Source organism: Urocampus carinirostris, chromosome 1 (assembly GCF_059441175.1).
Source record: "Urocampus carinirostris isolate Australia breed hairy pipefish chromosome 1, RoL_Ucar_1.0, whole genome shotgun sequence".
NCBI lineage: Eukaryota > Metazoa > Chordata > Actinopteri > Syngnathiformes > Syngnathidae > Urocampus > Urocampus carinirostris.
Window position 1 is genome coordinate 23,717,623 of NC_142349.1, and position 72,089 is coordinate 23,789,711.

Below are 72,089 nucleotides of genomic sequence, written 5' to 3' on the forward strand. Positions count from 1 at the left end.
GAGGCCCCTTCTCAACGTTTTTTATTTTCCTCATGTGGAAGTTTGAGTTTTTCCTTGCCCGCATGTTGGTTTAAGATCAGGGGATGGTTTAATTATAACCTGTGCAGTCCTTTGAGACATTTTGTGAATAAGTCAAATAAATGTGACTTATGATAGCAATTGTTAGCCCAACATTTTTTGAAATTAGAAAAACAAATCTCTCCTTTACTTTGTTGACCCTACTTCTGACAGTATGAGTCACAATGGATAAAAATCCCAAACCAGAGCAGTTTTGGCTAGGTGATTTTTCTCCCCGGAAAATTTTGAGTTTGTGGTGATCCGAGTGGCGAGCTACCCCAAACCAAAAATCCAGTCAGGATCTCAATCATTTTAGAACTTTACATTAAGGTTGTGGTATGAATTGGATTTCTTTAGTATTGACTAGGGACTCAAGAATCCAACAACACCCATTTATTTGGCAACCCCTGTAAGAAAAACATCAGCATTGTGTTTTCTTCACTATTTTGATGAACATTCTTGTTATTCATATGAAATTTCAAGTGTATCATGTGTATGAATTAAAATCGTCACACGAAACAGATTAAGGTTGACTCAAAAGCCTTCAGTGTGCATAATTGTACATTTAGTGACTAATAATACGTTATCAATCGTATGATGGATTCATTCATCTGAAATAGAAATAAAACAGGATTAGTAAACCAAAATCAAATTTATGCTTTTTCTTATCTGACACCAAAGCCAAATAAGAGTGTTCTTTTGCTTTAATTTATGTTGAATGTTCTCTATTGTCTTATCCATCCATCCATTATCTGCACCGCTTATCCTCAGTAGGATCGCAGGGTTGCTGGAGCCCATCCCAGCTACCTTCGGGCAGTGGACAACCGGAACCCGTTGCCAACCCGTTGCAGGGCACACAAAGAGAGACAACTCACTTGTTCATTCATACCAAGGGACAATTTGGACCAGCCAATTAACCTAACATGCATGTTTTTAAAGTGTGGGAGGAAACTGGAGTGCCCGGAGTAAACCCACACAAGCACGGGGAGAACATGCAAACTCCACACAGGAAGGTTCGGTCTCATGGCCTCAGAACTGTGCCGCACACGCAGTAACCACAGCGCCGCACACGCAGTAACCACTGCGCCGCCGTGCTGCACTTGTCTTATCCATTGTTCCTGAAATTACCTAAGTTTTTATCCTGACTCTGGTGTGTCCTTTATTGAATTTACCAGTCATTAAACAATGCAAATTCCAGTAGCTTTTCTTTCCTTCCCTCTTCCTCAAAGCATAAGTACATTTGCCTTGGCAAAATAATAATAAAAATACAACAACTGAGGAACATTAAAACTCCTGTTTAACCCCACCTATAACTTCATGGGTTCTGGAGAAACATTGCTCTATTCTTATTTAGAAATATCAGTCTGTAAGGTAAGAATAGTGTTTATTAGCAAATCAAAATGAAGAACACAATGCACAATTCAAATCCCTGAAAACTGAGATTGACTGTACTATTATTGTAGTCGCACATTAATAATCTTCAATGCTGAGGTACGGCTCATCTCCGAATAGCTGGATGACGCCTTAGACCGAAAATCAAGTGACCAGATGATGAAAGTTCTGTATCTGATTGAGATCAGAAGGCTTCTCCTTCTACTGGAAACTATTGAAACCAGTACTGTTTCATGTGGGGGAGAAAACCCCTACGTAAAAAAACAGTCAGGAGAGGGGGGGCACTGCCATGCTCTACTTCTTGCCCAAGACACTCTACAGGACGTGGTGCCTCTACAACCCAGATGGTGATACTATTTGTGACCTATGATGTTGATATTAGTATTTGTGACACTCAAAATTCCAGAACAAGCGTTTTTCCTCAGTGTTTTAGGATCTAGTATCAGATTTGTCACACACCGCTGCTGGTCAATACTGAGGTCTGGCGCATCTCTATAGAGCGAGATGGTGCTTCACCCCAAAAAACAATGGCGACCAGATGGTGCAAGTGCTGTATCTGAGTCAGATCAGGATTGACCTACTACCGGTAACCATGGAAACCATTACTGTTTAATGTGGTGGGGAAAACCCTTACCTTTTAAATACACAAAATATTACTTTAGTTTTTGGAAGAAAGCATCAACTGGATTTGGCATTATGACAGGTAGAAGTTTTCGGTTGGTGAAAATTCAAACAAACGTTTTTTAAACTAGTATGTAGTGTTAAGTCCCTCATTTTCACATGCATAATGTCTTATAAGCTAAGTATAGCTTGCCTTTATAAGACAAATTAAAGTAAAATTTCCGAGTAAACACACAGACTTGAAACAATAGTTTTTAATGGTTTATGCAATGTCCTGCTAAGGCTCAAACTCTCTTCCCCGAAGAGCAAAGCAGGTCAATCTGCCCCTTGCATTTTAAAATGGCTGAAAGATGAATTTAAACATATCTAAATAAATATGTGTTTGGGGTTGAATTGAGGGGAAGAAGAAGAGGATGGGGAGGGTGGGTCAAAAAGAAAAAATATAAGTTCTCATTAAAGGCAACTTGAGAAAGAGCAGAGGTTTTCTCCAGAAAAAAATGGTTTTGCTCTTCCAGAAAATGTAAAAGATGAATTGGGCATGGAGGAGGTCTTAAGTCTTTTTTATGGATGGGGAGTTTGGGGGTTACTCCTGCATTCCTCTGTGCTCCCACTTTACTTCAAGCATTTCTATAGAGAACCGTGGAGGAACGGCGCCACCATCTGGTAGATAACTTTGGTCACAAGGCTGACTGGGAAATGTTGAGGGGGCGCGTCTATGGCCTCTTGTCCTCTTCTTATAGCACGCAAACACATATTGTGCAAAAAAAAAAAAAGTCCACCAGCAGGAGGGGGCTCAAGCATGGGGTTGCGAGCGAGGGAGTGGACCAACAACTCTAGTCCTTATGGCCAAGCTGAAGCCTTTATATACCTTTTTAAAAGCAGAACCCCCCCCAATACCAGGGCCCACCTTGCCCTCGGGCTATGGCATCAACCACCAGCAGTGGACCGATGAGAATAGGTCTTCTCAAAATGGAAGCTAAGAGTAAGTGGATGTTGGATTGTAGTCCTGTGTCTCAGTTGGAGGCGCTGCTGTTTGAGGAGCTGGACGTGGAGGCCACCGCCATGGCCGAGTTTCCCGAGGAGGCTACCGACTTGCGGATGTGCGGCATGAGGAAAGGGTCGTTGGACAGCTGCTGCACGTCGATGCGGTCCTCTTTCCGGTACACTAAACAACGTCGGATGAACGCCTGGGGTTGTGCGGACGGAAAATTCAGAAGCACAAACCTAAAGCATAAATCACAAGAGCAACTGCACCTCACTCACCTTGGCTTCTGGTGTGACAACTGGTTTGGGTGGGAATTGCACGTCAGTGGCCTTTAGGATTGTGTTTTCTTGTAGGATGTCCTGCTGAGATTGGTTATGCCCAAAAGGCTTTATGGAAAAGCAGAGGGAAAGTTGTTTGGAAAGATAAAATTGATGTTCTTTATTTTCTACAATATAAGGCGCACCAGACTATTAAGCGCTTGGGATTAGAATTACAGTAGAAAAAGTGCATTATTTACACATTGGTCAGTAGGAAGATCTCACAGATTTCAATTACAGTACATCGGATGCAACGTGAACCGAACTTAGATTGCGCCATGGAGTGCACCGGATCTTATCCACAAGACCACTACAGATAAACTCGGCACATGAAAAAACACTAGTTTGTATCCCATCATTGCACTATAAGACACGGTACCAAATTGTTGATGTTACTATTGGGCAGAGTCACGAGAAAATTTTCAGACATTAAACTGGTCCGCAGTACGGCAGACTTGCAAATCTTTTACAAAGCGCACACGATTTAAAACTGAATGACGATAAGGGCATTTTGGGAAGTAGTTAGGTCATTCTAAAATACATGAATAAACGCATGGTCGCACCTATTCAAAATGTTTGTCACTTACAATGCTTAAAAAAGTGAAAGAACATCGTCTCCTCCAACATATCCAATACCATGACTAAAACTAGTGTGATAATGAGATAAAACCTGATGCCATTTCATATTTTACCATATTGTGATGTATTTCTAGATACACAACTTTTAATGTGTAGGATTTATTTTCCAACAACAAAAACAAAATCACAAAATCAATACATGTTATAATTAGAAATGTTACATTTTTGTCTTATAAGGTAACAGGGTACCGAATACTCATAATCTTCCGTAGTTTACCACGCTAGTTATTAGCAAATTACTAAATATGAAATATTAATATAAAAAATAGGAATCTTCATTTTTGTAATGAGAACATTGATATTTACAGATACTGTACGCTGATTGTTACAAATATTAATTCATTTTCCAAACCCCTTTTTCTCACTAAGGTTTCCAAACATGAACATTTTCTATGCGTTTTGAAATATGATTATCAATATTTTGAAACTCTGGGGCAAGTTTATCGAGCAAGTGCACATTTATTTTTAAATAGTTATTCAAATGAGTCACCTCCATTTAAACAATAAACATTATGTTTTCATGTGCTAACTACCAGAAAAAGACCAATATAATGCAGATACATCTGTGGTTTTATGACTTTAAGAGATTAGAGTAAAAAGATGAACTTCATGTTTCATTATTACTCCATTTCCTAATTTAGACTATATGAATAAGGCCAACCAATCAACCAACCTACCAAAAATAAACCCCCTTTTTACCTTTAATCAAAATGGTAGCCCATTTAATTTGAAAATATCCTTCCGCTTAAGTAAATTTATCAATTCCTTTAAAAAGCAAGGTTGTGTGTGAATAGTTCCTCTTACCTTACGGCCATACAAGCACTGGTAAAAAATGACTCCCACAGACCACACGTCCACCTTGTTGGAGATTTTGGGCGGCTCTTTTCCGACTACGAAACACTCGGGTGGAAGGTACCTGAAGGTGGCACAAGAAAGCAATTTTAAACATGAAAATGAGCACGTTTTGACGTCCACGCGTTCTCAATCTCACCAGTACGTGCCGGCTCCTTGTGACGTGAGCTCCATGCCGTCCACGGAATTGTAACTGTCGTCGTCCATTATCTTTGACAGGCCGAAGTCTGTGATCTTGATCTCACCACAGGCTGTGCCGTTTACAAGCAGGATGTTTCCTGAATAATGCACCAAAACAGGTTCAAAATGGCTTGGTCCTGCTAGTTTTAAATATTTTTCACACAACACACAAAAAAACAAGCCAGCTATGAAGCAGGAGTGTCAAACTAATTATCACGGAGGGACAGATCAGCGTAATGGCTGTCCTTAAAGGGCTTGATTTAACTTGTATATGTAACTAAATGTAATTGAATGTATGTCAAATTACTTTAACAACTGTTTAATGTAAAATAGCTCATCACACATTATCTGGCAGATGTTGGTGCACATATATTTTATGGACTAAAAATATCAAAATCTAGGACATTTCACTTATCATGTATTTCTAAGTTCCACTCATTGGAATCGATTTGGAATCACTGCTATGCTGTGGCACTGAGCTGTCGCTTTGCGAGTATCATAGTTAACAGGCATTTTGGGAAACATAGTTAATAGTCAAGGCACTCTGGACCATTTTTTTTTAAAACCCTTCAGAAATGTTAAGCTCTCGTAGGCCACAAGTTTGACACTTGTGCTATAAAGAATTAGCCAAATACAGATCCTGTTTATTGACGAAGAATCCAAGATGGACAACAGTAACTATCAAGGTACGAGATTCAGTTGAACAGATAAATGGGGTTTCAGGTCTTACCCACAAAGAAATGCTAACCTAAAAAATGATGTGCTCTCAAAAAGCAAGATAAAGAATAACAACACCATTAACTTCATTATGTTTCAATGTGCATGTCAAATGTATACAGGGCTTTAAAAATATTCAATTTTCCAGTGATGTGGGATCCCCATTTGTAGTGGTTGTAAATTAATGACACAACATTTTAATGCCTTCATCCTACACATAAATATCTATATGAAATTGAAAGTGGCACAGATATTAAGACAATAGTTTATTCACTTGAAAACTGTGATAATGAGGCGAGTCAGTTAAGACATAATGGTTAATCTCCAGACTAATTCCTGGATCCTCCTTTTATCAACCTACCTTTTGAAAGCACACTTGCTTAAAAATTATTACGGCCGTTTTCACTTTATGGCCAAATGACTAGCCATGACACAGCAGCAGTCAATAACATATCAAGCTGCATGACATCAAAACTCTGACTATGTTTACATACAGCAATTTTTGGGCTCAAGTCCTGTTTTTTTAAGAACTCCAAATAAGAGAAAAGTCTTCATTTCTGTTTGGGTCTACATCATGGGTGTCAATTTCAAATGGACGGGGGGATGAAAAAATTGAGCAACAAGCAGAGGGTCGAATTAATCGAATGTTTCTTTTTTAAAACGAGGTTACTAGTTTTATATGCCTTTTTATAATGACTACTAATCAAGTTATTACTATTTTATTACCAGATTGTAATGTACTAGAAGTTAAAATAGCCTCAGCCGACCACTAACACACCAGGCCAGTTAAGATCAAATTTCCTAGAAAATCACAATGACACCTCACTGTCAAGCTATTTTCAGAACCTGTACTCAGGTTTTCTTAGGGGGCATACGGGCACCATGTTGAAGACCCATTGTCTAGTAGGATTGACTGAATCTAACCAAAACCTGCACAAATATATTCCAATATGATCAGATAGAATAATGAAATGTTTTCTTAAGGCTTTGACAGTAACTTTTAATTTTCAAAAGGCACAAAAAATAATTTTCCTTGATACAAAAGTCCACATAACATGAACATTAAATGAAAGAAGCACCATCAGTAGCCTATTATTTATATCTTGGCAACAGTGGACTAAGCTCACTTGAAAAAATAAAATAAAAAAAGAATTGCACATTGATATCATACATTCAACTGAGTTATATTTAAAATATAATTGGAATGAAATACAAGAAAATAAAGTTAAAAAAAACACTAATTTCAAGAAAAAGTAATGTGCAGCAATAAAAATACACAAGGGTTTCTTGTGTATCATGCAATAATGAATAAAGATCATCTCCGGGGCCATAGAAAACTTTACGAAGACCACATTCTGCCCACAGGCCTCGACTTTGACATAGGTGGTCTACATTGACTTACAAATCCTGACTACCATTTTCCTTTATTAAAAACAAATCTTCAGGCGTTTTAAGAGATTTCATGTGGTAGAGTGTTTTTGAACTCTGCGAAGGTGCTTCTAATAACATTAAAAAATAAATGAAGAAAAATCTGTTATGAATGAGTGGAGGGTTAGTCACGAGAAGAGAGAGCAGCACCCACCAGGTTTAAGGTCGTAGTGGATAATGGGTGGCCGGATTTCGTTGAGGTACTTTAGGGCGTTAACAATCTGCATGATGATGGAGCGACCCTCCTTCTCAGACATCAGCTTGTGCTGTTTCAAGTAGAAGTCCAGGTCGTTGCCCTCGCAGTACTCCAGGACGGTGCAAAACCTGCAGGAAAGCACCGACGGGCATCTCATTAGAAATAACCTTAAAATGAACAATTGCATCTTTGAAAGCAAGATGAGTCACGTACGAGTCTGTGTCGAGCGAGAAATAATCATAGAGTTTAACTATTCGTGGGTGGTCCAGCTCTTTGTGGATTCTGTATTCTCTGCATGCGTGTCTGAAATAAACAAAAAAAATGGGTTACATATTACACATGAAGACATGTCGCCAGTGGAATTGGTGTCGGTTGACTGTTACTTACTTATGGTAGTTTTCCTTTTTTTCATCCCTCCAGTTTTTATTCAGCTGGTGGATTTTGACTGCCACGTACCTTTGTTCGGTTAAATCAAAGGCCTGAAAGTGGAGGTTTCGTTAGAACAGTGGTCCACAAAATTTTCTGAAGCACGCATAACATGTATAACATTGGTTTGGTTGAACTCTTTCCCATTATGCTCCATTACAACGTGGCATTGAGAGTAAATATTTTGTGTGATGATGAGATAAAATCTAAAGCCTTTATCTATGTCAAGTGCAATCCTAGTGGTCTATTGGTGAGGATTCAGCGCTCTCACCACTACGATCGGGCTCGATTCCCGTTGCATCCAATGGTGTGCAAATGTGGTCAGCGGTGTGTGTCGAATGATCAATCATTGCTCAAATAAAGTAATATACTACCGTAAAACTTGTGCATTACGCGCACCCAAACTTTGAGTTATTAAGGGGTAAAAACGAATGTGTTCATGCACAAATAAATGTGTTTCAAGCAAAAAAACAGTGCAACTTGTTTTATTTCTTTGGGGCCTGGTACCAAATGACCCACACCTTGGTACTAGTCTGCAGCCCAGTGGTTGTTGATCACTATGCTAGAAAACAAGTTTAGTTAAGAAAGTACTTGATTTATATGTGAAATGTAAATGGTCTGCATTTATATCATGCTTTTCATGTCAATGAAGACCTCCCAAAGCGCTTTAAATGTGCTTCACACTTTCTCCCTAAGCGATAGCAGCGACTGCCATGCAAGGTGACTACCTGCTATCGGGGGCATTAGGAATTCAGTGTCTTGCCCAAGGACACTTCGACATATAACACGGAAGAGCCAGGAATCGAACCTGTGACCTCTTGATCCAAAGACGAGCGCTCTACCTGAGCTAATGCCGTCCCGATGTGGAACAAGATCATTTGTAAAAATATTCCTAACAGAGAAAAAAAAATATCGCTTCATAATATCCATGCATCCATCCATTATCTGCACCGCTTATCCTCAGTAGGGTCGTAGGGGTGCTGGAGCCCATCCCAGCTATCTTCAGGCAGTGAGCAGGGGACACCCTGAACCCGTTGCCAGCCAGTTGCAGAGTACACAGGGACAGACAACTCGCTCGTTCACTCACTCACACCTAGGGACAATTTGGACCGGCCAATTAACCTGACATGCATGTTTTTGGAATGTGGGAGGAAACCGGAGTGCCTGGAGGAAACCCACGCAAGCACAAGGAGAACATGCAAACTCCACACAGAAAGTTTGATCTCACCATCTCAGAACTGTGCCGCACACACGCTAACCACTGCGCCGCCATGCTGCCCGCTTAATAATATGGATTTGGGAAAGTTGAAACTGGTTTTGCAAAACTGCATACATCTATTCCACACTTTTCATCCAAATTCAACAAAGGTAAGCTCCATTCCATCTGCATCACTGAATGTTGGATTTTAAACAGTGACTCAGTAGCCTAGATGATAAGGCGCCCGCTTTGAGACTGGGAGGTCGGTGGTTCGCGCCCCGGCCGAGTCATTCCTAAGACTTAAAAAGTGGTCGGCGGCGCCCTCTGTTGGCTGCGGCTGCATCGGCTCGCTACAACGGGTCAGGTGCAATTGACATTTCGTTCTGTGTACATTGTTACACAGAATGACAATACAAGGAAATTATTATTATTATTATTATTGTACTTGTGGTTAACTTCATTTTGCACAATTGTGTTATAGTAATAAAGGTTTCGTTTTAATGATTTCCTTTGAATTGTCATGATCTGATTTTAAGACCCAAAACTGCTGCCGATGAACAGATTGTACGCTCTGTTGGTGGGCGTGTTGCACTTAATTTGCTGGGATTGCAACCTCATACTAAGAGTGCTAACAGCATGTGCTACAATGTGTTTATTCACAGTCAAGCCCACTGCATCATGTGTTCAAACCCAAAAATAAATGGACCCATTTAAAAAAAGGAAGTTGGCATTTTATACCTCCAAAGGATTATTTGCAGACTTTGACAGAACTCGATAGTCTTTTGGGGTGGTATGTAACAATCGATTCAGATTCAAGCATAATAAGAAATGAGACATGGGCAACTTGGTTGAAACATTTTTAAATTTTTAACATGGATAAAGATAATCTGCAAACGCAGCCGTTTGGCCAATGAATATGGCTGATATTTAAAGAGCCACGAATGGCCTTTAAGTCAGCAAGTTGTTAATTTTCTTATACATTGAATTTGTCACGCTATCTCCCAATGGTTAACAATCTAGTTATATTTTAGACAGTGTAGAGGATTAAGAGGTGAAATCTGGTTTGAATACATTCAATTTCAAGAGTTAGAAAAAGAAAAACTAACTTATTACATGGTTATAAAAAAAAAAACACAAAATATCTAAGAAGCAGATAAAAGTGTTTTCTCTTGCCATTGAAATATTTAAGCCACACATCCTGTTTAGGGTATTTTTCAATAGGAAGACAACGACCAATTGTCATAGTGCGCTGAAGGGAACCAAACAGAGAGGTGCATTATCAAATGAGATATAGCATGACTCCTCTTTGTGACGGGTTGCACGTCAACTATGAGATCGCTCTGAAACTTAAACACTGCATTTCTGTACAAACATACTATATTCATCTCAATTTTCAAAAATGGTTACACAGAAATGTTGACTCCCTACACCTCTCATTTTGCCTTTCCAATTCAGGTCGGGATTTTGGCCACACTTGCAACTGCCGCTTGGTCACATGCACAAATGATTAAGCAATCTCGTACCTTGTAAACTTCACTAAAACCCCCGCGTCCGAGTAAATGGAGAAGCAGGTATCGGTCGTTTAGCGTCGGGTGATCTTTAAATCTAAAGGCAAGATAGGAAAACAGAGTATCCTAGTTACATACAAAAAATAGGTGCGGTTTGATGAGGAAATTTTGACATCACGAAGAAGATCGGTCAACGTACTGGGAATTATCCTCATTGTGGATTCTTTTCAGCTCGCGTATGTGCAGGTTGCGTACTCGCTCCAATCTTTCCAGCTCTGCTTGGATTTCAGCCTCTTCCTGCAAAATTTGAAAAATGTGTCAAGATGCCTTCCATTGTTTGCTCTGTTAACTATGACTTAAAACAAGTGACGCTTCACCTTCTTTAGATGGCCCAATCTTAACTTAAAAATTTCTTCTTGCTCGTGGTACTCGGCCTGTGATAAACTATAGCAACAAAAGAAGACATGAATCTACTCAGGTGAGCTGATCATTCATATAGAAGAAAATTACAGAGCATTTTCATACGCTTCACTCTCTGTGCCGTTGGCTTTGCTCTTGCGTTTGTTTTGTTCCAGGTTAGGCGGCGGAGTCTGGGCCATGGAAGGCTTGCGCTTGGTCAGCAGTTTACGTTGCCTCTCGATATCTTCTCGCTGAGAGTTGATCCGCTCCTGCTGCCTGGGAAGTGTAGGCAAGCACAGAAAATGAAAGGGGACACTTTGCTTTATTTTTTAAGCATCATTGCGACTTCCAACAAGCTAATTTGCCATTGTTAGCTATAATTAATATAATTTTTTCCCCGCAATTCACACATTAGCCAAGAATAGTTCTACATGCACATTGACACTTACTTGATGAGATTTTGGAAGGCGTAGCCGTCTGTCCACTGCTCAGTAAATGACGCACCGTGCCGGACCGTGGTGAAATGTCCAAGCCTTAACCTGTCCTGCATGCTTTTGTCACGACATGCCATCTTCTCCTGCTTGGACTGTAGCATCAGACAAAGACCACTTGATTAATCAAAAGTCCGCCGTAGCTGAGATGAGTACGTACGCACTTTTTCAATCAGAAGCTTCTTGGACATGGTCACACACTTATTCAAGCGCTCTTTATATCGCTCCAGCATCCTCTGCTGCTCATCAATTTGTCTCCGCAGGTCACAGTTAGTCTGAAAAACCAAGGCAAGCATCAAGATGAGCTTTACGAGGAGCCTCCATTTATGGGGGTGGTTGAAAATACAATTTGTACCCGCAGCAAATCGTCTATCCGTCCCTCCTTTTTCTCCAGGTCGGAATGTTTGTTGTTCTCCATTGCAATCAGTCTTTCTAGGGTAAGGTCAGACTGGGTGAAGTCCCAGGTGGAAAAAGGTGCTTCAGTTAGTTGGGGAGTTTCAGGTAGTAACAAGTAAGGTAGTGTGAGGCTCTTCAGAAGTACCTGTGTGGCTTTGTGGAGTAGATAAAGGGCAACTGGTTTTAGCGAGCACGACGAGTGCTCAGAATTGGCTGAGACCACTGACGACGGGCTTCCCTGCTGCACCTGGAAAGAGTTAAACATTTAATAATAATCATGCATTACATTTACAAAGCGCTTTATTGGACACTAAGAGATGCTTCAGGGAGGGTGCAAGATTGTGCTCACGGCCCCTCCGACCGCAACCTAACATTCAAACTTTCCACAAACCAGTGTAAGTGGCTATGGGGGCAAAGCGTCTTGCCCAAAGACACAACAGCGACCAGGAGTGAGCTGGACCGATAAAGGCAACCCTCAGGTTATTAAACATCCTGCTCTACCGCCTGAAGCACAGCCACCACTTATCATTGGGATACCATTTATGCCAGCGGAAAGATTTCAGCAGTACTTACAGTCTTTAAGATTGAGGATATATGTTTCATAATCAAAAGTCCCTTGAGATATTTATTTTACCAGTGGTCAAAGGGTTGAAATGTAGGAATGAATTCAGGAGATGACCAACCAGTTGGATTTCTCCAACTCTAAACCATGAAAATTTAGAGGGAACATATCAAAGGAATAGTTTATAAGTGTAGAATAGAAACAGCAGGTGAGAAGGAACAGCCAGTAACACAGTGCACAGACTCTCACCGTGACAGGTGGGTTGGAGAGCGAGTGCTGCGGGGAAGAGCGGACCACTGGTGGAATCCCCCTGGCAGGGCTGGCACCGGGACCGCTGCCTCCCGCAAACTTGACAGTGGGAAAGAAAAGAAACAGGAAAGGGGTTAAGCAGGAAAAGGATGCATTAGGGTAAAACAAAAAGATTTCAGACACTTACCTCAAAATAATCGCTAATTTTATGTCCCCTTGATCCTGCTTTACCTGGGAACAAGATAGGAGTTGGGAGGAGTCATGGGGTCGTTTTTTGCTCTCTGCATTGTAGTGTGACTGCTCAGAGAATATTTCCGAATTGGTAATATTTGGTATGAGTGTTTGAGGTTTTTGCGTGAAAACAATTCTTTGTACAATTTGTGTAGCCACCTTGCTTGAATTCAGAAAGTTACAATTTCACCTTTTCCCATTTGATTTCCTTCATTGGTGTACCCCAAAAAACTTTAACTCCAACAGAAGAAACGACAAAAACTAACTTGCTGTTCCACTGGCGTTCAATGGTTTTATCTAATAATAATAAACTCCATGTAATGTATATAATCTATTGACTAACATTTTATTAACTTAAAATTTTGATTTTTGATGTTGCGTGGTAAACACAGCAGGACTATTCTGTAACGCTAAATACCATCAACAATTTCAGAACTTGGAAGTATGACCCCTAACCTAAATCCCACTGAAAATCTACCTGAAAATGTGATGACCTGAAGTAAGCTAATTAACTGAAAACAGACAAATAATTACAAATATTTAAACCAATTTTGCAAGGAAAAGGGAGTAATATAATTTAGATTGCTGACAGACTTCCTTGTGGAAATAACTGGAGAATTCAGTTTTAGGGCAAATTGCCCATTAGAAGAGGTTCTTGTTTTATCATTCATGTCTTGATTTTAAATATTTGTGTTTGATTTATAAGTGAGATAGAATGCGGCTCTTCACCTGCGCCGCCATCAAATTGGTCTGCTTTCCGTTTCCGGAACCTCTGATCATTTGCCTTTTTCTCTGGAGTCTGGGGGAGTGAAGTGAGTCAATTAGAGCTATGCAATAAGAAAATGTGCTCTGGACAAGAAAATAAAAAGGAACAACTTACTAACCTCTAGCTCTTTGTCACTGAGCGAGCCGACACTGCACAGACTCTGGTTGGACGACTCGTTCTGACTCTGGCCCGAGCCCTAGGAAGGAAAACCATTTTATTCACTCTGGCTTGCCATCATTACAATGTAACACATTGTGGACCGGATGCTGTTAGCCCACACTGGCAGACACTTAAAAGCTGAGGCTGTCTTGTTGCCATGGGCGACCGTGTGTTGCCTCTGCTCTTCCCCAGCCTGTCACTCAAACAAATCACATCAGAATTCCACATGCGCTGCCCAATGTCGGAAGAGAGACTTTGACATTCAGAGCACATCAGCGCTCCCTCACTGAACCTTCCCTAAAATGGCTCCCTCAACATTAGGCATGCTGCCTAAAAGGCAGGCTACGGTCCCCCTTAAAAAATGATGGCCTTGCAGATTGGTTTAGATTTACACGGACTGTTAGTCAACTTTAATTTTGAAATACTGCAAAACTTTAAATCTGTATTTTATGGCTTACGGTTTACTAAAGGAACGAGATCAAGGTCAGCAATAAACATCATTGTGACAGACTGCACTGGAAAAAAAATCCCCAAAACATATCTATTTGATAAGTTGACGCCTCTTTAGCACTGAGAATACCTCTCTTTAAAGAGGGTGACAGCATGCCGCCATTTTCTCTGCGCTGCCAGCAGCCATGCCATGCTCCAAGCTCAATCTCTGCCACTGGTTGGCATCCTGCCCACTGCTGGCACTGACTCCCCATCCCTAAACTGTTCCAAGATCACCTTCTGCAGAGACGGGGGGGAAATGCTGCTACTCTTACACATGTTCAGGAACTATTTCAGCGTTTCTTCTCAGTTTTCATTCAAACCCTTATTTGCACTCCCAACCCGTCTTTGGCCTTCTTAGCAGGTGCCGCAGCTTGTATATGTGGGCACTACATCATGAGCAAGGGGAAGAAATATGTTGTGTTACACCAGCACAACCAAAAAAAACAAAACAAAAAAACTTATAGAACGCGTCCCACAAAAAGGAACACCAACGAAATGGTAAAATCCTCAAGATCATGCTGAGGCCTCCACCGACCTTAGCCACGCCAACCCCGGTGAAGCGAGCCTCCAGCAGCTCCTGCCTCCGGGGGTCCAGGCTGTGCAGTTCTTCCATCATGGCTACGGAGACAAGAGATCACAGATGAAGAAGCGACCGCTGTTGCCAGGGTCCTGCATGATCAGGCGGCAAGCGACGGATCATTATTTCACAACACATAGGTTGCGATGAGTCACAGAACAGCTGTGAATACCAAAAAAATAAAATCATCTGACTCACCTCTAGATATTATTATTTCTAATGGTGTACAATCATGGAAAGATACAGACAATGCATGTGCAATAGAAGCAGAATGTGAGGAATCACTGCCTTTAAGATTCAAACAAGATTGATGGAATCATCATTTAATAACTGCCTGATATTAAAATTCGAGGCCCAAGCTACATGCAGATGGCGTTACCTATTAAAAGGGCACACAGCTGGAGAACAGCTGGTATGATAATGTACTGAATTTATCCTACATACATATATTAGGACGCTTTAAGTTATATTTAAAATGCAACCATAACAAGACAATAATGTGCCGAGGCTACAGTGAACAAATTATGTGGCCAACTCACCTATGTCTTGCATAAATTAAGATAAAGCACACATGTCTGTTCTATGACGACTTGAATGAACAAGTGTAGATATAAAAGCAAGATGAAGCACACAGGTCTAGTCTTGGACAACTTAAGTAGCCAAGTGTACAATAAACAGAGTCACTACGCGAATAGAGCATCGTAACGCTGACAATCAATCGGAATGATTAGCAACATAGTTACTTGATAGAGAAGCGAGCTAAATAGTAACCGACGTTAGCATAGCAACGCTGACGCTAACTAACTAAATTTACATTCAAACTTAAGATTTGTCAACGTTCCAAACAAACTCGTCAAACGGAAAATTTAACCCAATACATCAACAGATCCTCAAATGTTTAATGGCAACGCTTGAAAAGCGACGAGGCTAGCCGGCTAGCGTTAGCTCGTGTGACATAAAAGCATCTTTCTTGTGTTGTCAAGATGTTGGTGCCACGACGCCTCTAATCAATGTAGCATCTCCAGCCTCCATTCTTTCACTCGATAAGCTCGGGCAAGATACTCACTGCACAAGAGCGTTTCCTCACTCTTTGGGGCCTGCCTTAATCCCCAGGAAGCGTCCCCGTCGTCTTCCCCGGTGCCCGTCTGTCCGTCCCGGGGTAGGCCTCATCCACAGCCTCGGGCCTCGCGTTACGCTAGTGAGCGGGGCTCGCGCCTTGAAATCGGGGGGAGGACGACGGCGAGATTCCTTCGGAGGATTCCCTGCTCCGCTCGGGAGGCCTTGGTAGCGGAGTGTTTCCCAGACCCGCCTTTGAACGCTTATTAGACAGGGATCCCCCTCAGGTCCCCGTCGCTGAGCTCCATAACTGTTCGATATCGCGTCTTCACACAATGGCGACCCTAGAGATATTTCCTCCACCTCTCTCCAGCAGGTATAAATGATGTATTTCAAGCTGCCGTCAGTTAACCCCTACTTTTTCCCCCCTACGGTGGGGATGCTTTGCTGGTCCAGTGCGATCAAAACAAAGTTGGGCTTCACACGACTTCTTCCTTTCTTCACCACTCGAACAGAATGCAATTTTATTCCCCACAATAGTTGCCGTTTCAGTCAAATCAGGATCGATTTGGTTCGGTTCCCACGGTGTTTCACCGCATCAATGTAAACAGTAATCACCCAAATCTCCAAATGTCTCGTGAGATCGTGTCAAGGAGTTATCGGCTGCTCCTGGAATTCTCGTGCACGCAATGAAGGTCCTCACATAAAGCAATCAAAGAACCCTGCGTTTGCGCATTTTGATGTAAAATTGCCCATTTTCACTTAAAACAGTTTTTTCTGATCCCATTGACCAAGTTTTCTCAAAATTTTAATACATTCTTCATGTACAAAAGATCACAATAACGAAGGTCGTCCCAGAATATTCCAAAATACTGATTAAAAAACCATTGCGGTGAGAAGAAAAATTTTCGGGTTTTAAAGTACAAATGACATATGATGAGGCTTGGCATCAACTTGAGGAATTCCCTTTTCTGGGTTTCGCCGGTACTTGCACTGGATCCAGACCCTGTACATGGTGAGCTGCTTGCCGCGGTTCACCTGAAGCCTCCGATCCACCAGGTTTTGCACCTTCTCCAGCCCTGCCCCGGTAAATATGTTGTGCAACTCGTCTAAAATAAAATACAATGAATGATAACATTAAAGTACTGTAATCATATTTTAACATATCAAGGGTTATTTATAGATCAGTACTTTACAGCAATGACCCTAAATGGAAGAGCGGAAAGTTGCAATAAGCAGTTACCTTGTGTAAAAAAGTACACCCTGGTTCCATCGCCACGGACATAAAAGTTCTCCGACAGACACCTTCCTAAAACAAAATCATAACACATAGATTGGCTATTATGTATCACTTATATTGTTATTTATAGCACTTGATTGTATTTGACCCCTTCTACTCTTAAGACAGCATCTCAATTTATTTAATGTTATAGTATTTTGAGAAAGAACAGAAATGTAATGAAAATGTTTGATAATTGATTATTTTCACTTTAAGTTTTTCTTTCGTCAATGTAAACAATTGACTAAGAATGAAATTAACAATGCCAACAATAATCTATTGGAAAGAGAATATTGGCAGTATTCCGATTACGTAAAGCCACGTAATAGCACACAATAATCCGATTAAGATTTTTGTCCAAGTACTCCGATTGCAATGGTTGGGTTAGTTATGTTATTTTCCTCATACTTGGGCGTGAATATACAACTTCGAGTTATCCGGTTACCTGTGCACATGCGCAGTTTCACTAATCAGGGATATTTTAAAGCCCCAAAGAACTGATTTGTAGAACAGAGATGAATATACAGCTTACTCGTTTAAAAAAAAAAAAGAGCCTTGTGTATTGGTCAATTTCTCTGGGATATTTCCATTTGGTTTTCTAACATGACAGCAAAAATACCATGGTGTATACATGTATTAATAACGGATATCACAGTTGTTTCCATCCACATAGAGGTAATATATGTATGCTTTTGTCTAGTCACATTACAAGCACGTCTTGTAAACACATGAGTTGCAGTAATGGAGCTCAGTTTTAGAGCCACTTGTCACTTGATTTGGTGAGTGACACAAATCATATCAACCTTTATTTAATGTCAAGGTAAATGCGGAAATCACGTCTATCTGCAGACTTATGTCTTTCGAACGATTTCCAAAAGCCATGTATAGTGGGTTGTTCGTGTTTCTAGTCATGTACACGAACAAATCAAATACTGTATTCCGTTTTCAATCAGCTTACTGCCTGCATAGAAAAGTGGTCAATAATGTGACGCACCTTTTTTAAATCGAAGCTGTGTCATATCATAACGTCCGTAGTCCCGCAGAAGCATCACTCCGCCTGGTTTAAGCAACCTCGCTAATCTGCCCACAGATGACTGCATCCTAGTATGGAGGAAGACATGTATTAATTTCCTAAGAAAAATAAAACACAAGGGACACAATAGTGCACAAAACCAACATTTATTCTATAATCTGTGGGTTGGTCATGGCGAAGTAAAAACTAAATCAACTGGGGGAGGGTTTTAGCTACTGTTTTCAGTTGAACGAAGTAGAACTCAGAAGCTTTTGAGGTTTAATCCGTGGCACTAACTAGTTTTTATGAATTTGACCTCGCTGGCTGGGACTTTGCCTAGCCTATATTGAGTGGTCAAAAGATTCCAGCAAATACAGTGAGGCTTTACTTTATACGCCACTTTGGCACTGTAACCAATTCTGAGGGAGTTTGGCCCCTATAGACTCATTAAGTCCCAACATTCTATTCTTTAAATACCAACACACAGCTTCGCAATGTAAAAAACGCACAGCAAGCTAGCGCCAGCCATTCAAAAAAGTCGTCCATACTTGTCTGGATGCAGTGCCGACAGCACAAAGATGAGCACCACCACGTCCAAGCTGCCGTCTGGGACTGGGTAAGCAGCAGATTCATCGCTCAGGTCACACACAAATGCATAGCAGCGTCTGGCATCGTACTCCAGGTTTGTCTTAAAGGTCAGCAAGAGCGACGTTAATGACTCGATGACATTTTATTAACGTGTTCTCACCTTGACGTGCTCAACTGCTGTGCTAGAGAAATCGCAGCAGTACACAAAAAGTCCTGGGTCACTGCGGAAAAAAATGTTGTTTTACCCAAAAATGTTTGCACACAGTAGCTGTCATTGTACATGTTAAATTATGCATCATTTACCGTAAAATTGGGACTATAAACTGTGACTTTCTTCCCAAGCTTTCAACCCTGCGGCTTATTCAATGATACGGCTAAATCATGCATATTTACTAACGGCTACCAGAGGCGCCCGAGCAGTAAAATGAAGAGTAAGACATGTGTAATATATGTTTCAAGGAAGACACAAGTTCAATGTAACTTTGCGCATGAATAAAACAAGCATGAACAGACCCACATCATGGAAAAGGTGTAGATCGAAAGAGGAGGTCTTGCTACCATATAAGGAATCATTTTACGAGTCTGTTTATTCGTAAAGGGAAATATTGTGGCAAAACAAATGGATTACAAGTAGCAAAGTCCAACGAAGCAGAAATGTTTAAGGCTTATTCCTATTCATCGGTTCAGCGTTGTCATGTGTTTTCGAATAAATATTTTACACGGTTGGATTGTATGGATTGTCCTTGATGTAACAAAGACATTTTTGCCGAAATTCAAAGAAGTTTGAGACAGCCAGAGGACGTATTAGTGAGTTACCTCAGCTTTATAGTTTTCGGGTATTTTGTTCCAGACTGATTGTGACGTTTCTCTCATGTGTATATTTCCAGAATCCCAATAGTTTAAGCTTGCCAATGATATGCATTACGTATTTCAGTGACTGATGACTTATTAAATTCACGAGCGTGGTGGCATTTTTCTTAAATTCTAGGATGAAAATGTCGAAAATAAGAAATGGAACGTTTCAAATACAGTCTAAATGCCAACCTAGATCCCCTAAGATATGTAAATAAATAAGTTTAAGAGCACCTAAGAGATATACAAGCAGATTCACAGAGGCTGCAATGATGAGTACAGCCAGAAGATGGTATCGCCAAGTAGGATATTTTAAGTTACGCACACCCTCTCAAATTAAAACGTCTGAAAAAAATAGTAAGGTTGTTTTTGGACCACCTGGAATGACAGCTCTAAAGAAAATGTCAATGTATATAACCTGGCCAGGGATAGCATTGAAAATCTCAAAGTCTCAGGACCGACACTCGATCAGTAGTTCACTAAGCCCTACTCGCTTTAGAAAATACCTGTTTGAAAGTTTATCAGACAGTTTTACATTTTGTAAAAGTGGTACACTGGACAGCAATAGTCCACACTCACTTGTTGGTCTTCAAGATGGGGAAAACAGTGTTGCCAACACCGCATCCTACCTGTCAAAACAAAGCATCAGTTAGTGTCACATTATTAGGGGCTCCCGACTACAGTTCTATGAGAAACATTTTTTTAATTCTTATTATGTTGGTGACTGGAACAAAGCAAATTTCATTTAAGGTTTTAGTTTTGACATAGCACCACTCTTTTCTTAAAAGGGACATTGTTTATTATTTAGCGCTTCCTAGAGTTTAATAAAACTTTGTTCAATCATTAAAATAACAATATTGATTTAAATAATTAGCAAAAATACACAGGCCGCTGCCCATCAATGTCGAAGTCCAGCTAGTTTCTGAAGAGCAGGATGATGCTTTCTACCGGAGAAAAACGTCGACCAGTGGTGAAGGGCTGTATCTGAGTCAGATCATGAGGCTTCTCCTGCTACTGGGTACCGTGGAAACCGGTACTATCAGTTTTATTTGGGGGAGCAAACTCCTACCCCAAAAAACAGCCTTGAGAGTGATGGGAGCCACCAGGCTGTACTTAGCCAAGGCGCGCCACAGGAAGCGGTGCCCCGATGACTGCAGCAGTTAAGAGATCTATGAACATAATCCGTCATTGAAGCGTGCATTTTTTTCAAAACGAAACTGTATAATATTTGTATAACATGTTGTTGAATTGTGTAGTGCAATCTACATCGAGTGCTACAAAACAAGAAAGAATACAAACTACGGAAACATGAAGTGATGAAACTGCACAAATTTTCCTCACTTTTTTACACAGCCTTTTGCAATGTTTTGGTTTTTGGGTACCTGTAGCAGCAAGATGGCCCACAATTAGCTCAGCTTCCTCTAGGAAATGCCCATTTATTGTAAAATAAATGCAAATTTCTCATATTATGAGTATTTTTAAAATGAATCAATAGTTTTTTTTTCTTTTAGTCAACTATTTTTTTCCCACCCCTTTTCCATAAATACTACATGCTGTGTCTTTAAATAATTTTAGGTTTAGCATTTTGTATTTATTTTACATAACATGAGGCTCACCTACAATGAGCGGACACAATTGTACATCATGCTGCCAAGGGTAACCCCCAAAACCAAAAACCTTGTGAAAACCTGGGGGAAGAAAAGAGAAAAAAAAATGCTGAGGTTTGGTCACTTTGAGTCTCCGCTGTTTGTAATTTTCCTTGTGCTATGTAACACTTGTTTTCAGTTGCACTACACAATACATCGACATCTAATAATAAATTTTAACACAATGTCCCTTAAAACACTTAACTGATGTAGCCTATATAATGTATATTGTTTTCTGTTAATATCAAACCGTGAAAAAAAAAATATATGCCAATCTGAAAATGCCAAACCACAAGTAAGCGGAGGGCAAATTGTTTTTTTCCCCATTTCTATCAGCAAAATATTCTTATACAAAGTCTTTGAGTATGCCAACCAGGGAGCCCTGGTCCTCGAGATGCGTCTATTGGTGAAAACAGATGCAGCTAATCAGAAAAGTCCTTAGAATTTTGATTGTTTATCTCATTAGTTTGGTTGGAATAGGGAGACACGGAAAATAAGCAGAACTATGGCTCTCGTGGACCGAATTTCCTAACTGCTGGTATACAAGATAAAACATTTTATTATCAAAAAACTAAATATATAGAGTCTTCAATTTAGTTTCCAGAGTGGTGATGAGTTTGTAAATTGTTTTGTAAATATATAATGATTCGTTAATAATAGGCTTGCTACAAGGGAACAGTTGTTATCAGAGTTAACGGAGTAAAAAAAGTGGTTCCGACAAACAGCATCACCTCAAGAATACGATACGTCGCAGACGAGCCAGGGAAGTCCGTCTGTTTGAAGGGGGCAACATCTCCACTTTGATCCAAACACGACTGAATACTGTGATGGTTTCCCAAGCCGTTATGATCCGAACCTTGGTCATGGAGGCATGCTGGCGCCAACTCGGGGAACTCCGTGAAGAGCCAGTGCCGATCTTTGAAGAAGCGGTTTTCGTGTATGGTATAGAAATCATTCCAGTACTCGTTGGCCCGGATGTCAAAGTCCTCTGGGAGAAGGGTGTGAATGTGTCAGCGGGAATAGAAGGTACTACTTTAGTTGCAATCAACAATTGCAGATAACAGAACTTAACAAGTGATTACCGCACTCAATGCTGAATTGGCCTTTAAAAAAAGCAAGTAGCTCACAACATACCCAAAGGTAGGACTTTCATACAAAACACTCCCGCGCATCACTCTATAGTGTGTGTGTGTGTGTGTGTGTGTGTGTTGTAAGGTGCATTCAGGTGTCCCAAATTATATAGCCAACACAGCAAATGAACACTTTAATACAGGGGCTCGCGAAACTATTTGGCCCTCTTGAACTTTGTGACCTTTTGTCACATTTCAGACTTCAAAGATATAAAACTGTAATTTCTTGTGAAGCATTAACAATAAGTGGAACACACTTTATTGGATATTTTAAACTTTTTTCAAAAATTAAAAAAAAAAAAGTGGGTGTGCAAATATTATTCAACCCCTTTACTTTCAGTGCAGCAAACTGTCCAGAAGTTAGGTGGGAATCTCTGAATGATTCAATGTTGATTTAAATGACTAACGATGATATGGAATCCACCTGTGTGTAATCAAGTCTCTGTATAAATGCACCTGCACTGTGATAGTCTCAGAGGTCTGTTTAAAGCGCACAAAGCCTCATGAAGAACGAGGAACACACCAGGCAGGTCCAAGATACTGTTGTGAATAAATTTAAAGCTGGATTTGGATAAAAAAAAAGACTTAAACATCCCAAGGAGCACTGTGCAAGCAATAATTTTGAAATGGAGACCACTGCAAATCTACCAAGATCGGGCCGTCCCCCTAAAAGCTCATACAAGGAGAAAGCTGATCAGAGATGCAGCCAAGAGGTCCATGATCACTCTGGATGAACTGCAGAGGTCTACAGCTGAGGTGGGAGAATCTGTCCATAGGACAACAATCAGTCAAATACTGCACAAATCTGGCCTTTATGGAAAGAACGAAGCCATTTCTTAAAGATATCCATAAAAGTGTCATTCAACGGTTGGCACAAGCCACCTGGGAGACACACCAAACATGTGGAATAAGGTGCTCTGGTCAGATGAGACCAAAATCAAACATTTTGGCAGAAATGCAAGGCGTTATGTTTGGCGTAATAGGAGCACAGCTCATCACCCTTAACACACCATCCCCACTGTCAAACATGGTGGTGGCAGCATCATGGTTTGGGCCTGCTTTTCTTCAGCAGGGACAGGGAATCTGGTTAAAATTGATGGGAAGATGGATGGAGCCAAATACAGGACCATTCTGGAAGAAAACCTGATGGAGTCTGCAAAAGACCTGAGACAGGGATGGAGATTTGTCTTCCAACAAGACAATGATCCAAAACATAAAGCAAAAGCTACAATGGAATGGTTCACCAAAAAAAACAACATATTAAGGTGTAAGAATGGCCAAGTCAAAGACCAGACCTTAATCCAATTGGGAATCTGTGGAAAGAACTGAAAACTGCTGTTCACAAATGCTTTCCATCCAACCTCATTGAGCTTGACCTATTTTGCAAGGATTATTGGGCAGAAGTATTGGTTTCTAGATGTGCAAAACTGATAGAGACATACCACAAGCGACTTGCAGCTGTAATCGCAGCAAAAGGTGGCGCTAAAAAGTATTAACTCAATGGGGCTGAATAATTTTGCACACCCACTTTTTCGTTTTTTTTAATTTGATTAATTTAATTAAGTTTAAAATATCCAATAAAGTGTGTTCCACTTCATAATTGTGTCCCACTTATTGTTGATTCTTCACAATAAATTACAGTTTTATATCTTTGTTTGAAGTCTGAAATGTGTCAAAAGGTCAAAGTTCAAGGGGGCCAAATAGTGTCGCAAGCCACTGTAGTTATACAATTGCATAACACTGTGAATGCATATTTGATAGAATATTTCAATACGATAGTTTTCCAAATTGAATGACTTTAAATCAATGTTTTTTTTCAACCTACAATAAGTGAAGATTTGCAATTGAATGTCATATTCTTTGGCCATTATTTAAAAAATCTCGTAAAAATGTGCCTATGTCTTCCTTTCTACAACTAATCCCATTGAATTTGGACATGTGCCAAAATCAGCAGCTAGGATATGAAAGAAATACATTTATCAAAGCAAAAAGTATGTTGAGAAATGCATAAATAAAAACCTACTTGGTAAGAATATTTGATGTAAATGATTGAACCAAAACAAAGATGCTCACACATCCCCGTGGGAAATAACGGGAAAGGTAAATGAGTTTAAGACTCTTATTTAATAAAACCCCCAAATAAAAATGATCTCTTCATGGATCCCTTAACCACATGGGTCGTCAGTGCACCAATGAGGACGCAACTCCTGACAGCCTTCTCCACTGATGACGCTCCCTGGCAATGTTGCTACCTGTCCATTCGGTCTTACTCTCCTCTTGCCCTCTTGGACTGTGGCCTAGAGAATTATCGTGGTCAGTCCTAATGATCTTGTGACGTGACCATACCACTAAAGTGTCCGTCTGCGCACAGTTGACAACAGTTCTTTTAGAGTCCAGTGTGCCCTCTGATGGTGTTGCGCACCATTAAGATTTTCATATGGGCTAAGTAGTTTGATGCCTAGAAGTTTCCTGTAGCATTGCATCTCCATGGGCTGGATTTTCTTTTCCAATTTTGCTGTGAAAGTCAATGTCTTGCAAGCGTAGAGAAAGATGGAAGTAACAAGCGCTTACATGAGCCTGATCTTTGATTTCACTGCTTTGTTCTTGTCCCTTCAGATGGGTTTAACTCTGGCAGGTGCAGCTGTCGTTTGAGCTATCCTGGCCCTGACTTATGATTCTGACCCACCTTCTGATACGACAGCTACAAGATATTTAATTTTGGTTCGAGCTCTCTGTAGTTGATGGTGGTTTGTGGTTTAGGGATTATTGGTCCTTGCTTTTGTTTTTTTTCTGTGCTGACTTCAGTCCCATACTGGGTTGATACTTTGTCCAAGCGATTGACCAGATCGCCGAGTTCCTGTTCGTCTCCAGCTATTCCGACAATATTAACAGCAACCGAGGTTAATGATGTTGTGTTCCCCAATACTGACTGTAACTTAATGTTGCCCCAGAGCTTCGGACATGATCCTTTCCAGGAATAGGTTGAATAAAGTTAGAGAGAAAATGCAGCCTTGTCTCACACAGACTTAGGTTTGAAACCACGCTCCATTGGTACCATTGATCAGTACCGCACGGTCTTCATTGGCATACAGTTATTCAATGGTCTGAACTACTTTCTGGCCCAAGTTGTACTTCTGCATGGTGGCCAATAAAGCGGCTGGCTATACTAGGTCAAACGCCTTCTTGGAATCAACAAAAATGTGATAGAGGTTTCTCTGGTGTTGTTGAAACTTCTCACATATCATGCACAGATCAAAAATCTGTTCTGTGGTGCTACTTCCCTCCCTGTTCTTTGGCTAGGATGTTCTCAGCCTGTGGTTTCAGTTTGTTCAGTAGAACCTTTACCATAACTTTAATTGCATGGCTGATGAGACTGATGGTTCTGTAGTTGGAGCATAGTTGTAGGTTTCTTCTCATCGGATAGTTTTGAAAAATAATGCTAACACAATTTTGCTTGACCAATACACATTTTATTCAATGGGCATTGACATGTGTGCCTTTGGAGTTGAACTTTTTAAGGTTAGATGATTGTTTTTATATGTAATAAATTTACCAAAGGAAAACAGAATATGTTTTCAGCTGCATCTGTACGATTTTTATTCACTTGGCATTGTATGATGGTGGCACGGCGGATGGGTGGTTAGCGCGCAGCCCCACGGTGCAGAAGTTCAGGGTTCAAGTTCAGCTACCGCAGCCTCCCCGTGCCTGCATCGATCTCCTCCAGGCACCCCAGTTTCCTCCCGCATTCCAAAAAGATGCATGTCAAGTTAAATGGCCGGTCCAAATTGTCCTTAGGTGTGAATGAGCGAGTGAGTTGTCTGTCACTGTGTGCCCTGCGAATGGCTGGCAACCAGTTCAGGGTGTTCCCTGCCCACTGCCAGAAGATGGCTGGGATGAGCTCCAGAAACCCCATGACCCTACTGAGGATAAGTGGTGCCGGTAATGGATAGATGGGATTGTATTAGGTATACCTTGTTTTTCTGGAGGCAACGGCTGGTTATTCTCTTGTACTTTGCTCTTTGCAGCGGCTTCCTGCTCCTGACTCCACTCCACATTGTCCCTGTGACACAAAACCGATCTTTGAAACAAATTTAGCTACTTATGATCACAAATTCATATGGATGTTCAAACGACACTAAAACGGCGACGCTTGCACCGAGCATACCGGTCAAGACACCGTCTGGTTGGATGACCGACTCACTTTATGCATCATTTGGTTGAGGACACTGAAAATTGTGTTTAAAGGGCAAATAATGTGTCAAAGCCGTGATATTTTGTGGTTGGGGAATTAGTTTTGTGGTGTGTAGTTTAGAAAAATGTAAATTATGTTCCCTATTGAAGGAGGAATGAAGGATTTCCTAAGCAGGATCTGGAACACTTCTACAATGCTGAAGAATTATCAGCAACTTGAGTTGCATTTTATTGTATGGGATGAGCAATACTAATAAAATTGATTTGATTTATTATCATGCCCAGCATGAGATGGAATATTTGCTTCGGAGTAGCATATCTGTGATTAACTATTATGCTCCCAGGAAGCAAACAACTGATAAAGCTATAATGAATGTTGGTCATTATAAACTGTCATCAGCATGGTGAAAGACAAAAGGTTGTGAGAGCTGCTCCAGCTCATTGAGTCCTTATTCTGTACATCCAGTCTATAATGCCATACTAATTTACCTGACCTAATTTGCACAGCCACATAGACATGGAAACCAGTACTGTCTGAGGGAGCAAACCCCTACCCCAAAAATAGTCTGGAAAGGGATGGCCAACGCCAGGCTGTACTTGCCCAAGACACACTATAGGAAGTGGTGCCTCCACACCCCCCTGTGAACCATGAATACATAAAAAATGTGACCTAAGAAGGCCATATTTGCTGTTCTTTGTTGATTTCAACATAATTATACACTGATCAATTTCCACCTCAAGTAGGGGACAATTAGAATGTATGACATCATCATTGTTTTTAGTGCCTTGCGAATGAGTCTTCTCCAATGCTGAATACATCCAGCAGACAGTGTTTATCAATAAAAAAACAACAAAATTATTTGTGTGATCTGATCAAGCTATTTCATGAAATAACGTTACGTTTCAAATCCGGGAGATGGGGCTGTTAACACAGCAACACGGTGTCAACACAGGTCGACACAGTTTGTGTATTGTGACATACAACACTGAAACCTCATCTGGCCATAACTACATGTCAACTAAGTACAAATGTACAAATAAGCTTCCGATTTCGTTCCTTTTGGAGCGCTCGCAAACCGGAACAAAAATGGCAATTTAATCACATGATAGATACGAGTAACCCACCACGCATTGTGCTGAAAAACCTGCCGGGGGTCGGTCAGAAAACGAGTCCCAAACTGAGGTCTCTTGTCGTCCCCAGCGATCGACTGCAACACTTGGCGATCTGCTTGGGGTAGACCATCGGTCGCCGTGTCGGGTGCCGCCATGTTTAAAAGTAACGCACCGGAAGTGGATGCAGAGGTTCAATGACTATCGGAAAATTGCGAACTAAACATTTTAGAGCCGCGTTAAAAAAAAATCAGAAGTAAATAGGAACCAACGCCTTCCGTGGATTAAAACTTTCGATTCGATTGAATGGTAAGACCAAATGTGATAGTATAATAAGTATATAAGAGAGTATATAAGAGTTCTCTCTTAAGTTCTCATCACTAATTTCCCTCAAACAAAATATACCCACAAGAGGGAGATATTTCTCACAAGTGAATTACTCAGGGTCGTTATTGGCGTTTGCATATTTCAAAACGAAGTTAGAGCGTTCTGCATCATCAAATTTAATGCCTTTTTTTGTTTTCTCATCACTAAATCATCGGTGTTGGGGACGTTACTAAAAGTAGTTGGTTACAGTTACTCACTACTTCTTCCAAGTAAGTTAGTAACTGAATAAGCCCATAGCAGTTGTAACGGTACTATTCAATTGCACCATTGGAGCGGGTTTCAAACCACAGTCGGCGAAAGACAAAGCTGCCTCCTCTCTACAACTTTATTCAACATCTTCCTGGAAAAGATCATGCCCAAAGCTGTGGAGCAGCATGAAGTTACAGTCAGTATTGGGGGACACAGCATAACTCACCTCTGTTTTACCGGTGATCTTGCCGGATTGGCAGCAGACAGGAACTCAAAGATCTAATCAATTGTCTGGAAAAAAACATCAAGCGAGTATGGGATGGAAATCAGCACAGAAAATAACAAAGGTGATGACTAACAACATAGGGGAAGTCCGCTTCCCCCGCCTCTCCACCCATTTGGGTGGATTCAAGTCGTGCTATAGGGCAGCACGGCGGCGCAGTGGTTAGCGCTTGTGCGGCACAGTTCATGTCATGGGAACCTGTCGTGGGTTCAAATCCAGCTCCAGACTTTTCTGTGCGGAGTTTGTATGTTCTCCCCGTGCTTGCGTGGGTTTCCTCCGGGCACTCCGGTTTCCTCCCACATTCCAAAGACATGCATTTCAGGTGAATTGGCCGGTTCAAATTGTCCCTAGGTGTGAATGAGCGAATGAGTTGTCTGTCCCTGTGTGCCCTGCGATTGGCTGGCACCCAGTTCAGGGTGTCCCCTGCCCACTGCCCGATGATTGCTGGGATGGGCTCCAGCCCCCCTGCGACTCTACTGAGGATAAGCGGTACGGCTAATGAGATGAGAAGTCGTGCTATAAAAGGTGGATGCTTCGGCGCTCACACATGGGCCACCCCCTCTTCCTCTGGGTGCAGGGCCCACAGGGTGAGATCCCGTGGGCCCACAAATGCTTACTGTCGCGTGCCAAGACGTGACTCATAAACCTGGCCTCATTCATTAAGGTAACTTGAGCACAAAAAAAAAACCAATATGCTGGCTGGTTTTTGGCTAGCCGTTAAGCCTAGCACCTATTTGTTAGGAACATTTCTTAAATTGGGCACAATACATAATCCTGTGTTTCTCCAAGAAATTACAACGTTGCCATCTTTACTCAACTCCCATTTTACAACAGTTTTTCTTTTGTTAGTTATAAATGTAAGTTTTTTTTGGATATAATGTTCTTTATTCTATCGTTTGAGTCAATTTTCCTTTTCATGTAAATAAACCCAGTCTGTTAGTATCAAACAACTTTCATTATTTATGTGTGTGTTTATATTAATTTTCTTCTGGATTGTTTAATCATTATCCTTATCTATGATCTACAAAATAAATAATTTAAATCTAAAAATAAAGTATGCATGGAGTATTGCTTCCTTTATGACAAATGCTAGACACAATGTGAGGCTATTTCAAGTTAATTCGGGTGGAAAACCGTGAACCCTACCCGCTGGCCGAATTGCTAACCACCAAATTTGATTTTACTCCAAATTGATATAATTCAGAGCCATTATTTTTCTAAAATATGACAATGGTGAACAGAAAGTATTTCATATGTAAATTATATTGCAAGAAGATGATTTGCAAGAAAGAGAAATATTGGACCTCATAATTTATTGGCATTTTTACTCACAGTTCTAAAATGAAAACATGCCTTAATTCAGCGCTTACTTAGGAAGACAATTCTTCAGCTCGAAGTTATCGTTTCCAAAATAATTTACGGAGAGTACAGTAAAGTTTTTTTTTTTAAAAAAACATTCAAAGTTTAAATACATCAAAAAAGTGGCCGTATGTGAAAACATTCTTGTAAACAAATTAGTGCATATTCAATGTGCAGACATGATGTGCCCCCCACCACTCCAAACAGCCCCAATAAAATAAAACTTACAAAAAGCTTTGCCATTTAAATTGAAATGCTTTTTTCATTGTACAAGTTAATAGAATGCAACTGGGCTGCAGCCCTCATCAAGGAATGGCATGATGTAGGTGGTTTGCTGGTCTGTCACGCTGCGATCAACTGGAGGATGCACCTCTGTAGGCCACGTTGGTGAATGTGGATGTCGCTCCTTTATACAGTGGATTGTTGGCCTGAGAAATTAAAGGCGGTTAATATTTCCCACAGAAAATAACGTAAGACTTTAGTGATGATAGGCAAGATAAAGTCCTGAATCGCACTTTTCTATAGCTTTAAGTCAAGTCATTATTATTTGTATAGCCCTTTATCACAAGGAGTCTCAAAGGGCTGCACATACCACAGGTTATTGCAAACTACAGACTTATTACACCATCCCCTGATCTAAAACCTACATGAGGGCAAGGAAAAACTCAAAAACATCAACATGAGGTAAATGAAGAAACCTTAAGTGCCGACTTTGGACCAGGATAGTGGGGTGTACCTTAAGATGGTCACCCACTGAGCAGATAGGGCAATAAGGGCATTTACTGACAAAGATACAGTCACACTCACATTTACACGAATAAAGTTTGTATGATACTTCATCGACAGTAACCTTTAGTAACAGGTACCGTGTTTGGTGAATCACTTGTTGAATTCAAGAGAAGCCTTGAACATTTTTTAAATGAGTCTGTTGGTTCTCTGTAATTGTGTACGGTATTTGGAAATGTAAATAGTGAAGACAATTTATACCATATTTATTCGCGTATAACACTTTTTTTTTGCCTAAAAACAACTCTGTTTGTTTGGACGCCTGTTATAAACTAGGTTTACTATATTTGAGCAATGATTGATCACTTGAAAAATATCGCTGACTACTACTGTAAAACAAAGGATGGAACAGGAATCGATCCTGGGTCGCGGTGGTTAGAGGGCTATCTTATCATCAAACAATTTTCATTCATGGTACCAGAGATGAATGTTAGAGAATGGAGAAAACAAAGTCACCCCGAAATGTATAAATAAACACAAAAAAAGCACGACGAGGGAAACAATTCTTGGGTGTATCTGATGATAAATCGGACATTGAAGGACATTAAAGGAATTCATTGTTAAGTGTGTGTTATGGTGTTCTGAGTTTCCGTTGTCAATTAATTATTTTAATCTTGCCGGCATACTGTATATTCAATTTTGTTTGTCAATTACAATATTTAGTTTGTGCTGAGGAGGAGGGAAACAATATTTGAAACCAATTTTAATAAAAAATGATGTGCGCGTTATACACTCTTTAATATGAAAAATAATGAAGCATTGCACATTTGGGTACACATGTTTCTTAATTGTCCGAAATCATCAACATTATAATGTATTAATTGAATATCTTAATCATAATGGGGGCTACCCTGCTCATGAGAAATTTATGTTGAACTATACTATTGCCTGGGCACCACAGCGGAGCAGTGATCAGCGCGTGTGCGGCACAGTTCTGAGGTCATGAGATCGAACCTTCCTGTGTGGCGTTTGCATGTTTTCCCCGTGCCTGCGTGGGTTTCCTCCCACACTCCAAAAACATGCATGTCAGGTTAATTGCTCGGTCCAAATTTTCCCTAGGTGTGGATGAGCGAGTGAGTTGTCTGTGTCTGTGTGCCCTGCGACTGGCTGGCAACCAGTTCAGGGTGTCCCCTGCCCACTGCCCGAAGATAGCTGGGATGGGCTCCAGCACACCCGCGATATTGAGGATAAGCGGTGCAGATAATGGATGGATACTATTGCTTATAAATTGATACCTCTTCACACGAGCTTAATCCGTTCCTGGAACATGTTCTTGGTTAGAATTGCTTGTGTAACGAGCAACTTTACCTGATATAAAATAAGTAAAATCTAATTGGCCCATTCCCAACCTCCAAAACGCATCAAATTGACCCCTAAATTGCCATCTTCCTGATCACTGAAAATACATTCAAATAGTAATTAAACATTGAAAAAAGTCAGTAAAAAGATAAATGAAATGAAATTATTGAAATAAAAGGCGAGTTGCTTATAAGCACTTATCAATTGCCTGATATTGAATACTTGTTCCCTGTGTTTTATACATTTTTTGATCATTTCAAAATGTGTACTGCGTATCACAATTTTTAGCCGGAAATTAAAAAACAAAAAACGAGACAGATCTTGTTTTGCTTATTTCGGCTTTAATCTGGATTGTCTCGGTCATTGGTAGCAGGTTACATCATCGTAGATTTTGAAACATCAGCGGTATTCTACATAGTCTGTCTTGCTATGAGTAAATAGGTGCTGTGTTGTGTTTGTAAGGTTAATTATTGCTTAAAAGGAAGATTTTAAAAGGAAATTTGCAAGGGGAGCAATAGGCAGAGGTTGACAGGTATGTGATTGAGAGACTGTTGATACTTAAGCACTGACTGCACACTCAAAATTAAAGTTGCTCTAGCTTTAAATGAATATACACACTAAAAACTAACCACAGCACAATTTTTTTATTTTTAGTAGCATAGTAGTTTGCGTGCACAAATTGGATGAGCTGATGCAGCCAGTGAGCAGTCACAAGCGTTTTCAAGCAGTCTCTAGTTATAGCCCTGGCACTGCTCATGAACTAGACTTTCCTTTGTATAGAAAACCAGATTTTTGTTGCCAATAAAACTTATATCTGAAAACAAGAATTTTGGAGTACAGTATATAAAACGATTATATCTAAAAGAGGTACCACTCGTCCTTGTAATCATGAGGATGGAGATTTTGTTTTGTCAATTTTTGTAGATAATCTAACTGATTCAACCAATCCCACAATTTTATAGTCATGAAATTGGGACTGGAATACATTTGTGTACTGGAATCACATTATCAAATCATATAGAAATGATGGCACTTGGGCTGGAATACTTATTGATAAAATCAATTATCAAAAGCGTTGGCAACGAAATGTATCATCGGTCCGTTGTGTTGCGCGATTTATGCGCAATTTAGCACGTTAATTTAATGCAAATAAGAGTGCATTACGTTTTTTAATGTAGTTGGGCTGTGGGGACATGGTTGTAGAAGCACTTTGATCCAACAGAGAGCGACTCAAGATCACATTTTGTTGTGAGACACCCTTTTGAACCGGTATCATTTTTCTATTTGTCCAAATCTTCAATATTTGAATAAAGAGGAAATTAAAATTCATTTTCTTAAAAATCGAATTCATCGATTCAATCGATAAAATAATTGAAGGATTCTTGTATTGTCAAACTAATCATTAGTTGCAGCCCAAAATGGCACTGTAAAAACGGATCATTTCAATACTCACCGTGTTCCACCTGGCTTTGGCCCGCTCCTTCTCAAACCTGTCATATTCCCTGCGGTCGTGGATGGTGACCAGCAGTTTCCAGATGAGCAAGGCTGCTAAGCCCAGGAGCAAGATGGCTCCTGCTACAGCCGACAGCACCACCAGGGTGTCGGGCCCTTGGGGACATTCTGGACAAGGCACAATTTATGCGAGGGTGAGTCCTGCTGGGATTAACTATAACAGCAATACGGTGTTCTTCCTCATTCTTTAAAGGTAAAATGGTGTGTCATTTTCTTTTCTTCCAATTTTTAACATTATCCCTGGTGTCTCAATTAAAAGCTATCTGGCATTATTCAGTCCAACTACACGGTGTGTATGAATGTATGTATATATACATATATATATATATATATATGTATATATATATATATATATATATATATAATCCTGATTTAAATGACTTGACTTGGGCCCAGTGGCTCAGTCTCAGGGGTGAAGTGTTGCCAACTTTTCTGACCGCACATGCTATTATTTTGAAATAAATCTCATACATTTTTAGACGTTATTGGAGACTTGTGAGGATAATGAGGCTCCTCAAATTGCTAGAGATCTTTTGTGCTACAATTACAAATGCTAAGAGCAAGCCGGAATGCCCGGAGGAAACCCACGCAAGCACGGGGAGAACATGCAAACTCCACACAGGAGGTTCGATTTCATGACCTCAGAACTGTGCCGCACACGCGCTAACCACTGCGTCGCCGTGCCGCCCCAGTCAGGGTCTAATCTAAATAAAAATAATTTTGATTTTTGACTTTCAATTTTTGATAAAATTGTTCAATATTGCATTGGGAAAAAAATCTTGCACATAATCTTGCTGATTTGATTTAAAAAAATAATAAAAGAAAAACTTTATACTGTTAATTCAAGCAACAAGATATTTTAAGAGACAGTGTGTATCATTTAGCACCTCCGATAGTGAAAAAATAACTTTTTAACTAATCATTAAAAAAAAAAACAATATCGATTGAAATAATAAGCAAAAAAAAACATGTTTTTCCGCACTATAAGGCGCACCAGGTTATAGAGCGCACCCCGAAAAAATAGTTTTCGGTCCTATATTTGACATACATAAGACGTACTGGACTATAAGGAGCTACAATGGGAACGTCGACAAAACAGTCAGATAGTTCAGTCAAACTTATTACCCCCTTAACATTCCCAAAGCTTACAAAGACGCAAATACTTGTCGAGAACACGCGCAGATGCGGTGCCCGTACGATGTCACTCAAATGCATCGTTCCATCATTCGGAAGGTTAAAGTCTTGGGATTCAAGAAATGCCAACCATTCCTTAGCTTCTATTTTCTTTTTTGCTCGCAACTTTACTGTGCATATGACAATAAACACTTGGAATTTAATTTAATTTAAAAATAGACACTCCATTCCATCCATTATCTGCACCGCTTGTCACAGAAACATCGAGTTCGGTCTGAAACAAGATACAGGGAAAATATATAGCCAGAGTAGCTCACCGAAGTCGTTGTGTTCAATAATAATGTGCAGCCATGGTCCTCTTATATCCGTAAGTGTAGTAAATCCAGGAGGATAAAATATTTACAAAAACAGAATAGTAAAAAATGCTTTCTCTATGCCGTCAACCACGTGCTATTCACATTCATCTTTTTTGGCCAATTGCAGGCTTTGTTTTGCCGCTTAAGCCTATGCCAGCCTGTAAAATTTACAGGCTGATTGTTTTTTTGTTTTTTACAGTGTAAATGATAAAAAGGATCCGCCCCTTGACCTCCGAATAACTTTAGCCAATAGTGATCGATTCAAATGATGATTGACACATTGGTTAGCCAATAAAACGCCGGTAAATTAATTCCAGCATACACCGCGGACTACTTGGCGTTCGGGGGAAAATCGAGTCGGCGGCTGCAAGTTAGTTGGAAGACTTTGCGACCTAATATTGATCCATAAATAAGGCGCACTGTATTAAAAGGCGCATGGTCAGCTTTTGAAAAAAATAAAGGCTTTTAGGTGCGCCTTATAGTGCGGAAAATACGGTACTATCATATCAGCAAGCATTTTTAAAAATCCTTGCAGGTCAAAATATTAGCCTTTTTACTACATAACCTGAGGCTCACCTTGAACTAGAGGGAGCAGGCATTATTGTCGGCCATTATGCTACGACAGGTATGAAAAAAACCTTATAAAGTCCGAACGAAAATGAGAAGGAAAATGGTAAATTCTGGTCACTATCGGTTTTCTTAGTTTGTGTTCTTCCTTGTGCTTTTTAGCACTCCTATTTGGTAGCTCTAGAGCAGCATTGATTGGTCAAACATTACACAGTGTCATTTTAAGCTAAAAACGAAAGAAAATAAATTGATTTTGAAAATGTTTTTGGTGTATGGTGTGCCTTGACATCTCTTAATAAAAAAAAAGGTACTGGCTCAAAAAAGGTTAAAAAAACACTTATTTGAAACACAAGCAATGTGTTCATTAGGGCAAGCGTCAATAAAACATTACCTGGTTCTTTTATCACAAATAAGATGGATTTGCCACTTTCGTCTTCGTAATACTGGAAATGCTCCACGCAGTCGTTCTCGTCCTTGTACGAGCAGTTGACAGCGTTGGTTGAGAGGAACTCTGCGCGACAAAGGTGTCGAGATTGAACCCATCGGACTGACGTTCATGAAATGAAACCTTCATGATGTTAGCGTGCTCACCGAGTTGGGTCACAACTTTTATTTCGTCCTTGCAGATGCGACTGCAGCTGTCGTCTTCGATGTACTGGCCTCTCTTGAAATGTTGACACTCCACACACTTCCTACAAGAAGATCACCCAAACACGCGTTCCGTGTCACATGTGTTGTGTGTATGCTATTACAACAAAGAGGGGTTTGCCTTGAGAAACTCATTGATGGAATATTACTACTATAATGTGAAGTTAAACGACAACACATTTAAGGGAAAATGAGTGCAGACTAACACATTTTAAAAAGATACCGTTTTAATGAAATATGTACAACAAGTAACCTTGTCTGGCAAAAAAAAAAAGTATCATTTATATGTGAAAAAAGGAAATCACTTCTAATTGTGACTGGGCACTCAAATATTAAAGGAACAGTGTGTATTATCTCGCATCACCTGGTGGTAAAAAAACTTAATTGACTTAAAAAAAAAAAAAAAATGGATATACATATTCAGGAAAATACAAGATGTATCAGATAAACTTGATTTTTTTTAAATACTTATCAAGTAGTTTTGTGTTTATTTCACATAAACATGAGAGAGCTGACATAATTGTCTGCCACCTTACTGCTGAGGGTACCTGAAAAAACGAAAGCCTCACTGAAGACTGGGCAAAAAAAATTAAAAGAACACGGTGCCGTTTGGTCTCCATAGTTTGTATTTCCCCTTGTACGTTTTCAGCACTCGTTTCCATTAGCATAAAACAATATAGTTACATCTAGTGGTCAAACAGTAAACACTGTCTATTTAAAAGATTGACAACAAAGATATTTGTAATACAGACTCAGTGTAATTAGCGTTCATTCTCTTCCTTATGGTCGTTATAAATCATCCTTTATAGATAATAGTAGCACCACGTTTGATTTTATTGTCAACATTTTTAAATGGACGTTATGTATAATTTAGAACCCCCTTGTCGTAAAAAAGAACGTATTCATTTTAAAAAATAATATTTATTTGATTAATAGGAAAAAATGAATACAATTTCAATATTAAACACAATATTTAGTTTTCTCATTCTTTATCTTCTGGTTCATGTAGCTTCCTCGTTTCTTTTCTATTTTATATGTTTTGGATTTTGAAAATTGTTTGACAATAATCAGGAAGCCTTGCAATACTTGTAATGTATATTCAGAATAAATTAGAACAACATTACTATTTTTCTGTTCCATCATTGAAAAAAAATAGTTAAATCCGTCTGTTGAATGTTAGGTTAGACAGTAATCAAGAGGTTGTTGTTCAAGCAGCTTCTAGAACGTCCAAATGCATGCAAAAATAAGAACAAAGTTCAAGAAGGAAAAAAAGATCAATATATATTTTTCTACTTTCATCTCGATTTAATTTGATGTTTATTATTATCTACTAAATAAGAACAGTAAATATATTGGAAGAGGGAAGTCAGGGATTCCATGCCTAAAGCTGCTACCTCAGTAACCATGCAAATAAGAGGCAGACAATGCATATCTGGATGGCCGGACGGACGGATGAAGAAAGTTTCATACGTTACTTTTTGATCGTGCACGAGTCAGGACAGGTGGGACACTTTTCGCAGGTGGAACCATAGGCCCCGGGTTGCGTGCATTGGCACAGGCCACACTCGCAGTTACCGCGGCCGCTGCACAGCAGGCCCATGCTGGACATGCAAGTGTCAATGCGTGTGCTGCAGTTACAGTTGTCCCCCACCCAACCGGCATCACACTTGCAGAAACCACAGCTGCACCTGCCGTGGTCTGAGAAGGACAATTAATACCTCATTTAGTTGACAAGGACAGGCTCAAACTATTTATTCATGCTATTCTTAGATATCGTTGAAAGGGATTCAAAATTCTTAAACATGAAAAAATGTGAGAATATAGTGATTGTTTTATTGTTTTTTGTTTTGTTTTTGCTCTAGGGTAGCACAGTTCTGTGGTCAATGATTCAAATTCAGCTACCAGCCTCCCCGTGCGGAGTTTGCATGTTCTACCGGTGCTTTGCGTGAGTTTCCTCTGGGCTCTCCAGTTTCCTCCCACATTCCAAAAACATGCATGTCAGGTTAATAGCCCGGTTCAAATTTTCTCTAGGTGTGAATGAGTGAGTGACTTGTCTGTCTCTGTGTGCCCTGTAACTGGCTGGCCAGTTCAGGGTGTCCCCTGCCCACTAAGGATAAGTGGTGCAGGTAATGGCTTTTGCATGAGATCTCTCTCTCATTATATATATATATATATATATATATATATATATATATATATATATATATATATATATATATATATATATATATATATATATATCCCCGCGACCCTAATGAGGATAAGCGGTACAGCTAATGAGATGAGATGAGATATATATATATATATATATATATATATATATATATATATATATATATATATATATATATATATATGAAATAGATCTACAGTGCATCCGAAAAGTATTCACAGCGCTTCACTTTTTCCACATTTTGTTTTGTTACAGCCTCATTCCAAATTATATTAAATTAATCCAGCCAATGGTCCTCATCTGGCCCTCGGGCTGTAACTTCGACATGACTGCACTAGAGCGTCCTCTTTTGTCTTTTCCTGTGTGGGATGTGCATGCCAATAATATGGTAATGTAAAAATGGTCAGACAGGCAGGGGAGTTGAATAGATGATACATTTTTGAAGATGAGGCGAAGCTCCATAGGCTGAAGTAAATAAAGATAAAGTTTTAATGTAGTTTAGCTCTGCTGAAATAGCAGTCCAATAGTTTATCACCATATCCCCCCAACTAGCACTCTTTTGATGAGTGGAAAAACACATTTAAATATGAATACAACAAACATCTGAATTTACTAAAAGGGGGCTTTAAAATCTGTCAGCAAAAGAAGTATGAATGACTAAAGGGAAGCATGGCTCAGCAAAGAACAGTTATGTTCTTCCTGACAAAGCTAGGAAGTGCACTATTGTTAAAAAGAGCTTCCCCGTTTCCTTATCAGAGAGATTAAGTGCATGACAATGCTTCCTGACATGCAAACTGAGTGAGAGTAAAGGAAAACATGTTCCATTCCACCACACTTGGGAATTGTACATAATCCACATAAAATCTACAATATCCAGAGTTCGTACACCTTTTTCATGACCAAATTCAAGCACTTTGAAGGCCATTTTTTTCTTTTTTTCCAGCAACTCTTTTGTTGTTGACTCTGATGACTAGTCAAGTCAAGTCGTGTTTATTTGTACAGCCCTTAATCACAAGGAGTCTCAAAGAGCTGCTCGGACCAAGGATTATTGCAAACCATAGACTATTTTTACACCATGTGTTTTCTATCATACCATTTTTGTAAAACTGTCAATATTTAAAATGTCATGTGTTTTTTGGGGGGATACCCAGCAAAACATATGCAATTACTAATTATTAGTTAATTTGGTGAATAATGTTTTATTATTATCGATAATATATGATTAATAAAACAGAAAATCGCAGGAGTTGTTCCGGAGCTCTTCCCAGTGAGCTGAGCCAAAAAATAACGGCTTTCTGAATAGAGCTGTTTCTTATGGGTGCAACCAGTAGGTGGCGGTGACGCATCACATTTCAACACCATAATGACAAGGCACCAAAGCAGGCGTGTCGGCATCATTTTCAAGCACTTTTTCTTTTTTTCTTTTATTCATTGCGTGGTCGATAGCATCAGACGGTCAAGAAACATGGCCATTATTGCTGCTGTAAAAATGACCACAGTGTTTGTCCCCTTGTAGAGTCCACAAGAGGGGTGTTTCTCAACCCTTTTTGAGTCATGCACACTTTATTAATTAAAAGAAATCTCTCTACATATATCATATATAATCTCTATAATATTTTTTTTGGACCGATCAATCCTTATCCATATCAATGAACTGCAAAATTGACAATTTAAAACTAAAATTACAATACGTTGTCAAGATTGTTTCCTTCTTGATACTTGATACAAAAGAGACCATCTTGGGAACAAATTCGTGTGGCAAATCATGAACACCACCTGCTGGTCAAATCGGCAAACACCAAATTAGATTCTAAATGAATGAATAAATATAATTTAAAGCAATTTTCTCTTCACAATATCAATAAAAGTGTATATGTTTACACAACGTAAATGAATGAATAAATATAATTTAAAGCAATTTTCTCTTCACAATATCAATAAAAGTGTATATGTTTACACAACTTATTTTTAACAAACGTTTTAATGTTTCGAGTCCATATTCTGATAATTCTGTATACGCACCTTTCAACTAATTTTCGCATGGTACTTAGAAGTCTATCCATTAAAAGAATATGAACTAAAATGGCCTTTTTAGGCCATGAAACCCAAGGCCTGTAAATGAATCTCATTTCCCATGTGTTGACGCCTTTTTACAGGTGGAGGAAGTTTCACAGTTGTGAAGAGGAAGGAAAAGCTCCTCTTTTCCTGATAGTTTAGGCATGGATGTGCTTGGATCACGACCTCCAACTGTCACAATGCAATATGCTAGGAAGATACAGTAAAGCATGTAATAAACACATTTCAAAAATGGCTATAAACAAGGGTCAGACTGATCAAATGAGGATTTTTTTAAATTACGCATATAGCCTGGTGAACCTAACTGAACCTGGTGAAAAAAGGGAAAAAAAATCTAAAATAATAATTGCAATTTTTTATCATTCACTTGACCAAAATATTTGTAAAATATGATTTTATTAAATCACAGTTAAATGGATTGTAAATGTCTATTAACTAAAAGAAACACATTCTTCAAAGGGGAAGTGACATACTGTTAAAAAAATACACAATTCAATTTTAATTTTCTATCATGCACTTAAAGTTTATTCTGTTTTTTATATTGGATACCTGGGAAGGAAATTGTATAATATGTGAGCTCATTATTTTAACTTGTATTGTGCACGGGTGTTAATTGTTTTGACTATTATGAACGGTTTACATCATTGTCACTATTGGCCAATCGTGTTGGTGTTCTCTGATTTCCACACCCTTTAGAGCACATCCGCATTTAGATCCTCCGACATTTGATTAAAAAAAAAAGAAAGGGCTCAGGGGAGAGACTTTAGAAACAGGTTGGAATTTCTTATCTGAGGTTTGGGCTCTCCTGTGTTCTCCTTGCGAGTTCAAAGTCAATTGATGTCTTCGCTCCTTATTTTGAGTCCTTACTAAACTTTAAACTTAAGGGTGATGTCAATATTGAAACCTTTTTACCCACGTTCCCCCATTCGCTTGCTTGTGTCATCATTGAATCCTCTGTTGAGATCTTGATGCAGGTAAATGCATTTCTTAGGCATATGTAGTCCTAAATTGGATACGGATCCGATCTTTTGGCATGGGCGACTGTCCAAAGGGTCAAGGCGCATTTATGCTACCTGCATTATCACTGCCTTCAACCAGGCGTGAGGAAGCAGAGAAATAAACAACGACGGACAGAGTGTCATTAAGACACACATCCATTGAAGATGACACTTGTTTATTTTGTAACTCACGGAACAGCCAACATTGCATCATTGATTCTTAAGATGGCACACGAGTTCATCCTTAAAGCGATAGTATCCTCTATTGGTAGTTAACAATATTTACATTCTAATCCCACCACTCAGACAGTATTCAATGGAGTAAAATGAGGTTTTACATCCATCCATTATCTGCACCGCTTATCCTTAGTAGGGTCGCAAGGGTGCTTGTGCCCATCCCAGCCATCGTCAAGCAGTGGGCAGGGGACACCCTGAACTGGTTGCCAGCCAGCCGCAGGGCACACAGAGACAGACAACTCACTCACTCATTCACACATAGGGACAATTTGGACGGGCCAATTAACCTAAGGGGCCGGTCACACAGACATTTGCGGCTGAATCACGGCTAAAATTTTGCGTTTTTTTTTTGCCCGTGGTTGCCCGGGATGGAAAATGCGCAAAATTGGCTAACCCGCTGTTGAAGTGTGGTATGGCTGGAAAAAAGACGCCGGCGACTGTTCCGCTTCCTCTCATCGCGTCATTTGCGCGTCATTTCCGTGTTTATACCACGTGTATAAAGACTGCCAAGCCGGTGTTGTGCCCAAATCCGACTCCTACGCAACACCCACACCGCCCCACCCCCTCGCGTGACTTTTTCATCCATGTTAACAAACGCATTTTGTAAAATACGATCGCACTTTATTGTTTAAATAAACGCGTTATATAGACTAGCATCTCCCAATTGTTATAATTAACTCGCTTTATAGTTTTAATAAGCGTTTTATATAGAATACGATCGCTTTCGTTGGAAGCGCAGCAGACTGCGCGTTCACGCGAGGGGGGAGGTTCTACCGTTAAATAATGTTCACAACAAAAACAAAGATGGAATGGTTTAAACTATATTACATTTCCAACAAATGCAAGACGAAGTGGTTTTGGTTATATATTCGCCATTACATTCCCTAAATGTGAGATTAGACGAGGTAAATGTGGTTGTAGTAGCGAGGGGAAGCAAATCTCGGAACCGGGCTGTAGAATATCGTAATCGCACAAGTCACAGTCCCGTGAGGAGCAAGATTTCAAGCTGTGGCATCATTTTTATTTTATTATCTTGTAAAGAAATGTCAAGATGTAAAAATGGATTAAGACGAGGTTACCACGCTGACGGAGGGGGGGGTGTTAAGGGTTATTGGTCCATTTGCTTTACTCATTATTCATTATCGATCAGTTCATAATACTCTATAAAGCTTAGCTTAGGGGATTCTTATTCTCAGCCAAAAGGCCAAGTTAAGGTCCTAGCATTAAAGCCTTGCTGAGACCATTACGGATGCACCGAATGATTTATTCGAAATGAAGAGAAACTACGCTGACGGGGATCCATGTTCACCCCTTTAACGTCACGAGCACGCTTGGCATTCGCGCTGTTTATACACGGAGAAAGGCGTTTGACTGTCACATGCGTAACACGCTAATTTCACGTAATAACACCGCGATACAGGCGCAGAACATGCTCCACCCACGATTACCCGCTGAAATTTCCCGTCCTACCCAAGTATAACTGCGCCCTGGCCGCGACCATAGCACGTCATTTCCGCGTCATTAACTCGTGTTGACCACGTGTGCGGCACGCGTTTTAAACACGTGCTCAAACTTTTGAGCTGCTCAAAAGTTTTGAACGCGGCCAACCACGTGAAAATTTGCGACCGCGAGTAATGCACAGCTCTATCTCGTTTATATGGCGGGCTCAAAACATCCAACAGCGCCCCAGCGGCATCTGCTTCACGACCTGAAATTTCTGGCCGTGGTTAAGCCTCACTACGCTCGTTAAAGGCTGTGTACCCACGCTCCGAAGAATTGAGCAGGTCAAATATATTTCGCGCTGCCACCCGCGCGCGATTTCCCGAACTCGAGTTAAGCACAGCGGTATCTTGTCTTAATGGCGAGCTCAATGCGTCCAATAGCATCCGCCTCAAGAGCAGACATTTCTAGCCGTGATTCAGCTGCAAATGTCTGTGTGACTGGCCCCTAACATGCATGTTTTCAGTTACTTAATATTTAGGGGGACAACGCTCCGCTGTTTACATCCATGAGTACTTCCTCAAACATGAGTGCATTGCATGTGACGTCACGTGTTCCCTTGTGCGCATGCGGGACTGTTGTGGTGCATTCACACAGGAAGATCAAGTTGCATGCATGTCACATTTAGTTAATAATGTGAATGATCTCTCAAAAACATCGGATTCTCCCAAATATTTTGAATTAAGCATTAAGCTCTGCAGTGTGAATGAAGTCTTAGACTAGCTTTTAACTCCTCATTTTTCATCGTTCAAACGTACCACGTAAAAGACCATGGTTTAAGTTCAGTCTGAAATGTAGCAGTGCCAGTAATTTAACAATAGGTAAAAAAAATAGAACTTATTTTTCCTTCTGTGAGGTTCAGTACTAAACTACCCATGGCCCGGTACTGGTCCACTTCAACCGGTCTGCAGCCCAGTTGTTATCTGAGTACTGTTCTAAGAGATCTGGCTTTTCTCCGTACAAATATGGCCTCTTACCTGAGCACAGAGCACCCTTGAAGCGCAGGCAATTGAAGTCATCGCACTCACAGTGTTTTCCCCAAACTCTCCCGAAGTCACTGTCGTGGCACGAACACTGTCCGCACAGGCAGTCGCCACGCCCGTTGCAGATGGGGCTGCCGGGTTTGGGGATGCACTTGGCGTCGTCGGAAGGGCTGTAATCCTCCAGGGAGCACTCGCAGTGAGGGCCCAGCCGCCCAGCGTGGCACTTGCACACGCCGCACTCGTAAGTTCCATTGCCATTGCTGCAGGACGGGCTGTCGGATTCCGCTTCAGCCTCGCAGTCGCACGCACAAGCAAAATCCACAGTCACCTCCAATGAGTCTTTGAATCCTAAAGGTTTGATGGTAAATGTCTGTGTTCTTTCCTTTGGGCAGCTTCGTAGTTGAGCGTCCACACTGAAAGACACCTGACAAAATAGTTGTTTTCAATTTAGGTTTTTATTGCAGGGGATATACAAACTATGTCCTGGGGTCACTTTTGCAATTATAGTTTTTTTTGTTACTGGTTATCAAGCTAAACTGCATTAAAATTAAAACATAAGAGCTGAAATGAACAAAATGATTTTCTCTTTGAACAAGTACATACTTTCTGCATTGTAATAGTTTATCTAAATGGCATTCATGAAAAGCTATTTGCATTTCTGTTAAAGCAAAAAAAAAAAATAAATCAAAGTATGGTTAATAATTTCATCAACATACCGTGTCACCAATCTTAAGGCCAGTGCAAGACTTTAGACCAGGGATGATTTCACCATTTAGGCAGGTTGCATTGAAGGACAAATTCAACTCCTCTGGGACACCAAGAAGCTCCAGCTCCACTTTAGAACGAATTTTCTGCATCCAGATGATCATTAACTTAAATTTGGATTCAAGGAACTCGATGGGAATTACTTACAGCGTACGCCTCCTCAATCAGCTCAATGACATTCCCAGAATCACCGGACAACTTTCCCACGGTGGTGCCTGGAATGAGATGACTGTATTCCTACAAAAAGACGGCATGGATCAGCTCATGAATTTCTGGTGTTTTCAAAATGAAACGGCACATTTACCTTATAGAGTGGCACCACAGGGTTTGTCACTGCAAAAATCAAGTTGATGTTGTTTTCTGACATTTTCTCAGTCAGAAGAGCCAAGGAGGGATAGTCCTGGGAAGAAGGTCAGAAAATATCGGATGAAAATTCAGACAAAAATTATCTAAGCAGGCATGGTGGCCAAAGGGTAAGGTGTTGTTTTCGTAAACCATAGATTGTGGATTAAATTCACTCCTGAGCTTACTAGTACTTTATAATCAGCTGAATTATAAATTTCAGAATTGCTCTTGCCAGGAGAGGCTGTTCATTTGAAACAGCCATCCCCAACCACTGAGTCGTGAATGGCTACCCGACCAAACAGAAAGGAAAAAAAGTTACATTTTCAGCTTATTGTTGTTTTATTAACAACGTTACCGTCACACAGAATGTGAACCAGGCATTTTAGGCGTTATGTTTGAAATAATATCAATTTGGTTTACACAGATGGGCACAGTTACAGCGACAGAGGAATCAAACCAAATTTAGCACCTACAGCCAATCGTGTGGAGAACAGTCAACTGCAACTCAATGTCATGTATGCTGAACGCGTCGAGTAAAGAAGAGTGGCCATGAAAAAAACCTTTTGCAATTGACGAAAGATCAATCATTAAAGGTTTATTTGGTGATTTTGTATTTTTTGAAGTACTTGGCACACGTCTCAATGACATTTTGCGTTTAATTTTACCATAGCGACTAGTGTGTTGCAATGAGTTGGCTCAAAGATACCCATGTCCTGTGATCCTAGTGCGACGTTACGAGGACACACAAATATTGTACATGATTACACAGTGGATTTATGCTTATTATTGTTGTTGAGGTTGTTGATATTGATAATGTCATAGTTGTGACTACTGTAATACTTGTTATTAATGTCTCTCATCTCTCATCTCATTAGCTACACCGCTTATCCTCAGTAGGGTTGCAGGGGTGCTGGAGCCCATCCCAGCAATCATCGGGCAGTGGGCAGGGGACACCCTGAACTGGTTGCCAGCATATCGCAGGGCACACAGGTACAGACAACTCGCTCGCTCATTCACACCTAGGGACAATTTGGACCGGCCAATCATTGATATTTTTATTAGCACTATTTCAGGAAAAAATACAAAAATGTTGATTCCTGACCCTGGTACTGGCAGTGGAAATTGTGTAAGACATGAAACTAGTCCATTGTACAGAAAAGGTTTGGGACCAATGCTTTAAATTCAGTTCTACATTCAAGTAAGATGAGAGCATTTGTTTCTTTCCAACCGCTTGTCCTAATAAGGGTCACTGGGGTGCTGGGGCCCATCTTAACTGATATCAAGAGGGCAGAGGACACCCTGGAATGGTTGCAAAAAATGAAAATTCCATAATCCCCCCAAGTGCTTCCATGTTTTTTGAGTGAGCCTTTGAGCGGTGTAGTATAAACGTATTGACACACTCGCCACAAAGTGGGGTTTCTGGTATTTCTAAATATAAAGCAAGTATAAAACTTCCAGCTTATTAAACACAACCACACAAAAACATAATTCATTGACAAAAGATGGACAGAAAAACAGCGGCCGTTTCCTTACCAGAACAGTGGATTTGTTGTAAACATTGTCGCTACCCAAGTGACATTGTCCATCGTTTGGCTGCACTATCCCAGCGATGCGTCCATCCAGGGCGATATGCGTTTGGGCATCAGTGGTGAACACCAAAAGGTGTGAGGCATCAGGACGCCAACCAATTTGTTCCTTCAAGATTGGCAAAAGATGTAACGCAAGGAACAGGGAAACCGTGTCAAATGAAATCCTACCTTGCACACTACCGCCTGCATGACAGCATCAAATCCACCTTCTGGGGCATCTCTATTGCGGGACACCTGCTGCTTCTCCACCTCCTCTGTGAAACGAGCCACCTCCTCAGTGAGGGATAGCACGTGCTTGAAGCCAAAGTGGGCCTGACATTCATCATGTATCCTTTGGGATTTGGCCAACAGGAAATCAGGTATTGGGGAAAGCCTCGGCAACAGATATTTGGTATCACTTACTCATAGCACGGGTTATCAATTGCATCTGGTGGAGCCATGTACATATAAGGCGACACAGTTTTGTCTACAAAGGCTCCAAAACCCATACGGAGGTTACTGGTGGTCTTGCCCATGGTCTTTGCCAGCTCATTACCAAGAGTTCGCAAACGAGCCAGGTCGTCCTTCATAGAGAAAGATAGATCCATCAGGTAGTAGAGATCCACTGGGTAGTCCTCCACTTGTTTCACGCTGACAGTGAATCTCTTGGAATCACCTGCAAAAAAGTGTTTGATGACACTAGGGGCTGCTTAGGGCGTGCACAAAGACAACAGGCGCTGCTACAGCTCATACCCTTCTGCCATTGCTAAAAAGTGCAGGTCGTTTATGGTTTTTGTCATTTTTTTGGGTAATTTCAAAATATTCTACTTTCTGCCGCCATATTCTTGCTGAAAACATAATTGCAGCCTCTGTCAAGCTTGTGTGGCACGTGCTCATACGTATATCTTAGATGAGCTCAAATAAACTCTTCTTTTCTTAATATTTGTTGTTTGGCAATTGGACTGTATTTGAAACAGTTCTTTTCTTGATTTCATCATTTCAACAGAGGAATAAAATAAAACAATGAGCACAATCATGAGATCACTAATAAGCCGCCACCCCCTCCCCTGAACCCATTCCTGCCCTCCTAATGCGCTTCGTAGCCAGAACACTATTGATAAAAGTAAAATAAAAGCAGATAGGCGCTGTGAATTTTTTTTATAAAAGCTCTTTGAACTCAGTTGCCCATTGTTAACCCATAAGTAAGGGAAAATATTTATATTTAAACTTTTTAAGGACACCTCAAATTACGCACCCCACCGCAACGTTGAGGGCATAAATTAACATATCTTTAATCCATCGATGATGTGTATGAAGTTCTGATGTTCAAAACGGCCCCATGCTTCCTAAACGTTTAAAGCTAGAGAGAAAACTTGTCTGTCATTAATAATCTAAGATCTGATGGAAACTTCATCGTTAAAATGTTGTCAATGTTTCTATCAATTTATAAGGGAATAAATTAATGATACAGGGTGTTTCAAACCATTTGGTATCCTTTGAGATTTAAAGTATATTATTTAGTCAAATAAAATCAAAAGGTATATGAAATTCCAAAACATGTGCAAAAAAGTGAACAATTTTCCAAATAGGTAATATGCGCACCACCTGAAACACATCAAGTCGGCAATCCAGTTCCTGCCAAACACCCTGAAGCATATTTTTGGGAAACAGTCTCCAGTTGAGTTCTTCTATGTTTGCATAAAGATGCTAATACATTTTGAAGTAATTTGAAGGAGATCTAACAAAGTCATTAGATTGAGATATAGGTATCACTTTTTTTTAACCCTGTATATTCGATTTACATTGTATAATTGCATAAGAAATGTGGACCTTTAGAGCACATGCACCACAAAATATCAAAGCATGCCAGTGGGATGCAGTTAAAGGATCTCGACTTGGGTTTTGTTTGCTCTACCTGGCCTGAGGACCATGCGGATCTTCTGTGGCTGGATCTGGGTGACGACTCCTGCTGTGCCGGAGGCTGTGTCAGTCAGTGCCCTGTCCTCCAGCACCGCCAACGTGCTGGCAGGTGACTCCAGATCTGCCTCTAAGCAGCCACCGTCCAGGAGGTTCTGCTTCAAGTCGCAGCGTGAAACCCCAGGTCCGCCCATCCCAAAGGTCTGCCGAAAAAGACATTTTGTTTATATCTACCTTTCGGCCTATGAATGTCTAAACCAGATATAAGTGCTCTCGATTTTATTCATAGCAATTTGTTCTATTCCTACCCACCAGTTTAAATGTGCTAGCAATTATTAAATTTGATGAATACGGTTTTGGGAGACAAATACAATTGCATTGTTTATTTTAGGCTGCTAACACCTCAGCCGACATTTCAGTAGTTCCGGGTACGGATCGAAACACAAATAAAACATTCCTGAATTTATGGAGGAGTAGTTACGGTATGCAGCTAAAGTCAACTGCTATGTTCACTCTTCCTTGGGTTGGAAATTTACCGATGACTGAAAATGGCATCACAGTTGCTGAAGTCTCAAATAACACCCAATAATAGTTCAGCTTCAAAAACAGGTAAGTGTATTCATTCTTACCTGAGCTCAGAGTAAGTGTGATGTTTAAGTGTGACTGTATGGCCAATTCCTGAAATATTGTTTTTGTTTTTTAAATATGTGAAGAACTATGAAATATGTAATACTATTTATCATCTTATTAAAAACTGAATACATATGTAATTTATGACTTGTAACTGTAATCCACTGTTTCTTGTCCTTTTTAACTTTTGTTGCCCTAGTGAAATATATTTTAGGCAAGGAAACCACAAACGACTGAGGATCTTTGCCATTGTATACAGAAGGGGAAAAACTGCCTCATAAACACATTATTTGCTCATACCTTGATTTTCACTGTAAAAGGCCATTTTGACCGTTGTTGTTAAGTAAAAATGACGTCACAGCTGCTCATGCTGCCATTGAGGACCACAGCTTTTATTCGGAAAGCCCATGAAACAATATTGGTTGTTATCTGGTCATTTTAATGGGATAGAAATTACCAAACGGGCATACCCTGTGCTAGATAAAATATGGAGACTATTGCTTCTTAACCTCTATCTTACAAACACAATGATATTCAAAATACTTAATTCAGTATTAAGAGGGGCTGAGAAATACTTGTAAGGAAGTTCCTTAAGTTGAGTTTCCCTTAAAGATCATGAACCTGGTGACCAATTTATGTGTAAAAATAAAATAAAATAATTTATATATATATATAATTGGGAAAAATTTAGAAATTTAGCGCACCCACGTCTTGTGGGCTTTTTTTTTTTAAGGACAGAAAAATAATATCGCAAATATACTACGAAATATAAAATCAGGAAAACTGTAATATGCAATGATTAGTGTATATGAATGGTAATAAACATTTTCCTCCTACAAAGGAAAACTGCTTTATTTTTGTTGTGCAGATTAAAATTCCTGCTTTACAATACCTTTTGTGAGCACCACGCACAGTTGGGGTCAACTGCCAGACACTGCTGACATGTCGTGACACCTCGCGACGTGCACACGTTGGACCCTGTCGGCACAATCACAAAACTTTCAGGCACATTTTTCACCGCAGAATGGCATTTCCATTTCCCTCATGATTCAGCCCCAAAGAGTATGTTCGAGCAAGATAGCACTCGTCAAACGCAAGCTGCCTTCCAGGAAGGAGCTGAGCAAACATGCCCATTGATGGTTGACTTGTGAATCTTCTGGTGCCGGCATGAGAACAAGCTTTTTAGTTTTGCAATTTTTTTTTCAGCTGTTCTTTTAGACCCTCTATTGATCAAGAAAACATTTTTTTCATCTGCAAGAATGTCTCTTCCTTCCCACAAACAAGGACATTACAAATGCTACTATATTTAAATGACAAAACTATGTTTTATTTGTCATGGTGTCCAAATATTTTTCCCTGCTTATTCAATGCTTCAATCCATTTTTAACAGATTCAATAGGGACAGCTGTATTATGGAAACCTAATAGTGGTAAAAATGAGTTTGCCAGCAAGTTCAATGAAACCGTACATTTCTTTTGAAAAGAAAGAAAAACTCACCATCAATGGAAGAACAAAACATGAAAATGAGACACAAGACGAGAAGCTGCGTCCTCATACTGAGTGCTGGTTCACTGCCTGGGACAAGTTTTCCTCATTCTTCCTGAACCGCTCTGCACACACACCCGATTCTCTTTTTACACCATGTCCACTTCCACCCTCCTGCCCTACTCAGCATCCAGCTGCCAACGCCCTCCTTTTGATTACTCACCTTACTATCATATAAAAACATCAAGTACTCCGATCTTTTTATAACAACTGGGAAAAACTAACTCAATTGGCCACTGAATCATGCACAGTGCACTTGTAAATACCATTGGGGAGGTTGCGTCAAATAAACAATGCCATATAAGGACGTACAGTTGGGATGTCCTTTCCTCACGAATTGCAGGCAGCCGTGTTTAAGTTATGTAACAATCATTACTGAACTTTTGATATAGCTGTAAAGCGTGCATTTTGATCTACTGGATTACGATAACAGAACGACTCCAATTTAGTTCTTTTTTTAAAATCACTTTGACCCACTTAAAGAATCTAGGAACCACTTTGTTTTTTTTATCATCACTGTCTTAACAGAGCACAAGACACCTGCAAATGTGTTAACCCTTTCCAATTTAGTTTACAAACCTTCCTCACCCTTTTGCATGACAGTAAATGTATGTCATTCAAACAGTCCCAACCCTATTGATTTAGTTCTGTTAACCAAACAAAAACAATTTGTTGCTAACCATTACAAACTACCTACAACAGTATGAAACCACTGGAAGCACTTGTTTGACGCTCCTGCACAAAGGTCTTTACCTATCAAAAAATGCAGCGTTTGTGTTGTTCTTTGCCAGCATAAATGAAAGAGGTCAAACGCAAATGAGACTGAGTATGAATACTGATTATTTCTTATACGCTACAGAATAGTTTTTTGTACTTGACTCTAACAAATATCATTTGGATTTCCATTCAATTTGTGTAATATTCAGTATCTCAGTTTTTACTGACTAATTTGAAAGAAAAAGAATCAATGGAATCAATAATATTTGCGCAAAAGTGTTACAGTCCGGCTGTCAGGTTTGATTTTCTCTCTCCGCCTTTCGCTTTACCTGGTCGTTTTTGTCACTTTGTCCTTGGCTCTAAGTTCCAATAACACATGGTGATTCATGCCCTGATTGTTCCTTAATCACCTCTCCTGCTCACTATATAAGAACTCCTGTTTTGGGGCTCCATGCTAGGTTGTTGCCTCTTTTGTGTTAGCTTTGTTTATTTCCAGTGTAAAGAATCCTTTTCTACTTTCTCGACCACGACTGTTGCTGCAGGTTATCAAAATACTGCTGCCCTGATGTCCGATTCCCTTTGAGCCAAACTCTACTTGAAATAAATGCCACTGCAACATCTGTGTTTCTGTATTGTGCTTCCACACCACCCTGAGCAGATCCATTTATTTGTCTGCAACTTGGAGGTTCTGATTTTCATCCTAGCTGCTTCACAGTTCACTCGGCCGCAAAAAGCACAGATGCAATGCCCTACTGGCCCACAGACAAGTCTACAACACACTAAAAAAATAAACTAAAAAAACAATACAAATTGAAAAAAAAATCAAATTAAATTCTTTGGTAATGTACAGTAGATTAGTGATTGCAAAGCCTTTTACAAATCTGACAATGAATAGTGAAACATTTGAATTTTGAAATGTGTGTTGAAAGTAAAGTATATTCTGCATTTATTACCACATTATTTTTGTAAACCACATATGCAGAGTTTCCAAACCAATAGTTAATGAGACTTTATTGTTTGTGGCCAATTGAATGAATACTATATTAGCTTCTGACAATTGTGCAGCGTATATTTATTCACACATACATGTTAGCGCACCAATGTAGGTTTACAGTAACAAATCAAGCGTAATTTAAGAAAAATAATCTCCTTGAACACCATGACTTGATTATGAAGTTATTTTTGATATCCTCAATTATGCTATATATGACTAAGTAATGTGGGTTTTTTGTTAGTAAAAAAATGAAGAATATAGCGTACATTCTAATGCCGCAATGTGAACCCCCTTCAGAGAAGTTTATCTATCCCTTGTACCCTTTTCAGCCGACGCATAGGGAAATGAAGAAACATGGCTTGGTTTTGCCATGTTTCGTGGATTGGGAGACGAGGCGTGGCATTCAGCCTTCTTGGTCGCCATTACCCTCCCTTCAGTGCGCTTGGGAGCCAGAGAAGAGAAATCTAAAGCTCTGCGCGCGCGCGTCTGTTTTAAAGTGGAGTTTAGGTAAAGGAGGTGGGTCCTTTGACTGAGGAGTTCCCGTTGATGCTTTTCAAAATAAAGTTTTCCAACTGATTGATTATAAATATTATGAAAATTTGAACCGTTCATAAAAGGTGAAAAATGTCAATTATATATGCAGGGAACTTATTCTTTGCACGAACATGACACAGATGCAGATCATTAATCGCTTGATTACGCATGAACACTCCGAGGTGAAATACCGTATTTTCCGCACTGCAAGGCGCACCTAAAAGTCTTAACTTTTTTCAAAAGCTGACCATGCGCCCTATAATACAGTGCGCCTTATATATGGATCAATATTAAGTCGCAAAGTCTTGCAACTAATGCAAGACGCCGCCGACTAGATTTCCCCCGAACGCGAAGTAGTCCGCGGTGTATGCTGGGATTTATATACCAGCATTTTATTGGCTAACCAATGTGTTAATCATCATTTGAATCGATCACTATTGGCTAAAGTTATTCAGAGGTAAATGGGGCGGATCCTTTTTATCATTTACAGGCCTGCATAAGCTAAAGGGGCAAAACAAAGCCTGCAATTGGCCAAAAAAGATGAATGTGAACAGCAAGTCTGGTTGTCTACAGCATAGAGGAAACATGTTTTACCATTCTGTATTTGTAAATATTTTACTCTCCTGGATTTACTACACTCACGGATATAAGAGGACCATGGTTGCACATTATTTTTGAACACAACGACTTTGGTGAGCTTCTCCGGCTATATATTTTCCCAGTATCTTGTTTCAGAGTGATATCGATGTTTCTGTGATGGGTCTTTTTTAAATTAAACTCAATTCCAAGTGTTTATTGTCATATGCACAGTGAAGTTGCGAGCGAAAAAGAAAATAAAAACTAAGAAATGGTTGGCATTTCTTGAATCCCAAGACTTTAACCTTCGCAATATAAAAACGGGCACAGTTTCTGAGCTCTCCGATATTCTTCCAGGAGCAGTTGCGTCCTTTCATTCCTACATAGGCTCCATCGAACCCCTCCTAAATGAATTCAATGCTACCCTGGCCAATGCTCTGGATTCAGTAGCGCGCATCCGGCATAAATCACGACCTAAAAGACGCACACCTTGGTTTAATGATGAAACTAGATCCATTAAACGAGAATGCAGGAAATCTGAAAGAAAATGGCGCGCTACCAAGCTTGAAGATTTCCATCAAATCTGGTGTGATAGTTTGATGAAATATAAAGCGTCCCTGGCCTCAGCAAAATCAGCCTACCTTTCGAAGGTGATTGCGTCACAAAAGAACAATCCCAAGGTCCTTTTCGACACTGTAGCATTGCTCACAAGGCAACAAATTATCCCAGATAGCTCCACTCATTCTGCCCACGACATAATGGTCTTCTTTACCAAGAAGATCCAAAGCATACAGGAAGAAATTGCTAAAGACAGTATTAATTCAACACATACTAAAGCACTCAAATCTATAGATGCACGAAATGGTGGCTGTCCAGGGATTTTGTCCCGTTTTAGTGAACTGTCACTCGATAATCTCAAACAGATGGTGAATACGGCCAAACCGACGACTTGCCAGTTCGACCCGCTTCCAGGCTCACTCATTAAAGGTCTCTTTGGCGTTCTTGCACCTTCAGTTCTAAATATTTTAAACATATCACTCTCCTCAGGTGTAGTTCCAGCAGCTTTTAAGTCCGCCGTCATTAAACCCACGCTGAAACGACCCAACCTTGATCCAGAAAACTTATGTAGTTATAGACCTGTGTCAAACCTACCGTTTCTTTCTAAAATACTTGAAAAAGTAGTGGCACAGCAGCTGAATGATTTCATGTCCGAAAACATTTAAACAACATCTATTTGAATCAATGCAATCAGGATTCAGGGCTAACCACTCTACTGAGACAGCTTTGATTAAGGTAACCAATGACCTCCTACGGGCAATGGACTCGGGCCCATCATCACTTTTGCTGTGCTGGACCTTAGTGCTGCATTTGACACAGTGGACCATAACATCTTGCTAGAACGATTGGAAAAATGGATTGGTCTCTCAGGAAACGTCCTATTATGGTTCAGATCCCACCTCTCAGATAGGACACACTGTGTTAAATATGGCGAATTTACATCTGAGCCATTTAGTGTTACTTGTGGCATTCCGCAGGGTTCAGTGCTTGGCCCCCTTCTCTTCAGCATTTATATGCTTCCACTGAGTGATATTATTCGCAAGTATAATGTCAGTTTCCATTGCTACGCAGATGACACTCAACTCTATCTCCCGATGGAGGAATCTGCCACACTAAACTGTGGAAATTTGGAGGCCTGCCTCACTGAGATAAAAGAGTGGATGTCACTCAATTTCCTGCGTCTCAACTCTGAAAAGACTGAGATGTTGGTTATTGGTCCATCTAAGTCCCGTGACTTGTTCTCTAAAACCGCTGTGATCAGACAATTGCCACATCACACAGAGCGACTCACTTAAAAATTTAGGTGTCATTTTCGACCCTGATCTGTCCTTTCAAACACATGTGAAGAAAATTACTAGAACCGCTTTCTTCCATCTCCGTAACATTGCTAAAATTCGTCCTATACTTTCTCAGTCGGATGCGGAAACCATAATTCACCCGTTTGTTACCTCCCGTCTCGACTACTTTCCGGTCTTCCGATGACCAGACTCAAGAGTCTTCAGCTGGTACAAAATGCTGCAGCGAGGCTTCTAACAAGGACAAGAAAGTACGATCACATCACCCCTATTTTGGCTAACCTGCATTGGCTCCCTATTAGCCTAAGATGCGATTTTAAGGTTCTCCTACTACTATACAAAATCATACATGGACTTGATCCCTCTTATCTTTCAGATCTGATTTGCCCCTATGTCCCGGCCCGAAGCCTTCACTCCGAGAGCGCCGGTCTCCTGGTGATCCCAAGAGCCAAGAAGTGTGCCGCTGGTTCGAGAGCGTTCTCCATCCGGGCACCGGTGTTGTGGAATGCTCTTCCCTCTGAGATCCGATCTGCAACCTCGGTGGAAATTTTTAAATCTAGGCTTAAAACTCACTTCTACTCTATAGCATACGAATAACCTAAACTTCTTATATGTAATACCTTGTGAAGCCCTTAGAGACTAATTGTGATTAAGGGCTATACAAATAAAAATGACTTGACTTGACTTGACTTGACTGGATGATATTTGAAACGATGCATTTGAGTGACATCGTACAGACACTGCATCCGCACGTGTCTACGACACGTATTTGCTTCTTTGAAAGCTTTCGGAATGTTAAGGAGGTAATAGATTTGACTGAACTATCTGACTGTTTTGTCGATGTTCCCACTGTAGTGCCTTATAATCCAGTGCGCCTTATGTATGGAAGATATGGGACCAAAAACTATTTTTTCGGGGTGCGTCCTATAACCCGGTGCGCCCTATATTGCAGAAAATACGGTAGTTATTATACAGCTGGAGATTCTGGTTACTTTCTGTGAATGCATGGTTGTCTCGATATCAGTACAGTGGAACCTCGGTTTTCGAACGCCTCTCAGTTCGGACAAATCGGTGTTCAACCAAAAATTTCGAGACATTCTTGCTTCGCTGTGCGGTCAAAAAATTGGAGTTTGAACGCCGGTACGCTACAGTGAGATGCTGAGTGGCGTACGGGTGTTTTAGCCCCTAATTATGCGTCCGAAGAAGGTTGGTGCAAGCAGGACAGGTGAAAAAAGACAAGTTGTTCGTCCAACTATTGCCTTTAAGAAAGACATAATAGCTAAATATGAAAGAGGTGTGCGAATTTCCGATCTTGCTAGTGAATACAGCATGGCTAAATCTACTATCAGTACGATAGTAAAGAATTAGGAGGCTGTGAAATCGAGTGATGCGGCTAAGGAAGTTAGCGCTATAAGCAAGCAACTGCCGCAAGTTTTGGAAGAGGTTGAAAAACTTTTGAGGACTTTTCTCTCCCCACTGTCCACCACAAAGGTAAGAAATCCTATTCATAATCCTTTTTTTATTATTACACGTTCATGTTAGCGTAATCTTTCGTACGGAAGATTACGATAACGCAAACGTACGATTAGCCTGGGTTAGCTTTGTTTATGTAAAACATTCAGGGTGTTGGAATGGAGCTCCCTTTCCAATGATGCGCTAGCCACTTGTTGTGGAGACCCGGGTGCTAAATGACGTGTAAACGACCTGATTTTTTTATTTTTACACGTTCATGTTAGCGTAATCTTTCATACGGAAGATTACACTAACGCGAACGTAATATTAGCCTGGGTTAGCTTCATGTTTACGTTCATGTTAAACATTGGTCAATCTAACATATAGTTAACTTAAATCTAAACGGCTGCTAATCTGACTTTTTGCACTAGTGGTAGTTTTTTTTTATAGCTTGCCACTCCTTGCACATTTGCTCTCTGCACTATTGTACTTACAGTGTTATTGTTACAGTGTTAATGTTACTGTGTACCTGACTTGTTAACCTGACTGCCCATCTTGCACATCTGGTTAGCTACTCTTCTTGCACTATCGGCACTATGGTAAAATACTATACGAAGCCATAATACAATACAACTTTATTTATATCTGTACATTGAAGGAAACTGTGGGGGTCAGATCCATCTACATTTCGTTCTGTATACACGTGTACTAGAATGACAATAAAGTAGATCTGAATCTGAATCTGAATTCAGGGTGTTGGAACTGATTAAAACGATTTCACATTACTTTTAATGGGAAAAACGATTTTCGGTGATCGACCAAATCGGTTTTCGCACAGGGTTCCGCAACGGGTTATGGTCGAGAACCGAGGTTCCACTATATTTGCAATTGATGCTCCACTGTGTTGAAATGTGTCAGTAGTTTAATGGCTTTAAAAGTGAAACTCTACCCAAATAAATCCCCATCAATAATATATTTTATAGGCCCCCTGATGGTGTAAACCTGGCATTTTGTAATGAGTTCAGAAGCAAAATCCAACTTTTTCTGTCGGTCAGTTTCAGCTGCCATTTTGAAAGTTACTGTCGCTTAAAATTTTGCCTAAATACTAGTCTTAAATGCCGTTTTTCGAAACCACTACACACTAGATTTATCCTACCAGCCATTTTCTTTCATTGTTTGGTTGTTTGAAATGCACAAAAAGTAATTATTTTCATTTTGTGTTTGGTATGACAGTAAACAGCTCTGAGTGGCTATAAAAATGTTTATAAATAGTTCTTATTACTTAATTGTTAACGATTTTCCAAACAAATTGTGAAGTGAGTCAACACTACACAAATAAACATGACTTGACATGACTTAACACCGTATGGAAATGTCAAACATACGGCACACAGGCCCGATCAGGCCCGCCAATAGAATTTATCCGACCCGCTAGAGCTAGACATTGCTGATGTCACCAAAGCTAGGCACCACGCCAAACCACCCACTGCAGTTGTATGTGCTCACAACCATTTATCTACCAGAGAACAGCTACAGAAACACCAATCACAAATAAAATAGAAGTCACAGACGCGCTGTTTCAGCAATAAAATTGGATGCCTGTCTTGATCACAACTGCTGCTTCTAAACGATGATTTTTAGGCCCAGTGATTGAAAATGATCAATTATCATCAGGATTAGAAAATACACAATAAAAAAAATAGCACCTGGGAGTCTTTGCAGAAGTTTAAAGAAGCTTTAGCTCCACTCTACAAACAATATGAAATCTAACAGGCAAAGTTCCCAAATCAGAGCCCTGAATCAAGGTCCCGGTAGGAATTGGTTTATTCATTTGCCCCTAATGTTCACAATGAGCAGGTAGGCGCCTTGCATGATTGACTCCCTATTGGTGTGTGAGTGTGTTTGTGAATGGGTAAGTGTGAAGCACATTGTAAAACGCTTTGGGAGGTCTTCACTGACTTGAAAAGCGCTATATAAATGCATACCATTCACCATTTACAACATTTGATATGCGTTTGCACTGTTGGAAGTCTCGAAACAGCTACTCCAAGCGGCCAAATCAATTAACACAGTGGACACCTTGAAGGAGCAACTATGGGAATTTGTCATTGAAGAGCCGACATCATGGAAATACGTCACCTTCTTCTTTGTGAATCTGCCTCACCCCAGTTAGCTTAACCTTTAGTATAAAAGCAAGAAACAACAATTTTCTTTTGGCATTTAAACATGCCACCCAAAAAACATGGTTGCTTTTTCTCTGTCCAGATATTGAACAAATCCATGATGCCACCCACCCCCATTCGCGCCCTACTCCTGCTTTCCAGCTGGTTGCTAAGCTACCACTTCCTAGGCAAAAAAAGTAGACGACAGAAATAGAGGAGTAAATTGAGCAATATTAGTTGTGTTACCGTTCACTCCGTGTGTGTTTGGGTGTGTGTGAGTGTGTGCATTGGTGGGCTTTGATGTACAGGGCACTCTTTAGTTGGCTGCCCGGCCCACAGCTGAGTAGCCTTTCCGGAAGAGCACGGCACTGAATGAAGACGCTCCACTGGGGCAGATGGCAGACAATTAAGACTGAACAAGAAAAGTGAAGGGTGAGAAAAGGGCTAGCGCACAGACAGGAAGTGCGGGGGTCTCCCCCTATGCGTTTTTTATCTCCATGGAGGCCTTTGGGCATTTGACTCGTGGCCAATCACTGCCTGAAAAGCAAGGCTTAAGTCGGGAAACGACGGGCCGGGTCGACACCAAGTGACGCTTTTGAAATGTGGATCCCCGAAGTATTGAGCTTCAGGTGGCAACAATTGCTTTCGAGTTTTTCGTAGGAAAGTGAGATTGGTGTTTCAAGTTAATCAGCTTTTGCCTATTTCTGTTGTAATGGCCCACAAGAGACCAGTGGCTACTTTTCTAAGTAACAAGTACTATATAGCAGTGATTGCGGACTAGTGGGTCACGGGCCTTTTCATTTGGCAAAAAAATGCTAAGACGAAGAAAAAAACGAGGGTCGATTACACTCCTTCCAACAGAAGATGGTGATAATGGCTTGCGCAATCTCTTCTACCTGTTCAGTCAATCTCTGTGCTTGGGTGGGACCACATTCATTTTATTGAGATTTTGTTTCCTTTCTCTGCCCATAATAATCGTTCCAAGGAAGGTAGTAATGAGGGAGAGAAAGTATAAAATAGTGCCAACAACGATGAAGTCAAAGATTAAAACGATGTTCAATTGTCTACCATTAAAGCACTGCTAGAAGGTACAGTAAATTGATAAAAAAATACAATTTATAGCTCTTCATAAGTATATTAATTCTTATTAAGTGTGAAATTCCCTATGGGGGAGAATAAAGTATCTATCTATCCATCTATCTATCTATCTATCTATCTATCTATCTATCTATCTATCTATCTATCTATCTATCTATCTATCTATCTATCTATCTATCTATCTATCTATCTATCTATCTATCTATCTATCTATCTATCTATCTATCTATCTATCTATCTATCTATCTATCTATCTATCTATCTATCTATCTATCTATCTATCTAATTATCTATCCATACCAGCTCAGTAGCCTAGATGGTAAGGCGCCCGCTTTGAGACTGGGAGGTCGGTGGTTCGCTCCCCGGCCGAGTCATTCCTAAGACTTAAAAAGTGGTCGGCGGCGCCCTCTGTTGGCTGCGGCTGCAACGGGTCAGGTGCAATCGACATTTCGTTCTGTGTACATTGTTACACAGAATGACAATACAAGGAAATTATTATTATTATTATCTATCTATCTATCTATCTATCTATCTATCTATCTATCTATCTATCTATCTATCTATCAAACATTGATATAAAGGTGCAGGCGCTATTAATAATTTAATTTTTTTTTTAGTATGTGGAATTTTCAAGTAGTTTAAGGGGTTCACTTTAATGCACTTATTCATATACAGTAATGTACACGAGTTTACATGGTACTTAAAGTAATTTTAGTTTTGCTGGTCATTCTTTTTTCTTTTCTTTTTTTTTAAATTAGGTAAATACGTTCTACTATCACTGCTCTAGCATCCCGGCAGCTGAGTGGTTAGCGCGCCCGTAGCACAGTTCTGAGATCACGGGATCAAATCCAGCTACCAGCCTTCCTGTGCGGGGTTTGCATGTTCTCCCAGTGCTTGCATGGGTTTATTCTGGGCACTCCGGTTTCCTCCCACATTCCAAAAAAATGTATGTTAGGTTGATTGCCCCAAGGTATAAATGAGCAACTCAGTTGGCCCTCTGTCTCCCTGCGACTGGCTGTCAGTACTGAGGATATAGATAGATAGATAGATAGATAGATAGATAGATACTTTATTCATCCCCGTAGGGAAATTCACACTTCCAGCAGTCTACCCCGTTGTTTATTAACAGATTAACATGATGCCCTAAGGTGCTTGTAGCGGAGCGGATGACGTCACGCCAGTCCAAAAGTTCGACATTCCTGCGGCAGATGGAAATCTTTTCTTTGTGAAAATCCAGGGATACACCACCTCGTGTTAGCAAGTCCGCCTCCTCTCCGATTCCCCCGGATTTCGTGTGTCTGTTTAGCGGCGTTGAAGCCGGATTGCTCCGGGTAGCTTCGGGTGGCTACACGTTAGCGTCCGGAATGCTAAATGTGAGCCACGTTTCCGCAAAACACAGCAACTGCGTTCCCTGTACGCTTCGATGTTTTCCACCCGCACTCGATGATCTTATTTGGTCGTGAGTTCGCATTTACCATGATTACGGATGGTACCGAAGACTTATAACGCCGCTAGCCGCTTCGCTAGCTTCGGCTCTTTTTCCACCATGGGCCCCTTCATCACGCCGGCACGAGAATTCTTTAGGGCAAGGAGTTGAAATTTTTTGAGTACACACATTTATTGTGCGCTAAAACCCATGTCCATAGGATAGAAGTAATCCATAGTGTAGTTGTCAAAACGGGAAGAAAAAAACACCGAAGATAAGAGCAGACAATAAAACAATTGGGCAGCTGCTGGATGGGTCTAAACTGCACAAACATTTCATTGGATTTTCTTTTGGGGGGGGGGGGGGGGGGGGGGGGGGGTTGTCACAGCTTGTCATTTGGGCCGAATGGTGGGTATTGAAGTCGGACCAGCCGAGCAACACAACTCTGAAGACATCATGAACGGGGGATGTACATGTTTATATTTATTTACTCAATACAACTAAATACAGTAACAGTAGCACACAGTTCAAGAGCACGTAATTTCTCCCTGTTGATATTCTGATATTCCATATATTTATAACAATAATAAAATAAAAACTGAAATCGGGGGCGTTGTCGATTTACTTTTTAAATGAAGTAACTAGAAACGGTAACTTATTACATTTTTTCAGTAATGCGCCCAATCCTGCCTACTAGTAACAGATATTTAACTGGTCTAAATTAGAAGAACGTGAAGCACCCATCTGGAAAGAATACTGTAGTCTTGTTTTCTAAACCAAACCTGACCTGCATAACCGCAGACCACCTGTAGCACCCAAATTGACACAATGAGCTTGTTGCTAACGATGTTTTCTCCTAATTTGTGTTGCTAAGCTGCAGTGTCCCTCACGTTACATGCAGATGCCCCCTCTCCCTGTAGTTGGCCCAAGAACCTCCATTGGCCTCCCAAGTGCCCCTCCCCACTGCAACACCCCTTCACTTCGTCTCAAAATAACTTCACCAACCATCTGTCACCGAGCTCCCAGGTTCGCTGTTGCTTGGAAACAAGTCTTACATCCACGCCTGGATGCGTCCCCAATATGTCTTTTGAACTAAATAGTCGGCGAGAAGTTGCGACTCATCGTGGAAAGTTTGAGCAACAGGTCCGAGAGCGCTAATGTGATGACGATCATTTTCATTAAAAAAGGGTTTAATGAATAATGCGGGGCTTCATTTGAAGTTCAAAAGGAAAATTAACATGAGATCTATGCTACTTTGCATCAACACACTATGACTGGTAATAGACATAATTAGACATTGTCGATGTGTATGTAATTAATTCTGTGCTTGTTAATCCACCAACTAATTAATTTTTTTCAATTTTCCCCGTACGCAAACATTATGACACAGAAACTACAAAAACACAATAGTGTGACATTGTTAAGAAGTAATGCTTTAAAATATAAAACACGAGCTCGTATGTTTCACATCTCTGAAACTCGCGAGGTTGTTGGGACTGTGGTTTGTGTGCATGATAAACACTTGCATCAATCGTGGTGTTGGTTCTGATAGAATATTGGATTTGGCTGCTTGGAGTGGTCGGCAGGCGAGTACTGCAGTACCCAAAATCTGCCAGAGGACATTAGTGACCCCACGAAGTCAGATGTTCATCAATTTTGTCGGTATGTATTAGGGGTGCCTTGACACAAAACCTAGCTAAAGACACTTGCAGAGGTTGAAAGTACATTTTCTGTTTAAGGAGGCTTAAGTGACATACAAACACACACACACACACACACACACACACACACACACACACACACATAGAAATCGGGATCTATATAGTAGTTTAGATACATGGTGCTAAGTTGTAATACATATGTTTCATGTTGCGTTAATGGGGATAAGAGTCCATCAGAACATGTGGATTCTCAGGTGGCCAGTAGGTGCAATTGTATCTATCAATTCAATTTCAATGAGGCTTCATAACCTCACACAATCTTTGTGCATCTTTGATACAGTGTTCCAAATGTCACTGGCAGTAATGTACTCTTCGGTCTGGATCATCGTCATTAAGAGCATAGACTAATCTTGGTAGTGTAACTTCTCCATTGACAACGTTTCATGATGTGACGGACAGATGGTTTTGAAATGCCTACCGCATAACTCTTGACAATGAAAATAAATATTCTGAATCCCAAAGTACCTTGCTGCAACGACTTTCTGGTTTCCAGTCATCTTTCTTCTTTTTTGTGGCTTGTTGATGTAATTGGTCTTCCAAAACGTTTCTCATGGACATCCTGAACAGTTCCCTCAGCTTAAAACGTATCTTTATTTTGAGTGTTTTTCTCTTTTTTTGTTTTTGTTTTTAAATTGGCTATGGGTAAAAACCTCAGCCAGTTTGACCCACCGTCTCATTTAAAAATCATTTTGTCAAAATAAATGACAAAATGCATAAATAAATCAATTGCATTTATGTCATGTACTTAGGTGCTTTGTGATGTATTTATGTGTTCATGTATTTACATGATATGGTATGTATTTGTAGGTATTTATATATTTACACATGTATTACTACATACTGCAGGATATGCACGCAAATAAAACAGGTACACCAATAGGTACAAACGAGCACCACAATTGTTAATGTTCTGTACAAAAACTCATCATCTGACAAAAAAGGAAAGGCGTCACACCCACCACATTAGTTAACTAAGGCACAACATATTACAATGTTTGTACTGTATGAAAACACAATATCATTATTAAAAATGCCGTATCACTTAAAGGGAAATAAAATGTTGTCGCACAAATATTCAATATTTTGCCATAATATACTACAGCATTCAGTCAGTGGAAGACTAATCCTGTCATATGTAGAAAAAATAATGTAAAGATAAAACAATACCTACAAATATAAGACATAAATACAGGAACACATATATGAATCATATAATACCTAAATATATGACATAAATGCAAATTTTACTCCAATCTCAGTCACTTTTTGTGCTTGATATAGTGTGTTTGCGCAAAGTAAGGATTGGTTTCGGACTATCGTATATATTTTGGTAAATTCTGTGCAAATTTGAACACATATTTAATACAAGCAAACCAGGAAAACAAAATCCCCGAGTCCGAGCTGCAGAAAAAAGGTCGAGGTTATTTTTAATGTATTTACTGAAAGTGCTCAGTATTTTTGATGCAAAGAGCACATTTTGTTGTTTTCAATGTTACAATGTATGTGTTTCATACATTGTAACATTGACAGAGTCGGTCAGCGGGGCGCCGCCCACCTCAGCCCCTTGTGGTGGTGATCACATCACAGACACACCTCAACCCTGCTCAACAGCTGCTGTGCCGGATCCTCAGATGGCCCAGACTGGTGTCACCACCACCAGATGTGGCAGGGTTGTTAGGAGGCCTGCACACCTCCGGGACTTTGTTTAGCAAGATGTGGAAAAAAAAATAAAAAAAAAATAAAAAGGGGAGATGTTACAATGTATGTGTTTCACCCGGTGCGGTTATAAGGGGGCACCAACTGTCAATGTTATACTGAAGTTTCCGGTAAAGCTGAGTGACATACATCTGTGTGGTAGTCTTCATTAATTGATGGAAAATCTAACATAAAACAGTCAAGAGATTTTACAAATTATTTTATTTTTTCCCTTGTTCTCATTTAAAAATATTTTTAATATCACACACTATTTAGCTACAGGGCATGTCTAATTTGGTAAAGACAACACACTAAATTGTCATGCCTCACTTTTTCTTTCAGATCAGATCAAAATTTACAAAGCGTATACTTCACTCCAGCAGAAATGTTCTGAATTTCACTTTGTTGATTTGCAGGCTGAAAATTAATTAGCTGCCAGTGGGTAAGATGACGGATTAAATTCCCTTTATGTAGGTGCAATACAAAGCATGAAAGGTGTGTGTACATGCAGCCGAGTCTTACTCCGAAGATTATAATAACAGCCACTCATCATCATCGCAACAGGAAGGTTTATTTACAAAAGATACTTTAAAGGCTGTTGAGCTGCTGTACTTGTATGTACAGTATATGTGTATGTTTGTCTCTTTCTCTTTCCCTCTCTTTAAGTTTTTAATGACTGCTAATTGGATTATCCATGTACAGACATTGTTTTACTTGTTCATCACCAGCTCATATTTACTAATGAGCTGTCACGCCTCTTGGAATTGTACACTTCGCTTGTTTAAGAATCACACGTGATCTGTAAGCCACCCCAGTTTTTTAATAAACTTAGGCTTATTTTGAGCCTGACTTTGGCAGAGAAACAACAGGTGCCAGCAATGGTGGTGTTGGTGGGTCGGGGCTGAGATCCAATCCAATAACCGCCATAAATATTTGCTGCGGCTCAATCATACTTTATTAATTCATGTTTTCCATTCTGAGTAATGACTCGCAGTTTGACGGCTCCCTGTAAGTGGCAGAGGGTGTCTCCGTGGCAACCGGTGTTTAACTCAGAAGTCTCTTCATTAGAGTGAACGGCTGAGTGAATGGTATCAGAAATATTATCCAGATTTATCATAAATCAAAGGAAAAACTCAAAGTGGACATACAAACAAATATGAAAAAAAGTGACTGTAAACTAATGTATAGAATCAAAATCAAGATTAAATTTTGGATCATAGGTTGACTGACTTCCTTTATTTAATGAGTTAAACTTGTAAAATCACTAATAACGTTGTAAAGAAACAGTTTTTTTACAAAGACCTTTTTGTGGATGTTACCTGATATGAAAATCTAATTCATGGCTCTGCTAAATCATCCTGTCTTGAGTTGGTAGTCATTCCTGTGGCTGCAATTCCCATTTACTAGTGTTCATTTGGCAGGCTGGGGTTGAGAAGCCTTTAGGTTGTCTCAGGTGTGCCTTTGTGGGCATTATGCAAAAACCTTTACAGTTTTCCTATTTTTTGTTTTTGCACTAGTGAACAAGACCTCAAGATACGTGAACTCTACTTGGGGCAGGATCTTATCCCTGACCCAGAATGGGGATTCAACCCTCTTGTAGCTGAGAACCTTAGCTTCAGATTTGGAAGTAATGATCTTCATCCCTGTTTCTTCACGTTTGTCTAAATAACCACTCAAGTCAGAGCTGAAGAGCAATATTTAAGCAAATCAACTGCACCACATCATCTGCAGAAAGCAGAGATGCAATGCTGGGAGAAACAAACCAAACGACTTTTATGCCTCGGCTGCGCCTAGCAATGATGGTTATGAACCGAAATGGTGACAAAGGGCAGCCATAGCGGAATCTAGCCATCACTGGAACAGAATCTGACTTATTGTCTGCAATGCAGACCAAACAATGGCACCTGATCAGATTGTACTCATACTCCTGCAGCATCCACCTAAGTGGTTCTGAGGAACATGGTTTAATGCCTTCTTTAAGTCCAAAATACAGATGTAGACTGGATGGGCAATCTCTCATGCACCCTGGAGGACCCTGAAGAAGGTGTAGAACGTGTCCACTGTCCAACAACCAAAACTAAACTGTTCCTACGAAATCCAAGATTCAACTTTCTGACAGATCTCCATCTCCAGTGCCACTGAATAGACCATACCATGGAGGCTCAGAGGTGTTATTCCCCTACCTTCCGAACACACCCTGTGGTCTCCCTTTTTCACCCCAGTCTGCATAACCAGAGGTACCATCCCCGGTGTCCACGCAGTGCTCGAGAGGCATGGCAACCATAGAAGCCACACGACATCCAGAGAATGAATGAGCATCGGAAAGATCTCCCCCACCCTTAGGGCCATGCCACTGAAAAGATTATATCACATACAATGTCTCAATCAATCTCCTGGTTTGGCCCCTTAGCCAAATTTCTAAATCTAATATGGCCCACAAATCAAAAGGTTTATGGATCCATGGTCTAAACCACAGGTGTCAAACAGGCGGCCCGCAGGCCAAATCAGGCCCGCTATGGGATTGAATTCGGCCCGCGAGACAACGTTCAGAGAAGCGCAAGAAATATGTTGAAATATGTCAACTTGATGTCACACAAAGACACTGTAGTTGCATTTCTCCCTCTCTCTCTCTCTCTCTCTCTCTCTCTCTCTCTCTCTCTCTCTCTCTCTCTCTCTCTCTCTCTCTCTCTCTCTCTCTCTCTCTCTCTGTATATCTCTCTCTTTCTTTTCCAACCCTTTTCTCCCAATCTGACTCTGTCTCTTTCACCCTCTGTGTCCCTCTGTTTCTCTTCCTTTGTTTCTCTTTGTCTCTTTCTCTCTCTGTGTCTTTTACCTCTTTTGCTCTAACTTCCTTTTTTCCTTTTCTCTCTTTTCTCTTTCTCTCTTCATACCATTCAGGTTTTCTTTTCTCTTTTCTCTCCTTCTGGCTTTCTATTTCTCTCTGGATTTCTTTCTTCCTCTCCCTTTCTTTTCCCCCTCTCTCATGACTTTTTATCTTTTGTTTCTCACGCTCTCTCCCTCTCTCTCTTTTTCTTTCTTTGTCCCGCCCTCTCTCCTTTTCCCTCCCTCTTTCTCTTATTTATTTATCTCTCTTTTTCTTTCTCTTCAATCTACCAGTCCGGCCCCGACAGAATGTTTGTTCTATCGTGTGGCCCCCGAGTTAAAATGAGTTTGACCCCCTGGTCTAAACCCTCACTTCGGACATGATTATCATGGGTGACCCCGCTAGGGGCGTAAACCCCCAGAAAACATACCTCCTATGATCATTGGAACATGTGAACTCTTCCTCAGGTTGATAAACATGTTTTCTTCTATTATTTAGCTATGTTTAATCAGTTCTATAGGAGTTTGGATTCAATGTGAGAATTTATGGTCATTTGTAACTAGATAGTTACTTTCAGAGTCTACTTTTGGTTGTCAGTAATCTGGGGGGTGGGTAGGGGCACGGGGTACGTATTTACTTTTAAATGAAGCAAGTAGCAACTTTAAATAATTACCTTTTTTCAGGTACACTCCTAACAAGTCCTTCTCTCCTAAGTGACTGCAAAATCCTGCTATACCTAACGACTTTATACACACCTTAGCCTTGTCACAAAATGAGTGCCGTAAAGGGCGTGTGGTGTAGTGGGGTGGTGTGGACTCCACGCACACGCACACTCTCTTATTACACTTTGCACACTCATTTAAGGAAACCCACTCAAGAAAGCCACCAGCAATTGGATGCTCAACAATCCCCCCGAAAATTCTATTTGCGCCCTCATGACTTGTTCCATGTGAACATCACGCACCAACGTCTAAACCTTCTTCATTGTTTCGACTTTCTTTAAGTCGAGTTGTTTGGCTGATCTTCTTCCGCCCAACCTGGAGCAATGAACGCCTCCTCCTTTCTGGATGCCACACACGGTGCGCTCCTCAACGGCAGCCGGACGCTGGCGGGGACGCTGGTCGTCTACACCGGCAACGGCAGCGAACAAGTAGTGACGGGGGACGGCAGCGCGGGTGGCGGCGGCGGGGCCGACGGAGGCTCCCTGGTTCTCCTGCAGGAGGAGCGCAAGTTGCTCGTGATGCGCGTGGTCCAGATCGCTGTGTTGTGTGTTCTATCGCTCACAGTCATCTTCGGGGTCTTCTTCCTCGGATGCAACCTGATGATCAAGTCCGAGAGCATGATCAATTTTTTGGTGAAGGAGCGCCGGCCATCCAAGGACGTAGAGACTGGCATGATTGGGCTTACATAAGGGGGAAAGAGGGCATTTGGAGTCTTATCTGCATGAATTTAACCCAGTTTGTGAGGATTAGATATGCAACACGTCTCACGTCTCCCTTCAATTGACTCTGAAAATGTACCTGCGCGCGTAAAGTTTGTGCGTAAAGCAACCAACTGTTGACGCGCGTATAATTCGAGTCACTTTAACGTTGCCTTTTGGGAAAAAAGGACAGAAAAAGTTTACACACTGTTACCTCACGTGCCATGTTTGTATTTTGAATATTTGTTATTGAATGTTTTGAAGGGGGGAAGCATGATTGTGATGTTTTTGAAGTCACGTCCTCTTCTATGCGAGACAAATATTTATACATTTACACAACTAAATAAAATCACAAGCCAAACGTTGTTTTTGCGAGGCACACTGTCATTCATTTGTGACAGTTTTCTTCAATGACGCCGCTGCCTCGTTTTGGCTTTCTCCTTGCTTGGTTTGTATGTTCTGCACTGCATGAAATATATTTTATCACCAATGACACAGGAACTGAACTCCAGTACAAAACATTTTATGCCTGGAAGAATGTGTTAATCATTATATTGAAACCATTAAAATGTATATACATTTTACACTGAGTAAAATGATTTTGTCATGAGAAGTAACCAACGTTTATTATTTGGACAGAAATAAAGTTTTCCCACATCATTAAACTATTTAGCCTGACAATCTTTTATCTTATTCTCTCTTTAAAGTGTTTATTACATGTTTTACCCTGGAGTTCCATGTCTAAATCTCGTTGTCTGTGTGTGTTTGTGTATATTTACATTTTATAACATCTAGAAGTAAAGTGTGAGGGAAGACAATGTTTTGCAGAATAATATATCAGACAAATGCAGAAATTCTGCATGTTATGACATGGGGTTGGGGGGGGGTAATTCACAACAACAGGTTAAAATAGTGGAATAATGATTTAATATATTACAAAATTTAAATTTGGCTATAAAATGACACTCTTGTTACCTTTTTTGAATACACAAAATGTTAAATAGTTATTCCAGCTGTGTTTTAAAATAATACATTTCCATATATACGATTTCAGGCCGTATTCAATTATTCAAATGGAGAAACTACGTCAATATTCTGTAGACTTTATCCTTCAAATTTGTTGTTGAAGTGTAAGTCACCTGACCTTTCATAAAAGTATCATCAAAGCCATATCTGACAGGTGACTGTCATACAAATATAGACGGTCCAACTTCCTTTACTTTAGGATTAAGGTTGCAGTTCATATTCATTGTTTATTGTTATAGTTAGGGTTAATGCAACACTCTGCCAATAAAAATGAAGGTATGATGCCACACAAAAAAAAGTGTTTCCATATGTTAATGAACCAACAAAACAACTCACGTTTCTGGAAAACACTTTCAATTGCTATCTACCGTACTTGCTGCTTATTAAAACGTAATTAAAAAAAATCAATAAATAAAATAAAGCAAATTTTCAGAAAAAAAAGTGTTTAGTTGTAAAATTCCACCTGCCCCTTTTACCAAATAAATAGATGATAGTATTAATCAATACTGATACTTTTGGCTGGGAAATCTCGTGAACATTGAAGGATTGACCTGCCCTCCTTGCGTTAGTCTATAATTACAATAAACAAAGCACGAATATTTTAGGCACTAAAAATGTTTTATTGTTTATAAATAACTGCAATAAAAACTTTTAAAGTATAAAATAAGAAATATAAATGTTTGCAAGTGTTTCAGAACAGAAGTCAAGAACGTGTAAACGCAATTGGATCCTATTTGAACGACACAATTTATGCACATTTTCAAAATCCACTAACAACATTAGTTAAAATGGGTGGATGGTATCGATCCATGGATAATTGTATGGGTCCAATCCGAGTACTTACTCTCCATCTAGAATAGTTGGACCTATCGGCCCACCCTCACTTTATAATGGCATCATCTTCAAGTACTTAAAAAAGCATAACATTTGACCTCCTGACCTCACTTAATAGTGTAATACACTTAGGCCACTCGAGGTTCTCTAATCCATCTGTAGTTGGGACTTAAAGCCAAATTGAAGTTTAACTTGACATCGGATCCGAGTTTAACGGCTTTTCAGCTGATGGACGTCAGTGTTATCCACTGAAACATATTGGCTGCCCTCATGATTATTTTAACACGTAAGCTAGAGCAGTGGCGCCTCGTACTGCGCATGCACGTCGTCACTGATGAGCAGCAGAGCGACAAATGCTCACAAGCGCCGCTATACCCGAGAAACGACATGAATAAATAAAAACGCTGACAATAATTAGATGTCAGCAGCTCAGAACAACCCGGCGTCGCTCGAACAACATCTTACATGACCATGAACATATTTCAAGGAGCATATTTATGCAACGACATTCAACAGTAACATTTCTATTCAAAAAAGAATATGGTTATGGTGTGAGATCAACGAATGTTCGTATACGATTAGGTCAACAAAATTTAAAAAAAAGCATGAAAACTCATTACGGCAAAAGCGTGGTGCTCAAATACTCAACATTATGACAAAAAAATAAGATTTTCCACGAAAACACCACAACTCTGTCCCCCTGACACACAGCAGTGTCCAATTAAATTGCGGCATTTTGTAATGTCTTGTAAAAAACAAAAAATCATGGTTCAAAAAAGCAATATTTGGTAGTACTGT

The 72,089-nt window shown here is 40.2% G+C and overlaps 4 protein-coding genes across 4 annotated transcripts; 1 reads left to right on the forward strand and 3 right to left on the reverse strand.

The window, feature by feature from the left end:
* Positions 1-1,424: 1,424 nt before the first annotated feature.
* tlk2 (tousled-like kinase 2) lies at positions 1,425-15,696 on the reverse strand. The gene is made up of 21 exons (XM_088330996.1): positions 15,378-15,696; positions 14,797-14,879; positions 13,729-13,806; positions 13,574-13,643; positions 12,801-12,844; positions 12,614-12,712; positions 11,948-12,049; positions 11,762-11,854; positions 11,571-11,681; positions 11,365-11,501; positions 11,042-11,191; positions 10,894-10,960; positions 10,716-10,813; positions 10,532-10,613; positions 7,772-7,863; positions 7,598-7,687; positions 7,343-7,512; positions 5,003-5,141; positions 4,816-4,927; positions 3,334-3,441; positions 1,425-3,257 (listed from the first exon to the last, which is right to left on the reverse strand). Exons 1-21 carry the CDS (start codon positions 15,388-15,390, stop codon positions 3,084-3,086), a joined length of 2,112 nt encoding a protein of 703 aa, XP_088187122.1. The 5' UTR covers positions 15,391-15,696; the 3' UTR covers positions 1,425-3,083.
* Positions 15,697-16,800: 1,104 nt separating this feature from the next.
* mettl2a (methyltransferase 2A, methylcytidine) lies at positions 16,801-27,895 on the reverse strand. Its single transcript, XM_088331044.1, has 9 exons — positions 27,718-27,895; positions 26,373-26,461; positions 22,003-22,259; positions 20,205-20,254; positions 18,934-18,994; positions 18,734-18,873; positions 18,168-18,274; positions 17,138-17,203; positions 16,801-17,003 (listed from the first exon to the last, which is right to left on the reverse strand). The coding sequence occupies exons 1-9, from the start codon at positions 27,858-27,860 to the stop codon at positions 16,810-16,812; spliced, it is 1,107 nt and encodes a 368-aa protein (XP_088187170.1). The 5' UTR covers positions 27,861-27,895; the 3' UTR covers positions 16,801-16,809.
* A 2,148-nt stretch (positions 27,896-30,043) lies between these two features.
* Positions 30,044-50,418, reverse strand: LOC148373999 (integrin beta-3-like). Its single transcript, XM_088331010.1, is given in 14 exon segments — positions 30,044-30,348; positions 33,459-33,625; positions 35,966-36,100; positions 36,103-36,266; positions 37,698-37,920; positions 44,184-44,613; positions 44,906-45,040; positions 45,102-45,191; positions 45,259-45,354; positions 46,833-46,994; positions 47,057-47,219; positions 47,291-47,543; positions 48,783-48,987; positions 50,307-50,418. Coding segments are annotated over 13 exon segments (2,289 nt in total). The 5' UTR covers positions 48,979-48,987; positions 50,307-50,418; the 3' UTR covers positions 30,044-30,273.
* An 18,440-nt stretch (positions 50,419-68,858) lies between these two features.
* On the forward strand, positions 68,859-69,792 carry rprml (reprimo-like). The gene has a single exon (XM_088354208.1). It carries the CDS (start codon positions 69,057-69,059, stop codon positions 69,420-69,422), a length of 366 nt encoding a protein of 121 aa, XP_088210334.1. The 5' UTR covers positions 68,859-69,056; the 3' UTR covers positions 69,423-69,792.
* Positions 69,793-72,089: the final 2,297 nt, after the last annotated feature.

What these genes read in the sequence shown, in the direction of transcription:
- tlk2 (XM_088330996.1), bottom strand. An exon ending in CCAATTTGATGGCGGCGCAG is followed by an intron (nt 12,845 to 13,573) that starts GTGAAGAGCCGC and finishes TCTTGTTCCCAG; the next exon opens with GTAAAGCAGGATCAAGGGGA. An exon ending in GATTGGGCCATCTAAAGAAG is followed by an intron (nt 10,814 to 10,893) that starts GTGAAGCGTCAC and finishes CAAATTTTGCAG; the next exon opens with GAAGAGGCTGAAATCCAAGC.
- mettl2a (XM_088331044.1), bottom strand. Translation starts at nt 27,860, where the DNA reads ATGGCGGCACCCGACACGGCGACCGATGGTCTACCCCAAGCAGATCGC. An exon ending in CAGCAGTTGAGCACGTCAAG is followed by an intron (nt 18,874 to 18,933) that starts GTGAGAACACGT and finishes CTGACCTTTAAG; the next exon opens with ACAAACCTGGAGTACGATGC. An exon ending in ACAGCTTCGATTTAAAAAAG is followed by an intron (nt 17,204 to 18,167) that starts GTGCGTCACATT and finishes ATTTTGTTTTAG; the next exon opens with GAAGGTGTCTGTCGGAGAAC.
- rprml (XM_088354208.1), top strand. Translation starts at nt 69,057, where the DNA reads ATGAACGCCTCCTCCTTTCTGGATGCCACACACGGTGCGCTCCTCAAC.